Source organism: Chenopodium album, chromosome 14 (assembly GCF_948465745.1).
Source record: "Chenopodium album chromosome 14, dcCheAlbu1.1, whole genome shotgun sequence".
NCBI classification, from domain to species: domain Eukaryota; kingdom Viridiplantae; phylum Streptophyta; class Magnoliopsida; order Caryophyllales; family Amaranthaceae; genus Chenopodium; species Chenopodium album.
This window is the reverse complement of record NC_137847.1, coordinates 19,977,594-20,049,682: the sequence shown is the minus strand read 5'-3', so window position 1 is coordinate 20,049,682 and position 72,089 is coordinate 19,977,594. Positions and strand designations below refer to the sequence as shown.

The 72,089-nt window shown below is 33.8% G+C and overlaps 2 protein-coding genes across 4 annotated transcripts; one reads left to right on the top strand and one right to left on the bottom strand.

Annotated features, from left to right (window-relative positions):
* The first annotated feature begins 35,334 nt into the window (after window positions 1–35,334).
* Window positions 35,335–41,482, top strand: LOC145580132 (NPL4-like protein B). Its single transcript, XM_081637490.1, has 2 exons — window positions 35,335–36,515; window positions 40,845–41,482. The coding sequence occupies exons 1-2, from the start codon at window positions 35,511–35,513 to the stop codon at window positions 41,100–41,102; spliced, it is 1,263 nt and encodes a 420-aa protein (XP_081493616.1). The 5' UTR covers window positions 35,335–35,510; the 3' UTR covers window positions 41,103–41,482.
* A 742-nt stretch (window positions 41,483–42,224) lies between these two features.
* Window positions 42,225–61,957, bottom strand: LOC145580131 (CBBY-like protein). 3 transcript variants are annotated; one of them, XM_081637487.1, is made up of 11 exons: window positions 61,598–61,955; window positions 59,078–59,127; window positions 58,925–58,988; window positions 58,523–58,571; window positions 55,597–55,665; window positions 53,024–53,085; window positions 52,712–52,792; window positions 50,339–50,493; window positions 50,177–50,261; window positions 45,262–45,405; window positions 42,225–42,565 (listed from the first exon to the last, which is right to left on the bottom strand). In XM_081637487.1, exons 1-11 carry the CDS (start codon window positions 61,849–61,851, stop codon window positions 42,454–42,456), a joined length of 1,125 nt encoding a protein of 374 aa, XP_081493613.1. In that variant the 5' UTR covers window positions 61,852–61,955; the 3' UTR covers window positions 42,225–42,453. The 3 variants fall into 3 exon arrangements, with proteins under 3 accessions (XP_081493613.1, XP_081493615.1, XP_081493614.1); XM_081637488.1 differs by lacking the exon at window positions 42,225–42,565 and adding an exon at window positions 43,139–43,281 and having other exon boundaries at window positions 61,598–61,957; XM_081637489.1 differs by lacking the exon at window positions 45,262–45,405 and having other exon boundaries at window positions 61,598–61,957.
* Between the last annotated feature and the right edge of the window lie 10,132 nt (window positions 61,958–72,089).

Here is a 72,089-nt window from a genome sequence, read left to right as displayed (position 1 = left end):
GAAACTAGAAACCTCTTGATTGCATTTTAATCTCTTGGTTGACAAGAACATGGCAAAAACCCTCAACTAAAAATTAAACATTAAAATAAGTACTAGAAAATGACATACAGAGTATAATTCCAAAAATTTGAGTAAAAATTAAGAATGTATAAGTAAACATGTTAAGAGCATAAGTACTATTTGGAACATGAAATTTTTTTTAAAGCATCTGATTTAGAACATATGAGTATAATTTTAGTACATGTGATTTAAGATTTAGAACATTGAAATAAATGTTTAGAACATCTGATTCTAAGCACAAGTAAATGAGACAGATAGATATTACCAAATTCTTCGGTTTGTTGTTGTGTTTGTGCCAAAAAGAATTTTTATATTCCAATTATCTGTTGTCAATCACGTCGAGAGTCTTGCTCAGAAAATTCGCACAAAGCAGGTAGTAATGTGATGAAGATGCAACCGGAAAAAATATCTGCATATAATAATAGATCATGAAATTGAAATAGTTGTTTAAAACAAATGAAAGAAAGAAAGAAGAAAGCTTATAAAGAACGATAACTATATTCAAATTCTTTCAAATTCTTATGGATTTCTTAATGTCTTACCTAATGAACTATATCAAAGTTTTGCACTTTGGAGTGCTTCATCTCTTTATCCAACCTTTCATATAAAGTAGGATATCTATCTTGAATTGTCACAGTTGGAGAAAAGTGATAATTCGAACACAAAATTTCCTGAAAGCATTTAAAAATAAGTTATGAAATCTTAATTTATAACATGAAAGAAGGTAAGTTCAATATTAAGAATCATACATAAGCTTGCGTTTGAAAAAAAAAATTTGTTTGTTGACCCTAGGGCTCGTCTTCTGTTTTCATTGTTCAATATGAACGACCAAGCATCAACAATGTTATTAAACACATGATTGTTCGCTGCAAGGCTTGACATCTCATCTCTACGGATTGTAGTTTGACCATCATCGTATAAAATCTCACTACAAACATAAAAACAAATATCATTAAATTTTATAATAGAATACTAATTTAGAACATATAAGTACTAAGTTAGAACATATGAATATCAAGTTAGAACATATGAGTAATAAATCAGAACATATGACTAATTATTTTAAAATTACTGAGTAAATTTAGAACTTACTTAGGTAATCCATTAGCAAATGCATACACTGCCATTCTCTTCTTGTGTCCACCAACCTTTTTGAATATGTTGTCATACTGAACCATAAAAGGTGAATGAATACAGTTTGGAAGGTTTTCGGGACATCTTTTCACCCTTTTTTCTACATTTTCTTTCCTGTAAATATATAGGTGAACGAATACAAATATTTAACGAGCATATATAACATTTCAAAAAATTAGTGTTAATAGTGTCCCAAAAAGAAACAAACTAATAATTAGTGTTCTTAAAAAATAAAATATTAATTCATCAATAATTAATAGTGTCCCTAAACATAACTACATTACTCATCCATCTTATCATCTTCTTTCTCATCATTGTTCTTGTTCTTCTCTTCATTTGCTTGAATATTGTTTTTCTCTCCGTGAACATATTGTTGAACTTTAGCACCTGAGCATGCTCCTGCTAAAATTGAAGTGGAAGGCTCTTGAGTTTAAGGAGGAGGAGGAATCCCTTGAGTTTGAGGAGGAGGAAGAGGAGGAGAAGGCCCTTGAGATTGAGGAGGAGGGGGAGGAGGAGGAGGAAGAGGATGAGAAGGCCCATAAGTTTGAGGAGGAGGAGGAGAAGAAGGAGGAGGAAGGGGAGGAGGAGTGGGTGACTAAGAATAAGAAAACAAATCAAAACTCGAAGGAGTCATCTCAAAAGGTGTCTTTTTCTTCCCTTTGAACTTTTCCCATGATCTTTTCATAACATCATCTAACTCCTTGATGAAAGCTGGTTCTTCAAACAAATGCCTGTCTTGACTTAGAATGGAGGGGCTGTCGTTTTGTTTTTTTTCCTTTCTCATGGAATACTTATTCCAAATATTCTGAATAAATGTGTTCATATCAGATGCTTCTTCTTTAGCAAATATTTCATTCGCCTTATCCAACATGGCATGCATCTCACCTAAATTTAGAACAATTGAATAACCATGTAAAGCATCTGATTTATTTTAGAACATCTACTTTTTGATTTAGAACATGATAGGATTTGTTAGAACACATGTTCGAGAACATCTACTTTAAATTTTAGAACATGAAACTATTTATTTAGAACATATGAGTAACAATTTTGAATATATGAGTAAAGATTTAGAATTCAATTATTATCACGTCCTTTAAAAATTGAAAATATCTAGAACATGTGTGTATATATTTAGTACATATGACTAAATATTTAGAACATGTGGGTATATATTTAGAGCAAATAACTAAATATTTAGAACATATATAACTAACTATAATAAGTCTAAGTTTAAAACATGTTCCAAAAAAATACATACCAGCATTTCATTAGAACCACTAATATCACTTCCACCAAGTTCGGGATCTCCAGCCACTTGTGATACATTGTTATCAAACCTATCAACTTCTATTCTATCAAGCACATGTCCCTTTCCAAATCCTCTTTTCATTTCCAATTTCATCCGTTCCTTGATCAAATCTTTCTTCCAAACAGAAAGGAGTGGGAATTGTCTTGGATTGCTTATTTTAGACCTTTCCAAACGATCAAAATAGCATATCTTATACAAATATACAAAAAAATGCGTTAAACAAGGCAAATTTAGAAAAAGACAAAATAATATAAAAATGTACAATGTATTGGAAAAGAAATTACCATCAAGGAAGGTAATGGACCGGTGAAGTAAGCTGAACCACCTTGCCATTCCATCACAAACGACTTTAAACTCCTATACACATATTCACACCAATCCAAGCATTCGATCTTCTTTGTATCCATGCAACTATACAAAAACTTGTAATTTAAGGCTGTGTTGGCAATGGATTTTATACAACAATTGACAACATAAACTACAAAATGCCAAATGAATTCATCACAAACAGGTTCCTTCTTTAACTCTTCAATCCGATTAATAATCATAGAGTTTGATGGACTTCCACCACTTATCCCAAAACAAGATCTCCATCGTCTAATAAACTCAACCCATTCTTCATCCTCCCCTTGTCGAGGCTCTTTAATAATTTCTCCTCCCATCGGCAAACCATAAACCAAATGTATGTCTACGGGTGTAATTTCAATCTCTTGGTTCCTCTCAAGAACTAAAGACACCCTATCACAGTCAAAACTCGATACAAGCTTAGAGCAAAACACGGATTTATGTGCATCTAAATCCAAATCTAAGAAACCTCCAAAGCCAATTTTTCTAATAGCCGCCTTATGAGATTATGGCAAATCTTTAAGCACGGTGTTCATAAAATTCTTGGGAGTAATTCGTTATTTAATTCTCTACATTCCATTTGATCTACATGAACAACTTCAATATCATCATCAGAATCGCTCTCATCAACTTTTCTTTTCCTTTTTTTCCCTTTGTCTTTCTTCTTTGGTTCTTTCTTCATTGCTTTGTTTTTCGGAACATCTTTAGCTCTAACTTTAAGTTTTACCTCAATTGGATCACCTCCTTTATTATCTACTTCATTACTCTTGTTTACATTTCCAGAAGATTTTGTAGCAAACTGATTAGAGCTTAGGTTGTAGCAGCATCATCACCAACAAGATTATCAAAATTATCACTGCAAGTCATAGACATATAACATATCTAAAGGTTAGAACACAAGGGAAAAATATTTAGAACAAAACATATGTGTAATAATGTAGAACATATGTACAAAAATTTAGAACATATGGGTAAAAAATTTAGACATATAAAGTTGTAGCAAAAATTAACAATTGAACAAGAATGTATATGTACTGCAATACTCAACAAAATTCTAGTAGAAAACATAAAAATGTGAGTAAAATAAGAATTAAAATTAGAATTAAATTTAGAACATGCAAGTAAAATTTTAGAACATATGAGTAAAATTTTAGAACAAATCTAACATGCATAAAAAATTGAACAGAATCCATTGATGATAACCAACCTTTGAATCTAATCATTGTTTATAGCTTCTAGTAAATATGACTCTACAATTGGACTTCTAGACCACTGATCATCATTTTTTACAGCTTCATCATCATCACTTTTTTTCTTTTTGACAAGTGCTTCATCACCATCTCTATTTGAAAAAAAAAAGTATGTTAGAAGCTTAAAATAGAGATTAAAAAACAAGGTACAGTATGGTAGCTACTGCTGCCCTGCCGAGGCTGCTGCTGTAGGTGGCCTGGCAAGGCTACAGTTGTTGCTGCCCTACCGAGGCTGCAGCTACTGCTGCTGCAGGTGGCCTGGTAAGGCCTTGCCGAGGCTGCTGCTGCAGGTGGCCTGGCAAGGCTACAGCTGCTGCTTCAAGTGGCCTTGCAAGGCTGCATATGTTGCTGCCCTGCCGAATTATCTTCTACCTATATACAAATCACTGCCTCAAATAATTTGTATTCAGATAATAATATGACAAATACCACAAAATAAAGATAGTCAAAACAATAATATTGATTTCCATAATCTTACACGCAACATGTAGTTAAATTTAAGCTTTGCATTTTATCAAACAGGTTATGAGAATCTAAAAATGATTTCTAAATTTGCAAAAAATCAAACATCAAGAATACTGTTGCAGATTATAAACAATGATGATAATGAAGAAGAGAGAGAAATACATCATAATCATATTAGTATTGACAGGCTCAAGTCGTATTTACCCAATCAAAAATAAAACCTAAATCCACTAACTATGTAGATAGGGAAGAAGGGTCGAACCACAGGGAAACAAGTCAATTTACTCCTAATTAATTAAATGCAATCTAAATTATCAAGTAACAAATTGTTGTAAAAAGGGTAATTAAATACTAAAAGGTAAGAGTAGGAAGGGAATAAAAAGGGTATAAATCAATGAAGGGAAAACCTAGGGCATAGGTTCACTAATAAACAATATTCCAGGGAAAATCATAATAAGCAATCATCAAGCATCAATTAATCAAATTATAAAGGGCTTTCGCTACAAATTATAATCACAAAGTTAATTTACCGGTATTAAATCTCATCTCTCGAATCTCGACTTAACCATTTATAAATTAGTCTGCCTATTGAAACTAAGCCTAAACATCAATTCTCATCTATCGAATCTCGAATTAATATTGCTAAACTCATACAATTAAATCTGGACAAACCTAATTGCATAGCATTAAATCAATCAATAGGAAATCAATCAAGCATTGATAATCAACAATCACAAATTACCCCTTCATATTATTTATTAGATCCCCATAAACCCTAGAAATGAAACTACTCAAACATAATTAAATCTAAACTAATCAAAACAATAAAGCAAGACATGATGAAAGGATTAAAGAAAATAACTAAAATTAAAAGAGAAGAAATTGTTACCAAAAGAAATCTGGATTAAGGAATGGAGTTAAGAACAAAGTTGAGAGAATTTTAGAGAAAGAAAATATTCTAAGTAGAGAGAGAAAATCTAAAAGAGAAGGTAATCAAAATTACGTCCAAAAATCGTACTTAAACATCCCTAAAACAAATCCTAATTGAAAACTAACAATCTCGACAATTAGGTCCTCTAAAAAACACGCGCTTGATCGGGCGAAGGGCCGCTCGATCGGGCCCGCCTTTTCTTCCTTTCGCCCTTCCTGACGCGCCGCGCCCGATCTAGCTTATGCTCACCCGATCGGGCGCGCCTTCTTGGTGCTGCTTCTTTGTGCGCGCCCGCCCGATCGGGCCCGGCTTCTTCTTCGAGGCTTGGACTTCGATTGGGCTCGATTCTTCGGCCCAATCCGGATTTCCTCTTTGGGTCTTGAATACTCGATCCATATGCCCCGGTATCACATACCGAGCCCTTAATCACCGGCTCTAACCGGTCTTGGGCTTCAAAGACGGTCGTGTCCTCCTAATGCTCGTAGTTGCTTCGTGAAAAACCCGGAAAATGCTCTAAATGTGCAATTTCCTACAAAACTCAAGCAAAACTACAAAAACACTAGAAAACACAAATTAGTAATAAAAGTGGCTCTAAAGAACCAAAAACACCACTAATTATGACCATGGAACGGGGGTAAAACACTATATAAATTGGACATATCAAACTCCCCCAAGCCAAACCTTTGCTTGTCCCTAAGCAAAGAGCTCATCAATGAACACATAAAACATGCTTCATCCGAAGTAAACAAAATCAAGCACAAACGATTCAAGGCAAATCTAATGAACATGCTTCAATATCAATCAATCTCATTCATCTAATCATCCTTCCTCCCCAACAATTGTCAAGTAGAGAAAACCACATGAGCATATAGAATTCAAGACTAGTGCTCACACACTCAACTCTCATTTATGTGGCGAGTAAAAGATGTACTCGATCGCTCTCCAACCAACCCCTTTATATGTGAACAATGCCCTCCCAACTCACACTCTCGTGTGTTTAAACAATGTACGCTCAACCTACTAGTCGACTCGAAATATGTCAAATCATAACTTGGATTGATAAACAACACTTTCACATTCATACAACTCTTATGCACAAAGGTCGGAAGGTCTTTAAAGCTTGCAATGTAAGGCTAGGGTAAAGGGTAGGATAGATTTAGGAAAATGTGAGAGTAAAGTCATGCTTAAGGGAGCCATATCCTACTAAAACCCAAGGTCAAAAACAAGTGATGACCAAACCTCTCCAATCACAACTTAACTCCACAAAAATTCACCAAACAATCATATACACAACACAATCCCAACACTTACATATTCACTCACAAAGTATGATAATATGAAATAGAGTGAATTAAAACAAACTTTGAACTACTTATTCTTTTTTTTTCTTTCTTTTTTTTTCAAACTTGAACCCTTTTTTTTTTCTTGAGCAACCTTCAAATAGAACATTTAAACATTTGAAACAACTTTTTTTTCTTTGCTCTTTTTTTTTCCTTTTACCTCATATTGGAAATTTTCAACTTTGAAACACAAAACATCAATATTTTCCAATCAAAATATCAAAGAACAATCACTCTTCTTTTATTCCCACATTGTGCAAATGATATGCACACCACAACTCCCTCACCTCACCAACTAATAGCTCCCCCAAGCCAAGCTTGGGACTAGTAACCAATGGGGCTCATATAGGCTTGTAATGTGGCTAAATAAACAATAAAAAGGGCACAAGCAACAACATGGGTAACAAGAAGGGAACAAATGTATCTAATATCATCTAACGGCTACCTAAGAGAAAAAATGCCTTCGTCCTCCTCAATGTGCATAATATTGAGCCATATAAACATTACTAATAGTTGCAAACCAATACTCAAATTCCTTGACATACCAGGAACTATCACACAATTCCTAACCAAATCAACTAGTCAAGCATTATATTCACAAATAGTTGGCAAAATTGACGCTTGTTTAGGCATCCAAACAATTAAACTTCAAATCATGATCAACAAATTCACAAAGCTCATTATCATGTACCAAGAATCAAAACAATATTTTCCAAGTATGGGACACAGGGAAGCATGATTTACAATTCATTGGAACGTATTTTTGAATTTTTATATTTTTCAATTTTTTTGTATTTTTTTTCATAAAGGAAAGCAATAAAAACTACACTAGAAAGCAATAAAACTATACTAGAAAAGAAATAAATAGAGAAAAGAGAGAAAGAGTTACCATATGTACAAGAAATCTCCTCCCAAGCCAAATCAAGCAATGCCCTCATTGACTTAGGAGGGTAGCTAGGAGAAACTACTCATCATCATCATCCATCCTCTCGTAGCCTCCTCCATAACTCGAGCCAGCACCACCCTGGCTCGTTCCAGCACCATCGTAGCCCGAACCACCTGCAAAGTAGTTAGGGTCTACATTTCCCCCCATACCCCCAAAAGGAGCATCAACCCCATATCCATGGACTGAAGAGTAGTCCACATAAGTACCAAAAGCTCCGGGGGTGGAATACCCTCCTTGGGGGTATTGGAACCAATCGGGAACTAATGCCTCGGGGGGGATAGCCCCTCGGCGTGCATAGTCATCGTACATAGGGTATAAACCCCTCCCGAGGTTCCTCTCTACATGACCTACCCGCCTATCCAAAATGCCTAACCTAGATTCTAGGTTTTGCATCATGCCCTCCACTCTCTCTTGCCCCCTCTCTATGCGGTCAAGTTGGCTCCGAAAAGCCGAAAAGTCATAAGGGGCATGGGGGTCGATGTTATAATCGACGGAGGAGGTGGGCATGCCATAGGTGTAGGGTTGGGGTGATGGTTGGTAGTGTGGTGAATGGTGTTAGGGGGAATGGTGGTGTTGTGGTGAAAGGTGAGGTTCTTGAACCTCGCCTTGACCGTTTATCTCGAAAGTGTAAGAAGGCTTCCCCTTCTCAAATTTGGTCAAGGCGGGGTTGGGTAGTGTAAATGCTTGGTCTCTCCTACCCGATTCCCGGTGGACTATCCACCAAGTCTCACCGCCCATAGGTTGCACCCAGTTTAGGATCCCTAAGTAAGCTAGGTCCATTAGGGTTGAACCCTCCACTTTCCTATGCCCGGTTGGGTTCCATCCTAGGTGTTTAACAGCAATATGGGTCACTAACCCCCCAAAGTAGATAGGCACCCTAGACCTACCCTCCTCGGCCGCATTGGCCTCCCTTTGAAAATGTTAGGCTATCCTATGTGGTATGTTTAGTTTCTTAGCGGTAGGAATCATGTAGGAAGCCAACAATTCAAGTTCATCCCTCCTAACGTTTGCCGGTTCATGCCTCCCAAAAATTGTGAGGCCAGCAAACCTTTGCTAAAACTTTGGGACGGGATGTTGAATCCACGTCCCTTTGGCGTGTTGGAGGTTAAGCAAACCCTCCCCGGTGAGTCTCTTGTAGACCACGGCAATGTGGTCTTGGGAGGGTTCAATAGGTTTGTCCGATTTAAGCTCAAACAATTTACCAAATTCTTTTAAAGTTAATCGCACATCATTGTTTAGCAATCGGAATTGTACATGAGTGATTAAAGCATTCATTTTAATAACATTGAAACTAAAAATAAATTGTAATGTCAAATAATCATAGGTATCATGATGAATTTGGAAGAAACCACTCATTCCTATACCTTTAAACAATTTCTCTACGGGTTTATCAAGACCTAGCCTAGACAATGTAGGATGATGAATGAATCGAGTAGAGGTTACCTGCCTCTGGATGAGGTTGAGCATTCTAGCTCGTTGTTCCGTTAAGGTGATAACAACCTCCTTCCATCCCGGTATTTGAAGCTCCGGGTCGACCATCGGTTGTTGTTGCCTAGAACTTTCACCCCTTTATTGCCTAGATCTCTTTGAAGCCATTTGTAGTGAAAATTTTGGGTATTGAAGCTTTCTCTCTCTAAGGGTTTTGAGAAATCTTGAGAGAAAGTGGTAGAAAGTTGGTGGAAAATGTAGAGGAAGGTGTGAGGATTAAGAATATGTAAAAAATTTTGAGTTTTGATGGATGAATTTGAGGAGATCTTGAAAGCAAAGTGAGTTTAGAGGTTTGAAAATGGAGGTTTTAGAGAGAGAAAGTGTGAATGAAGAAGAAGAAGTAAGAAAGAAAAAGAAAAGAAAGGGGGAGAAAGGAGTTATAATGCCCGGAATTTAGGCGCGCTCGATCGGGCAAGCCTCGCCCGATATTTCTTTTTGTGTCACTCGATTTCTCCAAAATTCCGCCCGATCGGGCGAAATTTCCCTTGATTTTCTTCCTTCCTTGCGCGCCCGATCGGGCGAATATGAGCTCCGATGAATTCCATTTTTCGCGCCCGATCGGGTTGCCTCTCGCAAAGCGCTGGTTTATTTAGGTCCCGCACGACCCTCTTACCACATTGAAGCTCAAAATGAATCGTAACCGCTTAGGTGAAGTAATTCAACTGCACCAATCGTAGCCCCCTCATGATATAGCTTGAGTCTTTGGCCATTAACCTTGAACTCATTACCATGTTCATCGAAAACCTCCACAGAACCGAATTTATTAGCCCTTTTTACAGTAAAAGGACCCGACCACCTTGACCTCAACTTTCCTGGGAATAGTTTAAGTCTAGAGTTGAACAACAACACTTTATCACCCTCTTTGAATTCTCTCGGAAGGATCATCTTGTCGTGCAATCTCTTTGTCTTCTCCTTGTAGACACGAGCACTATCATAGGCCATCAACCTAAACTCATTGAGTTGGTTAAGTTGAAGTAACCTCTTTTCTCCCGCTAATTTTGCATCCAAATTGAGCTCCTTAATAGCCCAATATGCCTTGTATTCTAATTCGACCAGGAGATGACATGCTTTACCGTACACGAGTCTATATGGAGTAGTACCTATTGGGGTCTTAAACGCAGTTATGTACGCCCAAAGGGTGTCATCCAACCTATCGCTCCAATCTTTCCTTGACTTTGCCACCACCTTCTCTAGAATGGTCTTGATCTCACGGTTAGAAACTTCAACTTGGCCACTAGTTTGGGGATGGTAGGCTAAACCTATCCTATGGTAGACACCATACTTTTTGAGGAGGGTTTCTAACTTCCGCTCATGAAAGTGAGATCCTCCGTCACTGATTATAGCTCTAGGCACGCCAAATCTTGGAAAGATGGTCTTCTTAAAAAGTATGTGGACCACCTTGGCATCATTAGTAGGAGTAGCGATGGCCTCAACCCACTTGGATACATAATCGACGGCGACAAGTATATAACGGTTCCCTTTTGAAGAAGGGAACGGTCCCATGTAATCAACACCCTAAACGTCAAAAATTTCAACTTCCAAAATTCCAGTTTGAGGCATCTCATGCCGCCGCGAGATGTTGCCAGTCCTCTGGCAAGAGTCACAAGCCTGCACAAAAGTGTTATCATCCTTAAACATTGTAGGCCAATAAAAACCTGACTCATTAATCTTGGCCACCGTTTTAGTGGGGCCATGATGTCCTCCATATGGTGAAGTGTGGCAACTAGTAAGCACACCATGGACTTCCCATTCGAGAACACACCTGCGAAATAATCCATCTGCACACTCACGAAACAAAAAAAGGATCATCCCAAAAATAATGTTTAACATCAGAAAGGAATTTCTTTTTTTGTTGGTAGGACAAGTCAAGAGGTAGAGTACCACCCACTAAATAATTAGCAAAGTCGGCATACCATGGGTGTTGCTCTACAACTGCATATAGATTGTCATCAGGGAAAGAATCATCTATAGGAAGAGAATCCTTACCGTCATCATACCTGATACGTGACAAGTGGTCTGCCACTACGTTCTCTGCTCCCTTTTTATCTTTTATTTCGATTTTAAAATCTTGGAGCAAAAGAACCCAACGGAGTAGCCTTGGCTTTGATTCCGCCTTAGCTATCAAGTACTTCAACGCTGCATGGTCAGTAAAAACAATGACTTTAGAACCAACAAGATATGATCTAAATTTTTTTAAAGCATATATAACAGTAAGAAACTCCTTCTCCGTAGTGGCATTGTTGACTTGGGCTTCATCCAAAGTTTTTCTTGCATAATAAATAGCATGCAAAACTTTGTCCTTTCGTTGTCCGAGCATAATAATACTGGCAGAAATCTGCAATGTGAAGATTAGGATCTTCACCCTTAGCTCCACTAAATTGCTTCATCTCTATCATAGTGATAAATTGGAGCTTGATCTCAAATTGCTTCATCCCTGATTCTAAATCTGAAGGAATTTCTGCGTCGCTAGAATCAGAGGGAGGGTCTCTTTGATTGTTGTCTTCCTCATAACCCGCCAGAATTTGTCTATAAAGGTTCCTTTGCCTATGAAACGAGCGCTCGATCTCAGGATCGAATGGAATGTAAACTGATCTGGAACACCTGGGCATAAACAAGGAACTAAAAGAAAAATATGAGAATTGCCTCAAAGAACTAACGTTCTCCGAGACAAGAGGGGATAATCTAGACTGCAAAAATAATCAGAAAATAAAAATAAGACCGTTTCCCCGGCAACGGCGCCAAAATTTGACAGGCTCAAGTCGTATTTACCCAATCAAAAATAAAACCTAAATCCACTAACTATGTAGATAGGGAAGAAGGGTCGAACCACAGGGAAACAAGTCAATTTACTCCTAATTAATTAAATGCAATCTAAATTATCAAGTAACAAATTGTTGTAAAAAGGGTAATTAAATACTAAAAGGTAAGAGTAGGAAGGGAATAAAAAGGGTATAAATCAATGAAGGGAAAACCTAGGGCATAGGTTCACTAATAAACAATATTCCAGGGAAAATCATAATAAGCAATCATCAAGCATCAATTAATCAAATTATAAAGGGCTTTCGCTACAAATTATAATCACAAAGTTAATTTACCGGTATTAAATCTCATCTCTCGAATCTCGACTTAACCATTTATAAATTAGTCTGCCTATTGAAACTAAGCCTAAACATCAATTCTCATCTGTCGAATCTCGAATTAATATTGCTAAACTCATACAATTAAATCTGGACAAACCTAATTGCATAGCATTAAATCAATCAATAGGAAATCAATCAAGCATTGATAATCAACAATCACAAATTACCCCTTCATATTATTTATTAGATCCCCATAAACCCTAGAAATGAAACTACTCAAACATAATTAAATCTAAACTAATCAAAACAATAAAGCAAGACATGATGAAAGGATTAAAGAAAATAACTAAAATTAAAAGAGAAGAAATTGTTACCAAAAGAAATCTGGATTAAGGAATGGAGTTAAGAACAAAGTTGAGAGAATTTTAGAGAAAGAAAATATTCTAAGTAGAGAGAGAAAATCTAAAAGAGAAGGTAATCAAAATTACGTCCAAAAATCGTACTTAAACATCCCTAAAACAAATCCTAATTGAAAACTAACAATCTCGACAATTAGGTCCTCTAAAAAACACGCGCTTGATCGGGCGAAGGGCCGCTCGATCGGGCCCGCCTTTTCTTCCTTTCGCCCTTCCTGACGCGCCGCGCCCGATCTAGCTTATGCTCACCCGATCGGGCGCGCCTTCTTGGTGCTGCTTCTTTGTGCGCGCCCGCCCGATCGGGCCCGGCTTCTTCTTCGAGGCTTGGACTTCGATTGGGCTCGATTCTTCGGCCCAATCCGGATTTCCTCTTTGGGTCTTGAATACTCGATCCATATGCCCCGGTATCACATACCGAGCCCTTAATCACCGGCTCTAACCGGTCTTGGGCTTCAAAGACGGTCGTGTCCTCCTAATGCTCGTAGTTGCTTCGTGAAAAACCCGGAAAACGCTTCAAATGTGCAATTTCCTACAAAACTCAAGCAAAACTACAAAAACACTAGAAAACACAAATTAGTAATAAAAGTGGCTCTAAAGAACCAAAAACACCACTAATTATGACCATGGAACGGGGGTAAAACACTATATAAATTGGACATATCAATTATTCCATTAAATCTAATAAGTAAACGTCCCAAAATAAACAATCAATTTCCAGTAAACTAACAGATTCAAGAGCAGAAAACTTAGCTTTTAGAGCGCCAAAATTATCCTTCAATTTAAATTGATACTACCAAAATTCACATAAAAACAAAGTAAAATGCCCAAAATCAATAAATTGATACTTACATCCTTCGTTCATAAGTAGCAATAGTTTCGATTGAATCCATTTGATGAAGAATTCGCGATTACTAGGGTTTCAACAAAATCACAAAAACCTTATTCAATACAAAAATTTAAACATTGAAGCCAAATATCAAAGGAAAAATAATTAAAACATTAAATACCTTACAATAGTTGTAGATTCAAGTCGAAATTCAAAGATATCTTAGCATTAAGATCAAACCAGTGTTCGTTCAGAAATTTTTGGGGAAAGAAGAAAGAGAAAGGGAAGACCTGGTTCAATATCTAGAGTGAGAAAAAGCTGGACAATTTTTTTTTTAATTTTTCTTATATACAATCTAAAATTTACAATATTGCCAATTTTTTGACCGGGGTAGATGTGGAGCGCTTGATCTTGTTTGATCCAATGGTTATAAATTATTCTCACATATAAAGTGTTCTCATATAAGAAAGGTGTCCTCACATGAGCCTTTCCCTATATATATATATATATATATATATATAGGGGAGGGATCCGGTAAGAACCAATCTTTATATAAGAACCCTAGTTATATAAAAACTAATCTCAACCATAGAATTAGATTGTGATGAGCGGTCATGATTAAAACAAAATTAAAACCAATGTCAACCAATTCAATTAACTTTCACGTCCCACTTTCTCTCTCCTCACTCCTCAAACTCCCAAAAATCTCCATAGTTTTAATATAAAGGATTTTCAACTTTTTTTCCTTCAATTTTTTGCATACATTCAACAAGAAGGATCATATAACAAGTCAAATTGTTCAAGAAAAGTAATTTTTTGTGATAAAACCCTAGATTTCGCAAGTTTCAAATCCAGGTACATATTCATCATTGTTTTTGTCTATATATTGTTTAGATTTGTTATTTTTTTTGTTCGATTTCAGTAGATTTTTCGCAAATATAAACCCTAGATTTCTGTTTTTTTTTTTTTACATCGAATTTTTTATGATTGATTTCGTCAATTTTTTTGCAATTTTCTGATAGATTTCAAGAGGATAATATTTTTTAGATTACTTTGTTTTTTATTTCAATTTGTTTGTTTTTTATGGTTTGGTTTTTGTGCGATTTTTTTGGTTTTTGGTGTCGTTGTGTGGATACTGCTGTTGTTTTGCGGCTGCTATGGTGGTGGGAGTTTGGTGGTGGTTGTTGGCGGTGGTTGTTGGCTGTGATTGGTGGCAGAGGAATGAGATGGTTGGTGATGTTGGCAGAGGTGGAGGGTTTTGCGTGATGGAGCAGCAGAGGTAGGCCGAATTAGGGTGGCAGTGAGTGAGGGATGTGCGTTGGAGATGCGGTGTAGCATAAGAGAGGGGTAGTGGTGAAGGTTAAATAGCTAAGCAGCAGGGGAGAACATAGAAAAAAATTTAGAGCACATGTTTAGAACATGGGAAAAAGTTAAAGCACATATTTAGAACATGGGAAAACATTTAACATAGACAAAAAAATAATTTAGAACATTAAAAAAAAAAAAAAATTAGAACATAGTAAAAAAATTTAGAACATAAGCAAAAGAAAATTTATAATATAGGAAAAAAAATTAGAACATAGTAAAAAATTTAGAACATATGCAAAAGAAAATTTATAATATAGGAAAAAAAAATTAGAACATAGTAAAAAATTTAGAACATATGCAAAAGAAAAATTATAATATAGGAAAAAAACTTTAGAACATAGGTGGAAGAAAATTTAGAACATAGGTAAAAGAAAATTTAGAACATAGGCTAAATAAACATAGGTAAAAAAAAAAATTTGAACATAGACTGGTTGGTCATTTGTCCAGTAAGCTGCCAGCTCTTAGGCCAAGATAGATAACTAGTGATATAGATGATGGTTATGTTTCAATTTAATTAGTATACATAGGAGTATTATCTAGTTTAGGAATATTCAAGTCGTAGAATTCTGTTATATGTTTTTGTACAGAATATACTCTGTATAAGTATGCTTATGAAATAGATGGAGTACTTTGATAAACGTTAGTTTCTTTGTTAGTCATTATTTGCCAGATTTTATACTTAACAAATGTAATCATGAAAGAATATTTATTGTTAGCTCTCATATTACTCAAATAAAGATGATGAAGCAATGACTTTCATGGGTTTCTTGATTTGCCTTCAAAACATGGAGTCATGGACATTGATCAAACAATATTCAATTCAGAAAGAAAGCAGTATAGCAAACTACACACTATTAGGAACAATAAATAAATGGGATCCCATTAAGGTAACTTTAGAACATAGGAAAAATTTGGAACATAAGAAAATGATTTGCAACATAGTAAAAATTTAGAACATAGGAAATTAGAACATTGGGGAAAAAAATTGGAGCATAAGAAAAAAATTGGAACATAGGAAAAAAATTTAGAACATAGACAGAAAAATTTAGAACATAGGGTGAAAATTTTAGAAGATAGGGAGAAAATCTAGAACATTAGAAAAAAAAAATTAGAACACCGGTTTTAGAACATAGGAAAAAAAGATTTGATTTATAACATAGAAAAGTAATTTAGAACATTGATATAAAAAATTTAGAATATTGGAAAAAAAAAAGTAAGAGCATAGAAAATAAGTTTAGAACATTGACTAAAAATTTAGATCATAGGAAAGTAATTTAGAACTTTGGCAAAAAATTTAGAACATCGGGTGAATAATTTAGAACATAGGATAAAATTTAGAACATAGATAGAAAATATTTAGAACATATGGAAAAAAAAATTAGAACATAGATAGAAAAATTTAGAACATAGGAAATAAATTTAGAACATAGAGAAAAATTTTGAACATAGGAAAATAATTTAGAACATAGGGTAAAAAATTTAGAACATACGATAAAATTTAGAACATAGATAGAAAAATTTATAACATATGGAAAAAAAATTTAGAACATAGATAGAAAAAATTTAGAACATAGGAAATAAATTTAGAACATAGAGAAAAATTTTGAACATAGGAAAATAATTTAGAACATAGACAATAATATGTAGAACATAGGAAAATAATTTATAACATACATATATTTAGAGTTTAGATTGAAAATTTTAGGGCTTAAAAAGTAAATTTTAGAACATATGCAAAAATTATTTAGAACATATGATAAAACCTATTCGCTCAATTGGAAGAGCACCATGCAAATGCATAGAGGATGTAGGTTATCTAAAAAACTTTCGAAAGTAAACCATAATAACTTTAAAGTAAAACATGGAAATAAATTAAATTAGCACTAAGCTAACGAATAAAAAAAATGGCTTGAAATGATTAGTGACTATAAAAAAAATTTGTCACGACTATACTCTCATACAAACTCTCGTCTCCACATTATACAAATGAACCTACGTGGGATTTAAACCCACATCTTTTGTGCATTGGCACAATGCTCTACCTGCTGAGCTAGTAAGCTAATGTGTATTTTTTTAGGAAAAATAAGAAAGCAATATTATTGAAACTCAAAGTCCACCAAAGTTTGAATACTTTGGGGGAAAGTGTTCATACAAACCAACTCCGAACTCTCGTTTGTGTCCCATTTCAAAACAAATGAGCAACGATATTGCCCGCTCTCCTAGAATGAGTAAAAGAACATTAATGTGCTTGTTGATGGCTTGAACAACCTCTAACGTATCTGACATCCATACATTGCTGTAACCAAATTCTTAGAACATAGTAAGATAACTTTAGAACATAGATAGAAAAACTTTAGAACATATAAAGAAACTTTATAACACATATAAAAACTTTAGAACACAAGTATAAAATCCAAAATTGCTTTGTTTAAAATAATTTTTCTCTTCTCATCATCACACATACTAAGCAAGTTATAACCAACAATTTCTTTTCATATAATCGAATTATCTTCTCCAAAAGCATGCACCATTAGCAACTTGGTTGGTCTCCTTATACTTAATTTGCATGAATAAAAAATGGGTCCCAAAAATCTAGCCATTATCCTACATGGTTAAATTTTCTATTCAAACAGGGGAAGAATAAAGAGTGTCCAACCTTAACATCAGCAATACATCCTTGCATAAGTTGAAGATAACCACTTAGTCCAATGAATGAGATTAAGAAATGTACAATAAATGAAAGTATCTAGTTTGGAAGGAAACCAATTAGCAAACCTGATAAAGCTCAAGAAAAGTATTGAACAAGTAAACCCAATGCGTCTCTTACTAAAGCACGCATAGTTGCAGCATTTGTAGATAGCCTTGCTCCTATAGCACCATTTGAATTCTCTGTCTCATTCCTCTCTTGAAGCATAATGTTCTTATTTTAGCTACGACATAGACATAATTTCTAGATGGAGCGTCGATATGATATTAGTGCTCGTATGCCAATGACTACAAACACAAGGGCCCAAAACCTTGAATCTTATCTCAAAATATCAGGTCATTTGTAAAACATTTTAATCACACTAGCAAATGACCAAATATATAGCTAAACCAAACAAAACCATCAAAATTTTGATAAAACATCACATAATCACACTAAAACACTTTAAAGTACTATGAAATCATTGATGGTTCAAGCAAAGCAAGAAAATACATTGTTCAAGCGGAAATTCACCAAAATTTTAAAAACCTCAACCAAAATGAACGAAATTTGATTACAATATCAGAAAAAATGCTCCATATCTACCATAAGTCACATCAAAATCAATGTAAATTACACAAAATCGTAAATGAGCTCCAATTCATGGTAGAATTGCCAGAGTTGCTAATATTACCTGAATTCCAAGGAAATTACATCCTGCTAGAGTTGCATTTAGATAGAAGATTGTAAATTCAAATGCTTAACAAGTTAACAGTAAAGGATGGTATAAACAAATCAACAAATATGACTTGATTATCAAAATAAGCAAATTGATATTCGATCCTCAAGTTGCTTCAATCAAAACACAAAATTTCGCAAAAAATATCGCAAAAAAGTACATTATAATCTAAATTTGATTAAAAAAAACAAAAAAAAAATACATCAAAAAATAGTCATACATAATCATAAATTGGGAGATACACAAAATAAAACATCAAATATCCAAAATAATCGAACTAGAAAAAACTTTGATCGAACAAACTGATAAAAATTAAATAATTTGAAAAGCGATCAAAAAATTGATACAGTGACGAAAAAATCAAAAACAGTTTAGTAAATGAGGAAAAAACTCACAAGATCGAACAAAAATACAAAAATACAAAAAAAAAAAAAAAATCATAATCGAACTAATATTTTGCCAAAAATTACCTAAAATTTTGCTAAAAAAATCAAACAGTTATACCTAAAATTTCACCAAAAAATATCAAAAAGTAATAATCTTAGATGCAGCTTCAATGGAGGTAGCTTAGATGCCACTTCAATAGAAGATAGAAATCTTAGATGCAGGTTTAATAGAGGTAGAATCTCGAATAGATGCTTCAATGGAGGAGAGAGAGAGTGAGAGAGATGGGTTAGATAGTGAAATTTCAAATAGATCAAAAAAATGAAACGTCAACTCGTCGAGTACAATAATAAATTTGGGGTATATGTTCTTTAAATTACGAAAATTCCATTACTCACCAATTAATCTCAGCCTTTAGATGAAATATGGTCAATGGTCCAGATGAGTTCTTATATATAGTGGGTTCTTATATAAAGGAGAGTTCTTATATGAGTCTTCCTATATATATATATATATAGAGAGGAACGCTCATGTAAGAACCCTCCTTTATATAAGAACTCAATCTTATATAAGAACCAATCTCAGCCTTTTATTAGTTTTGATCTTACCATCTAAATTGCTCCTTTAGTAATGACATTTCTGTAATTCTTTATAATTTTTTTTTCCTTTCAAACAAAATAAAACTCAACGCTATTCCTTCTCTCTCCTCAACATATTCTCTGATTCTCTCCCCTCAGCATCTACTCTCTCCTCAAAACTCAAAACCCTAGCCAAACTTCATCATCTTCATCAACGAATTTATCATTTCAACCAATTTATTCTTGTACAAAATATAACTTAGTGCTTATTTAATTTTCTTTTTGAAATTATTTATAGAGTTAACCTATGTAGGAATCGAATCTACATCTTCTATGCATTTGCATAGTGCTCTGCCAATTGAGCTAATAGGTTTAACATATGTTCTAAAATATACTGAATTTGTTCTAAAATTTACTGAATTTGTTCTAAACCATGAACGAGAATATAAAAAAGATTTGCATAATCATACTACGTACTTTAGAACATAAACAGAATATTCTTTTTCTATGTTCTAAATTTTTTTTCTTACTCCTATGTTCTAAATTTAGTCTACTTATGTTCTAAAGTTTTATTTTCCTATGTTCTAAATCTAGTTTACTTATGTTCTAAAGTTTTATTTTCCTATGTTTTAAATTTAGTCTACTTATGTTCTAAAGTTTTATTTTCCTATGTTCTAAATTTAGTCTACTTATGTTCTAAAGTTTTATTTTCCTATGTTTTAAATTTTTTCTACCTATGTTCTAAATTTTTTTTTTCTATGTTCTAAATATTCTTTTTACCTATGTTCTAAATTCTTTTGTCTATGTTCTAATTTTTTTTTCCTTATGTTCTAAATTTCTTCCTATGTTCTAAACATGTGCTCTACATTTTCTTCTTATGTTCTAAATTATATTTTTGTCTATGTTCTAAATGTTTTCCTATGTTCTAAACATGTGCTTTAAATTTTTTTCCTATGTTCTAAACATGTGCCTTCAATTTTCTTCTATGTTTTAATTATTTAGCCTATGTTCTAAATTTACCTATGTTCTAAATTTTCTTCTACCTATGTTCTAAATTTTTTTTTCCTATGTTTTAAATTTTATTTTGCATGTGTTCTAAAATTTTTACTATGTTCTAAATTATTTTCCTATATTCTACATATTATTGTCTATGTTCTAAATATATTTCCTATGTTCAAAATTTTTCTCTATGTTCTAAATTTATTTTCAACATTCTTAATTTTTTCTATATATGTTCTAAATTTATTTTCAATGTTCTTAATTTTTTCTATATATGTTCTAAATTTTTTTCCATGTGTTCTAAATTTTTTCTATCTATGTTCTAAATTTTAACCTATGTTCTAAATTTTTTCACCCTATGCTCTAAATTTTTTTGCCTATGTTCTAAACTTATTTTCTATGCTCTTATTTTTTTCCCAATATTCTAAATTTTTAATTTTTTTCCACCCTAGATCATTATGCTAAATGTTTTACCTCTATGACAAATTTAGAACATAAATATAAACATAATACACCTACATTTAGAACATAAGCACAAATAAATCTTTAGAACATAATACATCTAAATTAAGAGCATAAGCATAATATACCTAAAATTAGAAAACAATTAATAAATGAGATTTGAACAATGAAGTAATTCTAACTAATCAAAAAGTTCGAACAATGAATTTAATCTGACAAATTGAACAACAAATTCAAGTAATTGATGCATAATCACTGAAAACTCTTGAAAAAATTCAAGAATTATCGCTGAAACATACTAAATGCAATTCAATCGTTGCAATTTCGTAACAAAAATCTCTGAAAATTTGAAAAAAAAAAAATCAAACAAAATTGCAGTACCAAATCGCTGAAAATTCAAACCTCAGGTCATAAAATATCAATGAAAAAATGAAAAGAACGGCTTACAATTTTTACATTAAACTCGCTGGAAAATAAACCTAAAATAGCTGAAATTTCGTGAGAAAACAAACAAATCACTGTACAAAAATGGTCGAATTTAATCATACCTGAATTGGGATATATATAGTTTTTTCGCCAAAATTTGCTCTTAGTTTGTGAAATTTAACTTATTTTATAATCAATGTCGTTGATTTTAACCGAGAAAATGAAGGAAAATTGTTGAAAGTCCTTTAAATTGCAGCATCTGCGTTCTTTTTTTGGAATTTGAGGAGAAAGAAACTCACAAACATTTAGATTGAGGAGAGAGAAAGTGAAAGTTGTTAGAGTTTGAGGGTTTGTGATTTGTTTTAATCGTGGCTGCTCATCTCACTCTAATCCTACGACTGAGATTGGTTCTTATATAAGTAGGGTTCTTATATATAGGTTAGTAATGGCATTTTTGTAATTATATAGGAAGGAGGGGTTCTTACCAGATCCCTCCCCTATATATATATATATATATATATATATATATATATATATATATATATAGGAAGGCTCATGTAAGAACCCTCCTTTATATAAGAACCAAGCTTATATAAGAACCAATCTGGACCGTGGATTATAATTGATCTAACCGCTCAAAATATATAGGTTAGTAATGGCATTTTTGTAATTTTTGCTGCACACTTTCCCTTTCTTTCTCCTCATTCATGGTAACTTTCCCCTTTCTTTCTCTCTCTAGACTATCATACAACTCTTTCTCCTCTCAGAATTTTGGGTGGAAATTCCTTCAGGAAATTAAGGTTTGTTATTCAATTCTTATTATTCAATTCTTTCTATTCATTCTATTCTATTATTTTCTCATGATTTTTGCTGCGATTTATTGAGCATTTTTTATGCAATTTTTCTCAATTTTTTAGCGATTTTTTTTGCTACGATTTTGATGCGTTTTTTCTCAATTTTTCCTTGATTTTTGCTATTCCTATGCTCGATTTTGTTCATTTTATGTTTGATTTATGTTCGATTTCCGATTTTTTTGATTTATATGCGTATTTATTTTCGATTTTATGTTCTATTTCATTGCGTTTTGTTCGATTTTTTTTTTCTGATTTTGTTCGATTTTTGTGATTAATCATTTTCATTTTTTATTTTTTCGATTTTTTTTCGATTTTCTTTTATTTTCGATTTCATCAGTTTGATTTATCAGTTGTGATTTTTTCTGGTTTATGCAGTCTTCTTCATCATTAGCTATTCAATTAGGTTAATTTCTTTTAATGAATGTTAATGGTTTATTGTTTGAATTTTTTTATTTACTAAGCTGATCATGTTCTAAATATCTGTGCACATGTTCTAAATTGTTATGCAAATGTTCTAAACTTTATTTATGCTCAGTTGCAATTGGTGTGCGTTGTGAAAAATGGACATAGGTTGCAGATTATTACACATTTTAGACACCTTTTATCTGTTAGTGCTCATGCTATATTTTTTTAGGATAGGATATTAGGATTTCTTCATAAGTTGACTAACGATAGTATTCTTTGGTTGATGTAATCTATTGCATTTTCAAGGTCTTTTTGCTAAGTAATCTTTATTATTAAGGTGTTGTAAAAGTATATGTTGCTAGTTTTGGTGCTCCAACGAACTCAAATCAGTAACCTAACTTTTGATAAGTAAAAGCTATTTTATTGGAAACTAATAAAGCTCTGTAGAAACTTAAAGAGGTCTTAACTTAGTGAGGAAAAATCCCTATTTTCACTCTTTACAACTAAGAAAACCTTTGTTAGTGAGGACTGAGGATATGAGTAGAGTGACATATACTAAACTAGACCGGTTCAGGGCACCTTTGGTTTCTAGTTATGTGTAACTTAGTTCAAAGAAGTAATATCCCACATGACGATAGTGGAACAAAACCATGTTTTAGGACTCTAGGTACCTCTAGTAGACCAAAGTAAAATGAATGAAAGGAGTTTCTTGTTTTTATTTTATAATGGTTATATGTAATTTTCCCCATCTTTTATTCAATTAATCATTTCTGATTTGTTTTAGGCAACTTTCCCTGCAAATGAAAAAGAGTGCATCTCCATTTCATCGCACTATTCATGGTTTGATCTCTCTTGCTCATGTGTTTATTTGCATTGTTAACTGATTTGTTCTTTGCTAAATTCATTTCTTGCTTGTCATGTTTGTTACCCAAATATTTTCAATTGAATCGCATAGAAACTATTCCCCTGTGCTTATGCCAATTACTAGCATGCCAAATCTTTTCTTATTATTGTTCTTCATATCTCTTTATAGTATACGAATTTATAATACTAATTTAACCTCAACAAGGTAAATAAAGCTTTTTAGTAGCCTTAGAATCTCATATAGTGTCATGGTTAGTCCTATACACAACTAATACAACAGGGGCCGGCATGAGTGCATGCTATACGTGTATGACATCTTTATAATTAGTATTGTAATGCTAAAGTTAGAATATTTTATACTCGTATACCTTAGCCTACTAGCTCAACGGGTAGAGCATTGTGCAAAAGCACAAAAGATGTGGGTTCGAATCCCACGTAGGTTAATTCTTGTGTAGTGTTGAGACGATATTTTGTACTAAAATTTAGTTGTAACAATGAACAAAGCCAAATAATAAATCATTATAAGCCAAGTTTTATTTTGTAATATATTGAATAGTACGTTAAATTTACATTTTACCTATCGAGTTATTATGGTTTATTTTTAAGACAATTTGGTTTCCTCTTATTTTTTGTTATATAGATATTTTTAGAGATAACCTATGTAGGAATCGAACCTACATCTACTATGCATTTTGCATAGTGCTCTACCTTTGAGCTAATAGGTTTTAACACAAGTACACAAGTAAACATATGCTCTAAAATCTTCTACTTATGTTCTAAATTTTACCTTATGTGTTAAACATATTTTTTGCCTATATTCTAAACTTATGTTCTAAATTTTATTATATGTTCTAAATTTTTTTTTGCCTATGTTCTAAACCTATGTATTCTAAAATTTTCCCCTATGTTCTTAATTTTTTCTACCTATGTTCTAAACCTATATGTTCTAAATGTTTTCTACCCGTGTTCTATACCTACATGTTCTAAAGATTTTCTACGTATGTTCTAAACTTGTATGTTAATTTTTTTTTTGCCATTGTTGTAAGCCTATGTGTTCTAAAATTTTCCCCTATGTTCTAATTTTTTTTTTTGCCTATGTCTATCTTATGTTCTAAATTTTTTCCACCTATGTTCTAAATCTGTTCTAAATTTTTTCTACCCGTGTTCTATACCTACATGTTCTAAAAAATTTCTACCTATATGTTCTAAATTTTATTCTATGTTCTAATTTTTTTTTTTTTTTTTTTTTTTTTTTGCCATTGTTCTAAACCTATGTGTTCTAAAATTTTCCCCTATGTTCTAAATTTTTTCTACCTATGTTCTAATCCTTTATGTTCTAAGTTTTTTTTCCCTATGTTCTAAATTTTTACTGCCTATGTTTTAAACCTATATTCTAAACCTATCCTCTAAATTTTTTCTTGTATTCTAAATTTTTTTCCTATGTTCTAAAGTTTTTCGGCCTATGTCTAAATTTTTGTCCAAAGTTTTTTTTTTCCTATGTTAATATCATGTGTTCTAATTTTTTTTTCCTATGACCTAAGCCTATGTTCTTTTTTTTTCCCAGTATGTTCTAATTTTTTAAAACTATGTTCTAAACTTATTCTACTTATTATGTTTTAATTTTTTTCCCTATGTTTTAAATTTTTGGTTCTTAACTTTTACTTGTTCTTTTCCTTGTGATTGATATAAATTAAGGTATCATATCTTATTGTTTTGTCAATTGTTTTATGTATGCAACACAACTCCACAAACTAGGCAACTCAAAAAGCCCCAACAACTAGCTACTTGCTTGTTTCGCACTTGACACACCCATTTAACACTCTACAACCCTCCTATAGCATCTGCACATGCTGCTCAAAAGTGCAGCCACATCAGAGCAAACTTCTTGCAGCCTCACACACTTTCCAAAATAACCCAATTCAATAGCCGCAACATCTACACGACACGTATAGCTCATGAACACACTCGACCCTTACTCAACCAAACTCCCTTGCAAGCCCCTACATATACACAACACAACTATGACTCCTCAATCACACAACAATCCTTGTACAATCCAAATAGAACAATCTAAACCACTCACATGTACAACACATTTCCACCTTCATTATACCGACTGTGCCACAACAAAAGCCTCACAAACAAATTTAGAACATAAGCATAATACACCTAAATTTAGAACATAAGTGTAAATGAATCTTTAGAACATAATACATCTAAAGATAGAACATAAGCACAATACATACTACTCAGAGTAATGATTTAAAAGCCAATTGCCAAGATTATGTCATTACTAATAATTTGAGCGTCAAAATTCGTCAAAATTCTTAGCTTTCACATTAGCAGATTCTAATATGTACTCCACTTATACAAAACTATAGTAGTAGGCTTATTAGTTCTAGAAACTTCATCATTTTCTTCTTCGCACCTTGAATTCGAAATACAAAAAAAATTGTAAATAAGTTCCCTAAAATAAGCAGAAATATACATGAAATTCGTCGAAATTAATAGATTATTACTTACCTTTGCATATGGGAACTTATTTTCGTAGGATTGTGTTGTTCATCGCCAATTTTCATTCATAATTCACTTTGAATCATTTATTTCAAAATCTAGGGTTTTAATTTTGCGAAAAATCAACTAAAATTGTTCGATGCAAATTTGTTTATCCATTTTCATGAATAATATTCATGAATTTGTGCGAAAATTTGAATAAAATCGCATAAATCAAATGGCAAAAATCGCAAAAATAAAATCGAAAAACCGCAAAATATATTTGAACATCATGCGAATTTCATACAAAATCGAAAAAAAAAAAAAAAACATACCTGATTTGAAAATCCTTCAACTTGCAACTTCTATGGAGATTTTTGGGAGTTTGAGGAGAGAGAAAGTCATGAACACGAAGAGAGAGAAAGTTAGGGTTGCTTTTTTTTTTTTTTTACTGTAGCTTGATTAAAATTTGATTTTTAATTTGTTTTAATCGTACCACTAATCTCAATCTAATCCTACGGTTGATATTGGTTCTTATATAAGGTTGGGTTCTTATATAGAGGTGGGTTCTTACCGGATCCCTCCCATATATATATATATATATATGTGTGTGTGTGTGTGTGTGTGTGTGTGTGTGTGTGTGTGTGTGTCACGGTTATTCTTTTATTGAGATATATCAAGATAATATACATGAGAATATATTTATGTTTAGATATATTATGTAAACTAGGATATGTTTCGGGAAAAAAAATGTAAACAAGGATATATTTTGTTAGATTTCCTACTGATCTTCTATCTCTACTACTTCCAAAAGATATTAAGGGTGAGCATAACAGGGTACCCTGTTAAAATTCCTGAAATCGAAACCTATTGCAACAGGTTTCTCAAAATGGGAACCGGAACCTGTTTAACAGGTTCCTGAAAATTGGGAACCAGAGGGCACCCTGTCTTGGAATATACTTACTAACTTTGTAAGGATTTTTTAACAAAAAACTGGTTGGTCACTAATTTATAATGTTTACAACTCGCAAATATAACAAACTAATAGCAGTTGTCTAACAAATGTAATACATATATTTTAAATTATAATTTATTATTTAAAAATAAGTTAGAATTGGTGTATAATTTTAAATTAAGTGATACTTTTATCAGGTTACAAGGTACCCTATAGGTTCCAGTTCCAAAAAATTGAGAACCTGAACCAGAACGTGTTGCAACATATTCTCCATTTTACTACCCGGAACCGAAACCTCTTGTACAGGTTCCGGCGGTTTTAAACAAGTTCTAGTTCCGATTCAGGGTACATACCCTGATTTTTTGCTCACCCCTAAAAGATATTGTTTGACTAGAATTAAAAAATTGTAGGATTGTATGTATTATGTATTTTGCCTTGACTGTCTAATGAATACAAGCTTGAGCATTCATTAATTTTACATCTTTATAAAAAAAATGTTATGGTTTGTAAAGATGGAGGAATATATAAGATTAAGGATATAGATATTACGGTTGCCATACTCTCACATCGAAAAGGTTCCTGCTTATTCTAAACTAGGTTAAAATCCCGTGCAATGCACGGTTGTTAAATATTTTTTTATAATAATATTATAAAATACTACATAAAGTATATAAAAGATATTCAGAAATATTTGGGTATATGGAATATAATTGTCAAACTAGAAAAAAAAATCATAAAGTATAAATAGTTTACTTTTAGATTTTGCACAAAAAAAAAAAGCAGCGAAAAAGGCGGGAAAATTTTTTACAAGGTAATGACAAGTGTTATGGATGGATTCGCTTTAAATATAGGTTAATAGATAGATTTCATACTGGAAATTAATCTGTAAAATTCATAGTGGAAATTAAAGATATAAAATCTTGTATTGGCGTGATTCTAGGATACTCTTTAAGCCATATTCTCACCAGAGATAATTAAGGATATAAATATCCCTAAAAAGATACCCTATATTAAAAATAATAATAATAATAAGAATAATAAATGAATAAATTTACCTTTAATCATGCCCTTTGGAACGTCTTGTTTCAGTTTTTTTTTTTTAAGCAAATTTATATTTATTTTAATTTTTATTCATCTTCAACATAAAATCATTCACATAGCTTTAACGTTCAATAATGGTGGATGATTACTCACGAATTCATATGACTAATCAAAATTATACCACAAATAAATCATACCACCCTAACAAAGTAACAATTAATTTAAAAATTACAAAATTAAATCTGAAATCAAACAATTATTTTTATCTAGATAATTAAATAGATTACAAATTATAAAAAAAAAAAATTTTGAAGCATAAATGTGATGAGTATACTTTATTCTTATTGATTTCTAATATACTTTGGTAATTTATGGTTGTTTAATGGATGAATAATGAAAGTTGAAGATGAAGTGCGCCATTGAAGATGGATGAAAATGGGGATGAAGATGTACAAATGAATTTATTTTTTTTTCATTTATTTTGGACAACTTACTTCAATTTTATAACGTTGAATGGTTGTTTATGAATTATAATATTATAACTTGGAAAAAAATATTTACCCTCTTAAAGTAATGAACCAAACAACTCTTTGTTGACTGGTCATGACTTAAATGATATGTAACTTATTTTTTAATTTTTTAAAAATGTAATATTCAAAGGTTAAGATTAAGCAAGAAACAATATCAATGGTTCAGATTTAGTCTCTTATTGTAGTCGTCCATAGTCGTTTGTAGTCATCCCTAGTCGACGACTATGCTAGAAACATCGTATTGTTTAATAACCATGATTTAAAAAAAAAACTTGAATTAAAAAAATCCCCTCGCTCCCCTAACTAGCCCCCTGCCTGTACTTGTAGACACCTAAAAATATCTCCCCAAAATCAAACCCAATGATGAACAACCTTTCACCGCCATTATTGGGCGGGTCGAGTATTTAATCTCGGAAGTGCTTAAAATCCATGATCAGTCAAACTAAGCTCACAAAATAGTCAACAGATCAGTCCTAATGTTAAGTCAAAGCATAGTCCAATTCATATTTTAGCCCAAACTCTTTTTATTTCATTTCGTATTATTTATTAAATGAACACGATTAATGAATAATAAACCTAAATAAGCCCGGAACACTAACATGGCACTTCAAAATACCGAACTTAATAATTAAGAATTAGGTTAAAAATGAATTTGGACGCATTTTTGGCAAAACTGAGCACCGTGTCACGGTGTGCGATACCTTGCCAGTACCGCGTCACGGTACCTAGTACCATGTCACGATGTAGAGACCGTGACGTGGTGCTTAATTAGGGTTTTTCCGTGGCGCTTATCCCTTCTATGGTTTCGTTAAATCCCCTATTCATTTCCTTTATAAATACCTTGTTGATTTCTTCAGTTCAAGGCATCAAATCACCCTCTCTTTTCTCTTCTATGCTCTAGCCTAAACACTAGCCTACCCTATTATCTCACAATACTTCCTTTAAACACTCCAAGGAGTCCGTACTTTACCCGTAGTTCTACTCTTAAGTCAAGGCGTGAAAGGTAGAATTGTTTGAGGGTTTGGCCCCAAATCAACTTTAATTTAATTTAATTAATTTCAATTATTGTTTATTGATTTCCTTGAAGTTACTAACACATTTATTATTTTATAGTTTCAAGCAAACAAAACCAAAGTAAGGAATCATGTTACTTTTATTCCTATTATTTTTCTAACGATTTTTATTATGTTTGTCATATATTAATTGTTGGATTTACTGTTGAATTGCTTCCAATATTAATGTTAATTTTATTATATTTATTGATCACCATATTGCATGTTAAAGGAAATACGTAATTGAAAATAACGCCTAATAAGATAATTTGGACGACCGGTTTAGGTTCCTTGTTAATCTTGTTATTAAATCAAGTGATCACGAATATTTTAGAATTATATGCGTGCATTAATTTTCAACCAATTTAGCATAAAAATAGTTTGGAGCAAATTGAATATTTTGTTTGTATGCCTTTGAGATCGCAGGAAATACTTTTCACTATAAGAATTGAGTAGAGACCAATACAGGTGAATGTGACTCCATGACTCACTTCGTACCATCATCCCCAATCCTCCTTTCGTGGTTCCGAACCATATGGAGTTAGTAATCTCATGGATTATGAATGGGTTGTAACCTTCACGGGTCAATCGTTGTTGCCTTTCGTTGTCCCTTATCGTGGTTGCCTTTGATGATCCGTGAACGGTTGACAAGTTCCTTAAAAACTTGTTAGCGGCTTCTTACTTTCCTTGTCCCTAATCGTATATGTCAATTTCCACTTCCTATGAGTGCCAAGCATATTCACACGTGCTTAACGTAGGCGCACTTCAAACGACGCCTACAGTACTGCCAGCCCTCCCCCTCTCCCACTATCCAACCTAGCCACCACCCCCTCCCAACCTAGGCCGTCGCCCCAATACCCCTCCATCGCGCTGACAAACCAATTCTGACTACCCCAGCTCACCCCGTGACCCCTGCCCATCTCGTGACCACAACGTAACCCCTTCCCTTCCTTCTTGAACGACCCCTCCCTAAAACGAACCCTCCACTCCTTCCTCCATCGCGATCCAGCACACACACACAACCCAAACTCAAAGCCAAACCACATGCTGAAAAACGAAATTCACCTTGCGTGAAGGGGTGGGGTGCGAAATCAAGGACGGGGAGGCTAGGGGTGGTCAGAAACGGGGTCTAGAAGGGGAATGAGGCGAAAACGGGGACAGGAAGGGGAGGAGGCCGGAAACAGGGAAGAGAGCCTAGGAAGGGGGTGGTTTCCGGTGAGAGTGGCGATCAAGTGGGGTTGGGGGCCTGTTAAAGGTGGGCATTTGGGGGGCTTGGTTCGGGGTTTTTTTTAAAGAATAAGCCAACCTTTACACAATTAGATTAAAATAAGTCAATCTTTTAATTAACTAAAAATAAGCTGAGCTTTTAGGGGTATTGTCTTTAAATAGGCTAGATGACCTACAACCTTCCCAACAAGTCACTTTATTTATTTATTTATTTTTGTTTTAATTTGGAAAATTCTTTCAACACCATGTACGGATGAACCCCAACCAGCCACCATCCTCATCCCCTCGACCACTACATCCAGGCAATAAACCTGTGCCAGCCAGTCAGCTACCACCGTCATGTCGCCACCCAACATGCATCCCTCAATAAACCCAGCTCCACCATCTCTCCCTTCCTCTGTAAATCCGCCCAACACCACTTCGAAGAACAAATCAAACACTTCGAAATTAGTAAGGAGGCCAACATTAATCTTTAATCTGTAACAATTTCCATACCAAACGCTACTTTAAATTATTATATTCATAAGCATAAATAAACCAAATTTAAGATTTAGAAAGAATGACTGACTAATTAAAAGAGTGACAAAATTTACATTTTCATGTGAGCTCAATTGAAGAAAACCGCAATTAAACGGATGGTTTCTGCACATGTACCAAATACAATTTAATACTAGTAGTATAAAATAAGCGCAAATTTCACATGAAAAAATTAACTTAATAACTAGAATTTAATCCCCAAATTTGAAACTTAAATTGAGCTTGCTTTCTAATGTAAAAATCAACCAAAATGAAATCCGAAAACGATCAATTATCTTGCGAATAATTGAGTTCAATTTCTGGGAAGTTTGATTATGCCCCTAAATCTTGTTTTGGGGAGGGGGGGGGGGGGAATGTGGTCACCAGTGCGGGAAGCAACCGACAGGGGGCTTGGTCGGTGGTGGGGAGCGATTGGTGGTGTGAGAGGTGAGAAGAAAGTGGACTCCGGTGGGGCCGTAGCTGGCGGGAGGCTTCTCTGCTGTGGGAGAAATATGTTAATTGTTTTTATTAATTACTGTAATAAAAATAAAAATACTTAACTATGATTAAAATTTTAAGAACCAATCTTATATTGACATTTGGCAGAATTAACTCAAACCACCGGTTACCCATACTCAACAAGTTACAACGGGGTAAATGTAAGTTTATATTCTACTAGTTTAATGCCCCGTGCAATGTCCGGGTTATTTATTAAATTTTAAGATAAATTTATAATCTATTGGTCAACATTTAAAGTATATTATTGATACATAATTAGTTACAAAATCTTCGATTTAATATATTAAAAAAAAAATAGCAAAAAAAAAATTAAATAAAATAAATATTCAAAGCACGTTGGGTTGACCTGAACCCAAAACTTTGGACAAGGGTTGAACATTTCTTGATTCGTAACCTGAAGTGACTTAATCCGAGATGACTCATGACCCGACCCTAATTGACAGGTCTACATAGTAATAAAATTTTACTTTATATTAGATTGTGAAGTATATTATTTTATCATAAAATTCTATCCAAATAGAATTTTAAGCTAACTTTTTTTTATCTATTTGAAATATATTTAAATCTATCCAACGTGGCGCGACACTTGGCAAAGTTGAATACTACATCAAGTGTCGATGTCTCGTGACCTGACTAAAACTTTAACTTTATATATTATTAGTTATATAATTTGTACCTTTGAAATATTGGTATTTTATCGAAAATAAAACTCTAAACTAACAATTTTATCCTAAAATTCTATCCAAATAGAATTCTAAACTAATTTTTTTTATCTTATGAAATCTATTTAAATCTATCCAACGTGGCACGACACTTGACGAAAAGTTGGAACGCTAAGTGTCGCTGCCTTGTGACCTGGCCAAAAGTTTAGCTTTATATATTAATTATACGATATTAACAACTTTTGTTAATATAAAGGCATAGTAGTTTTTTTTGTTATTTAGTAGGGGCAGTGAAGTAAATCCACTATCAAAAACAATTCTACTTCCTAGATACGTACTGCTACAGTACTACTGCATTGTTTACTCCGTCAACTTGAAATCTCTATTTTCACTTCTTTCATCACTCAAATTGAAACCATTAGTGGAGATATAGTCAGCTGCAATGCACAAATCAAAGATGGCGACAAAACTCCTACCCTTTGGGGTCAAACATGCCCCTTATTTCACTCCTTAATCTTAGGGTTTTCGTTTATTACAGCGGCGAAGCCGCCGGAAAATGGTGGCGGTGGACTGGACATGGCTGATCATTATCAACTAAGGACGAACGCTTGGGCATCTATCTTCAATGGTGGACGAAACCTTGGTCTCCGACGAAAGCTTGGGTATTTCAAACAAACTAAGAGGCGTGACTTGAGGGTAGAAAATATTTTAGGATTACCTTTTGGGGCCAGCTTATCCACGTCAGAAATGGAGGTGATATTAACACTCCTATGTTTATATAGGATATAAACTGGGACAAGCTCAGTTATAACTCATTTTGGGATAATGTTCTATACAGGTCGACTTATTTTTAGTTAATTCAAATGTTGACTTATTTTAAGCTAACCGTGCAAATATTAGCTTATTTTTGACAAATTTTCCTTTTAATTTAGTGTTTTTTTAAAGGTTTATTTTAAACAAAATTGTTAAAAAAACTTACCAATGACATTGTGACACGGGTCACAAGTAACCTATTAAATAGGTTACCAACAAGTCACGTTCCATTCTTGATAGATTTGTGTCAAACGTCATTCCATTTTGAAATAATAAAACCGCTGAAAAGGTCATGTCATTCTTGACATAATACTATTTGTATCAATAATACATTTTGAATTTGGCATACAAATAAAATAAAAGTTTATATTAAATTTTAATAAACAATTCGATCATCGTCCGAGAACAAAACTAGTAATGTATATAAATATGAGAAAATGCAAGTTTGTCACCTTGATAACCATGAGTTGTTTGTCACGGTGGCAAATTTGTAAATAAATATAAAAAATAAAACATTGTTCATGGAAGAACCGCTAATGGTGTTAGCGGTTTTACCATAAACAGTGTTTTTGTTGCACTATTCATAGTAAAACCGCCAACACTGTTAGAGGTTCTATGATGAATTGTGCAAATAAAAAACACTATTCATGGTAGAACCGCTAATGGTTTTAGCGGTTTACCATGAACAATTTTTTTTTGCATTTATTTACAAATTTGCCATTTGATAAACAACTTATGTTTATCAAGGTGATAAACCGGGCAAACCTCTATAAATATGTTGATATAGATAGATTAGATTGATTCGATTCCAACCCAAACTTGTCAAGCAAACATGTCCTGTCTTGGGCGGTACTCCATCAAATAAGCCAAACACTAAAACACCTATATAATCTATATCTGTAATAATATTAAAATTCAAAGGGACACACATGCTATCGCCATGTGTCACCGTTCCTATCATATGACTTGGCGCCACATGAGCAATATGTATCACATTATGTGTCATCATTCATTACTCTAAAACTCTTCATATGTGTAACTTTTGTACTTAATATTCCCATATAATGTAACTTCTAAATAATTGCACATTAAGACATTAATATGAATAAAAACTAGCATTCGTTAATCTTAAATTTATTATAATATATTTATTCGCTTATAAATATTGTTGAACACTATCCTTTTAAATTCAGTTTTAATCAAAACTTACAACTTTACATTGATCAGGGCCATGCCAATAACTAGTGTTGGTGTAAACCATCTCATGTCTTTTGTTTTTTCTTACCCTCAGTAACACAAACTTTACGGAGAGAGAAAGCAAGTGCAACGATTAGACATTTTTCCTCTCTAATTTATATCAAATCGTTGAAAATAATATGAAATAGGGTAGTAGATAAAATAAAAATTTATATTATATTTTAATAAACAATTCGAGCATCGCCCGGAAACAAAACTAATACTACGTATAAACTAGTACTCCCTCCGTCTCTAAATTAAAATGCTCTTTCTTTTTATTATTTGAGTAATAAATACTAAAAAGAGACTTTGTATCAATGGACGGAGGGAGTAGTAAATATAGATATACGGTACAATTGCAGATAGATTCGATTCGATTGACTCGATCCCAACCCCAAACTCATTTAATGGTTTACCCAACCCAAAAAGTAACTCAACTTATAGGAGGTGTTTGTTTAGAGAGATAAAAGAGGGGGAATAGGATAAAAGAGGAGGGATTTAAAAAGTTTTTTGTTTGTTTAGAGGGATGGGGATTACGAGGGGGGTTAGGATGAGGATAAAAAAGGAAGTTATCCCTCCAAATTAAAAACTAAGGGGGGTGGTATAAGGGATGGAGATTATATTTGAGAAGTAAAAGACATTTCTACCTTTAATAAAAGAAAAAGAAAAAAGAGGGTGAAGAAAGGATAGTAAGGATAATTGTATATTTTTATTAGTTATTCCAATTTAATTCCAATCCAATCCAAACAATGAAATATACTATTTTATCCTTATCCAATCTATTAATTCCATCTTCTTATCCTACCTTTTTATCCCACTTAATCTCATCCATCCTACCAAACGTCCCGATATTAGTTTGAGTTAAAAGTAACTACTCCACCTGTCTTGGGTGGTACTCCATGGGATAACCCAAACACCTCTATTCTCTATTATAATGTTGGTGCAGACCATCTCATGTCTTTCGTTTATTCTTAACCTCAGTAACAAAAACTTTGCGGAGAGAGAAAGCAAGTGCAAAGAAGCATTCAATAAATTAATTACTAATTCAATCAAATTTCACCACCACTAATCCAATCCAATCAATCACTCTGTGAATTCGCCGGAAAATATGGTGATGATCAGAGTTCGCAGCCGTGACGGTGTCGAGAGGCTTACAATCGACAACCCTAACATTACAATCGCCGAACTCAAAACCCTAATTGAGTTACAGCTTCATGTACCACTCTCAAATCAAACAATATCGCTCCAACAGAATCTGTTGTTGGCCAAAACCCCCGCCGATCGATCGCGGTTTTCGGATATGGCGAATCCTGATATTCGATTGTCATCTCTCGGTATTGGGCATGGATCCCTTATCTATTTATCGTATGATGGGGAGCGTGAGATTGTTGCTGCTGCTCGTCGTCCGAGTATAACTCCAGCAGGGTCGTTCGGGAAGAAGATGACAATGGATGATTTGATTGCGAAACAGATGAGGGTGACACGGCAGGAAGCGCCCCATTCACAGCTTGTGTCGTTTGATAGGGATGCTGCGAATGCATTCCAGAGTTATGTGAATGAAACCCTAGCGTTTGCGGTGAAGCGAGGCGGGTTTATGTATGGGACCGTTTCGGAGGATGGGAAGGTGGAGGTGGATTTTATTTATGAGCCCCCGCAGATGGGGGAGGAGGAAAGGTTGCTGCTGATGAGGGATAGTGAGGAAGAGAAGCTCGTCGATGCGATTGCCACGGGTTTGGGGATGAGAAAGGTTGGATTTATATTTACTCAGGCTATTGGGCAAGACAAGAAGGATTATACGATGTCGTATTTGGAGGTTGCTCAGGCTGTGGAGTTGCACGCTGAGAGTGGGTTGAAGGAGTGGGTGACAGCTTTAGTGAAGCTCAAGGTTAATGATGATGGTGTGGCTGATGTGCATTTTGAGGCCTTTCAGATGAGTGATATGTGTGTTCGCCTTTTTAAGGAAGATTGGTTTGATTTCGAGCGTGGCAAGGAGGGGGAAGAGGTTGACTCTAAGGTATCCCGGATGAAGAAGGATGTTGTTGTTGGTGGGAAGGATGTTAGAGAGGTGGATAATGATTTCTTCTTGGTTGTCGTCTCAATTTTCGATCATCAGGTTTTGCCTCTAACTCAATCCTGTTTTAACTTCTCTTTTACCGGTACATAATTCTTTGGTTGTTTACTTGCTATGATGAAGTTATTATCTTCCTGTATTTCTTTTCTTTTTAGTGTGTATGGTTATGTGTTATTCATTCTTATATGCAAAAAATCATATCTGACCATTTGGAACTATGTGATGTATAAGGTTAATGTATCACATATTAGTGGACAGGGAATCTGTGAATGTTTATGGTATCTAAAACTACATATGGTAATTACAGAAGCTTGTGAATATAATGAATATCCTTATTTCAAGTTTTCAAGTGTTGTAATAATATTGGTGCAATACTTTAGAAAATTTCAAGGGAAATCTATTTATCTTTGAAATTTTAAGGAACTTATAGGCATGTGGAGGTCAATGACAAAAGCAAACTACTAAATATATCATCTGAAATTCTAAATTGTACAATAGCTGCACCTTAAAATTTCCTCTATATTTAGTATGAAGGCGATAAAAAAAATAATACTATATCTACGAAAAGAAACATCAATTATAAATTAAATAACTTTATGTACTTGTGATGGTGGAAAAGTTTAGAATCTTAAGATAAAATTAGAACACTTAAATATGAAATATGAAATACTTCTAAAAACCTACAGACGTAAAAGCTATGCACAAATGCAAATACATTGGAATGAACTGAAACCATAATTGAAAAAAAGGAAAGAAAAAGTATTAGTCTAATAATGGGAAAGAGCATTTAATATTTTGTGCACTATGATTGACCATAAGAGGGAACACCATAAAGATAATAAGATACATGCCCCAGATTTTACTCGCAGGTGTCCGTTTATGAGTTTCTTTGTTAAAATTCCATATCTTTGAAATATTCATGATGCATGAGAAAATACAAGAAAAATGCAGGAAAAATGAGTTAATGTAAAATTGAATTCTGAAAAATAGAATATGGGAAAATCAACTCATAAAGGTGTCAATAAAAATTAAAAAGCATATGTATCTATAAGAATTTGCAGGAAATAAGTAAACTCCAATAGGAAATTAATATAGTAGAAGTAATAATTAGGATGAATTAATGTAGACCCTTCAGAAAACTACAAGAAGTGGATGCGTTAAGAAGCACTTATGATGATAATTTGTAAGGGTAGTAACATAGTACCAGGACATGAAAAGTAACGTAATGGGGCACAAAATGCTGTTTTTAGAATAATCATGAGCAGTGGGCCATGGTAAACATAGAATTTTCATATACATTAACTAGTATTCACAATTTTAGAACTTCCTCTTCATTTTATTATTAAACATGTGAAAATAAAAATCCATCCACCTGTCTAAAGGAAACATGTGAAAAAAGCTCATCAACCAGTCTAAAGATGGTATCTTTTCTCTGTCCAAAATCCCCTGTTACCAAAGAGATTACATGTATAACACTCACTTAAGAAATTCAAATTTTATGATTGCTTTTAAGTTAAAAATACAATTTCAATCAAATGAATCACATCACCTCAAAGGATTTCTTAAACTTTGATAACTCTAATAAAGGGGTTGTATGGTCAAGGGGTTTCAAAAAATTGAAGGGCGATCATCACCCGCCAATTCCTTACTATTTATTTGTTACGTTATTTTCCATTTGGTTTTCCCTCTAGTTTGCAAGGTCATTCCAAAAGCTCTGCTTTAATCCTCTACCCTAAATATGAGTTAGGAAAGAGAAAGAACAAATGGTGAGGTATGACTGGCAAATTTGATCAAGACCACTGCCTTCCACCATCATAGCTACATTTTCCAGTCTACAAAACTTCTTAAGAACTTTTTGTGCATTATTTTCGATGTAAATTTTTTTGGTGTGAGAGACAATGTGTTGGTGCATGTCAAGAAGGTGAAGGTGTAGGAGTTATGAATGTTAGAGTGTTGGTTGAAATTTTGAAAAAGAAAGAACGTCTAAGGTTTCCTTTCATAGATAACGAAACATTTGTATTGTCCCCCTTTTTTTTGTTTCCTTTTGTATTTCTTTTCCCTTTCCTTTCAATTTAATTGAACCAGAAGCCCCAAAAAATTATTGACAACTAACCTGCGTAATTGTGTGTAATTGTGTTATGTAGACTCTTCACGTTACCTCACTTACCTGTCTCAAACACATAATTCAAACTAGAATTTCCTATTGTGTTTCCATAAAAAACCCTTGCAAAATTCACCTTTGTGGAGAAGAAAAGATTATATCTGCTCACTGTAACCTACCTAACCTTTGATCTCAGCTAATGCTAAATCAACCTATCACAAAGTTGTCAAATGACTATTATGGAATTTGCTATGTGATGAAGTGGAGGTGGAGGGTGGGGTTGTGTTGAAGTGTGGAACTTTCTTATTTTAAAGATTTGTTGGGGGATTTTCAGGGGTGGGGGAAGTAGAAAGGTAAAAGCCTTGCCTTTTTTTTTTTTTTTTTTTTTTTTTTGGTTAAAAAAAATTTATTTTTTACCTATAAAAGAGTCAATAAGTGAGGAACTTAAGTTTATTGCCAAGTTCAGTTTTTTTTTCATCAAATTGTCTGAGGTTATATTTCATTATGTTACCTCACAGCAGTGGCATAATTTAATGTTTTCATAAATTTTTTTACATAATGATGAGGGTAATGTGGTCAATGTAAATTCTGTCTACCAAATTCACCCCCTTCTCTTTTATCAACAATCGATTTGAAAAGACCTCTTAGCTGGTTGGTGGCAAAATGTTCTGCATTATTGAGATGTGTGTTTATATCATTCATGAAAACCATGTTACACAGACACGACATCATTGGTATTTGAGGTGAAATGAAGAGTCAGGGTAACATAGGTTGAGAGCCAGAGTACTAGTGTTGAACCCCTACCTGTAATATGGATAGAATTTGGCAATTTGCACTCACATACAATTAAATCCAAGGAGTGAGTTAATTTCCATCATAATGGCTCATCTTGCCAGCTTCTCCATCGATATCAGAGGAGAGGTATTTTTAAGTGGGAAACCTACTCCATTTTCCTCTTAGTTTATCTTCTACTTGTATATTTTAAGGAACAAAGAGGTATGTCTTTACTAACCTCCTGGGGTATAATACAACTGTCAACTTTTCCTTATATAACTCCCTCAACACTTATTCCTTTTTTAAAAAATCTTATCAACTCACTATTTTGAATTTTTGCATCTTTTACAACCAGAAAGGCAGAAAGTTACTATAATATTTATGGTGCAAGGTAAACAGTAGAAAAAATAAAAAACATATTCAATCAGCATATTTATGACCTGGAGTGTTGAATACACTATTACTACCCCTAAAAAAATGCACTTTTTACCAAAGAACAATTGTTGTTACTTGTTTGACATATTTCGATCTGAAGCTAGTTTTGGTTCCTTGGCATAGTTTGAATATTAAAATACTTGTGCAATCAGCCAACTAGCATCATATTCTTTCATATCATATTTATCTTTCTCCTTTTATTTTATTTTATTTTATTTATTTATTTTTTTGAAATGTTTAATGAGAAAATGCATTGTTGCATCTTGAATTTGTAAATGAATTTGATAAGCTTATTCATCTACTTGCGAAGGGAAAGAGGAAGTGGCTAAAAAAAACATTTTATTGATTGAAGGAAAGAGGGGTGAATATGATAGGGGTTGTTATTTTTGTTATGTCATAAAAAAGGGAACTTAGGGGAATGAAACACGAAGGATATGCATGTCATTATTTCTTGCTAACTTTTTTCTATTAAATATTACTATAGATATAAATTTATTTTAAAATCTATGAATGTTGTTTCCCATGCACTAATTAAATTAAAGGAACGTGTCGTACACTTTGTACCAAACTTGTATCTGATACTTGGATTCATTTTAAGATGATATCCTGGTTACCTCCGCCCCCCTCATATCATGGCGGCTTGCTTAGTGAACTCTTAACTCTGGATGGAATTTTGAATAGTTATAGTCTAGATGTCCATCACCAGAAAGTTATTAGTTCATCAAGTCCTCCACTGGTTTAAGGACTAATTTTTCTTTTGGTACATGTCATAGAATCTCTGCGTAGGTTATTGGCTCTTTGTTTTACTAGCCTGTCAAAGTTTCTGAAATGATTGACTAGACTGGTTGAAAGCGATACATTACACCTTCAGGACCTAGAGGATTATACGCATGAAGTAGAACTTGTAATGTTTGTCCAAATTGATGACAAATGATATATGTCCAATCGAGAATGACTATATTGAATGGCTGCTCTTTCAAATTGCGTGTTTAAGAGTGAGAGTTGAAATGAAATGTTGAAATGAAACTTGTGTATTGATTTCTGCTCATGGTGGTATCCAGGGCCCCCTTTCATCAACATTCCCAATAGAGAACAGGAACTTTCCGGTCACAACAAAGGCTGTGAAGACTCACCTTGAGCGAACTAAATCTCTTCCGTTTGTGAAGAGAATATCTGATTTCCATTTGCTGCTCACCTTGGCTAGGTTTCTGGATATAAATGCCGATATTCCAGCGTTAACCCAGTGTGTACACTCACAGACAGCTGTCCCTGAAGGATACCAGCTTTTGATAGAGTCCATAGCAAATGCTGGTGTGTGATTTTCCCAGCAACAGAAGTTGGTTGCTTCATTCCACTGCACTAATCAAATGCTGTTTCCATGACGGTTAATGGGGCCTTTATTGAGATTGTCACCCTGTTATGCCTTAGTTGATGCAGAGTAGTGGTTAATGGAGCAACTACATGGTCATCTGTGTTCCAAAACGGACCTTGATCCTGCACTGATGTCTCACTTTATTGTCCAGAGTGCCGTGTTTATAACTTTATGAATTTGAAGATCAGAAAAAGGTCTTTCAAAATTTGCTACAATGTTGCTTCAGAAGTTTCATGATGTCATTGTATAAATTATATTTTTATTGCGTTTACTTGCCATTGCACAATTTAGAATCAGGTAAATATAACATAGCAAAATTTCAGGGAACTGCATGTTGCATAACACTTTGAAGAACTGGTTTTTTTAATTAAATTGGACCTTATTCACTGAATTGCTTTATCATAGATCTGTGACAATTGTAGTTACCTAGCGTTGTCGGCCAGAGTTCACAACTGGATTGGACAGCAGCGTCAACTTGTCTAAATATATTAGGAGAGACTTGACAATACAAGTACTAGTAAAATCACTATCATCAACAAATAAACTGAATGGTCATAGCTTGCCTAATGTGCTTGACATTTTTTTGAAAACAAATACACCGGTAGTTTGGTAAACAGAAAACGAATTTAGAAAAATAAAATATTAAAGGGTTTCCCAAAATAAAGAGAGTAATAAAATGGAAAAAACTCAAGAGACCTCTCAAAATTATGAACCGACATAGGATGTTCTCATAACTTGAAATCTTGAATCAGATACTGAATGAATAACGTGTTGATTTTTTATATCCATATATTTGAATTCTTAGTCCTCTCACTTAAAAAGTTGTATAAAATAGAAGTTTAATGATATAAGAAATTGAGAATGCGTTGAATTTTTTACGTATTTGAATTCTTAGCGCTTCCATGTGTAATTGTTATTTGATTAGGTTCAATCTATTTTCTTCGTTAATATTCAATTGTAGATACAATATGATGGAGTTTAATAGAGTAAAGGATTTGCATATACGTAGTAGTTTTATTGATTTACAAAGATTTCTTTATTCTTTCATAAGTGGTCACACAAGACAAACTTTTTTTTTTTTTTTTTTAATTTAATTATCAAGAATTATAAATTGCCATTAAATATGTAGCATCAATGGTCACGATAATTATTACTCCATATTCATTTATAAACAACCTTCACTATTCCTGCTAATCAAACTAGGAAGGCAAAGATGTTGAAGATGTGCCGACATGTAACATTTGGTAAAGATAATCAAGCCAGCAGCAAGATGCAACAGATTGCAACGAGAAGTGTCATCATTGGGACAATCTTAAAAGTGTCATTCGTAGTTTAGGTACTGTAAGGTCTGCATCTCCGAAACCATCCATGACAGCAACGGCTGATGGGAACTCTGCTCTGTATGTCAAGCTGAAATGAACATTGAAACACAGTCAGGTATGTCAAATAAGTAATGAGTCTAAATATACTTCACATTTCACAAAACTGTACTCAGACGACCAAATCTGAGAGTTGAGAAAGTAGTCTGAAGTTCTTAATTTCATTCCAAACTCTAAAATTCATAGCTTCGCATGTTTCCATATAACTTTTCAAGCATGTCAATGTAAATCGAACAATAATATCTCAAATTATACATATGTAAAATACTTAGTATTATATACTTAAAAGCAAACTTTAAATATTATTATTCTGTTATTAAAACTGCATTACGACATTTTTATAACTTGAACCAGTACAACGACGAAAATGACATTGCTAAATATATTATTGAAGCATAGTAAAACCATCTTTATTGTTTTGAAGTGTGGGTTGTTAAATTGTGGCTATGGAAACAATATTGTGGTAAATGATTCGTGACGAATTCGTCGAATTCCACATTTTGATTTTCATTAGGAAATCATTGTTATGAAAGGATTTATTTGTGGATGTTTAAGTTTTAGGATGAAAATCTAGACATGACTTATATAGGAGTATGTCATACATGGGTCATTAAAGATCTTCTCCAATAGCATTATTGTTGAAGTGAATGTGTTGAAGAGACTACTCAATTACAACAACAATAACCACCACCATCCATCCTTCTTGGGCACGAGGACGATATCCGAATTCTGAAATCCCACCAAAGCCTTAATCCAAAAATGAGGTTTAAATAGTTACATAAACCAAATAATATCTCTGGTACTCACCGACCATGATCCTCTCACAAAGGGACTACTTATTGATTACTCCGTACTATAAAAACAAAAATGTGATAAGTGTTTGAGCGACAAATGTTTATCTCATCCGGATTATAATTCCTTTTTGCCTCGTATTAGCATTCTTCACACCTTGTGATCAAGGTAGACCTCCAGATGTAAAACTCTCGTGGCCTGTGAGTCTAACTCCTTTTTGCCTGGTATTAGCATTCTTCACACCTCACGATAAAGCCTTAGTGCATACCCTGATTAGTGATGTTAACTTAACAAAATTACAAGCATACTCACTGGGGAGCATGCTTAGACAGCAAATGTGTTTACTAAGGTCCTGTGTTCAAGCCAGTTCAATGAATTATTGTCCAATCTTGGCATGATTGATACCATGCCTAGTTGGAGGGAGGGTATTGAAGATATGAAAAATATGAGAGGATGACAAGTGGAGATGAAGGCAGTGCAAGTTCGCATGATTTTTGCTGTAAACCATTGATAAATTATTATTATTAGAAAATGGAAGTGTAAACACAAATTTAAAGAGTGGGTAAGGTGGATTTTAAAGACTGCCAAAGTATGGCAGAATAGGTCTCTATATACAAATCATAAAACTTTATGACTGTTGGCAATTTAATTTTTAAAATTATTTTCATATGTAGTTTAAATGTACAAGTTACAACTATACAGGCCAATTTCCAATGGTTAAAAGGCTGAGAGGGATACGCAGCGTGCCTTGACTGGTTACGCTGACACACTCCTATCAACAGCGGCATTTATTTTAGGGAAATTATCAATGATACACTCCAGGTTTCGACTTTTATCAATGATATGCCTCATTAAACTTTCATTATCAGCGGTACACCTAAACTTTTCCCTAATTAACTACAGTTTCCTAAACGATAAGTAAACATTAATTGTGATTAGTCAACGGCGATTTTGGTCTGACTTGGCTTGACTAAAATATCCCCCCCACTCCTTAAGACTCCCTCCAAGCCCAACCAACATCATTAAATACAAAATTTTTTATTGTTCATCTCCCTCACTCTTTCCCCTGTTCTTCTTCTCTAAAACCCTAATTGACGCTCGAGTGAAGCAAAATCCTTGGAGATTTAGCGATTCTTTGTGGATTTTAAAAGGTTAGTGCTTACTTTTGTTTCGAATATTGGCTTTTTTGGTTTAAATTGTTAGGTTTAAGTTAATGTATGCATCTTTGTGTAATTTGTTGGATTTTGCTCAGAATTATGCTCGATTTCCATATGATCATGTTTGCGTGCTAAATTTTGTATTTTGTTAGATATAAAACTACATTTGATTGGGAAATGGTGTTTGTGTTTGCATGGAACAATGCTACTTTTTAAATGTTTAACTTAGGTTTAAATTGAAAGAAAAAAGGGAGGGGAAAATGGAAACGCAATACAAACAGGAAGGTCTATAAGTAGGGGAATTTTCACAAAAAAGGAGGGGAAAATGGAAGGGAAATTTGGAGGGAAATTAAATGAGAGGGGCGATCAAGTATTTTTACCCTCCTAACCTTTAAAACGCTGTCAACTAATCATAATTAACGTTTACTTAACATTTAAGTTACTGTAGTTAATTAGGGAAAAGTTTAAGTGTACCGCTAATAATGAAAGTTTAATGAGGTGTATCATTGATAAAAGTCGAAAACTGGAGTGTATCTTTGATAATTTCCCTTTATTTATTTATTTTCACTTTCAGCAATCAAATGTGTTTTGAAGCTGCATCCTTCAATCATTAAACAGAATTGACAAAGAGATTATCCGTTAAAGCTTATTTTATAAAATGGTTTTTTTTTATCCTAAACCATCCCTACTAACTAGAAATTTGCTGCCAAAGAGTATATGATCACCCATAGTCATGAGTATTTTCAATACAGGACATTAAGCCAAGAAAACACTATACCTGTTTCTGAGAACAATGCATGGCATGCCTGTAGACTCAGCAGCAGCAATTAAAGGTTGACTTCCAGCAACAAGCACACAATTGCAGACGGGTGCTTCTGCATTTTCAGCACCTGCTCGAAGTGCAGCCACAACCTCACGCAAGCTGGTTAACACTCATCATATGAGAATATAAATTTTAAGGAATCCAAAGGCGCTTTTTTGATTAGCACGTGATAGCTAAGTACAATAGTTTTCATGTCAAACTTAAAGAGAAAAGGAAAACCTAAACCCTTAGGAAAATAAAAAATTTGATTGACACAGAAATCTGGTGTTGCACACTCCACCGTCTTTGAAAGAGTGCCAACCTAGGACCTCAAGGTCAAACTTTGAATGGTAATATGAGAAGAAAAAAACGTAAATTCATCATGTAAAATTACATTGTTAGACATAAATCAAATACACATGATTTTTTCATTAGAAAAGTGAAATGCTACTACATTAATGATTAGTAATGGTCAAACTTTTACACAAAAATCCAACATGGAGAAGCTTTCAAGGATCAAGAGAGGGTGTAAATATTACCCGTACTACACATGGATAACCGGATAAGTGAGTGTTAGGATGCATCAAATCCTCTCTACTCTGCATATTGTCCTCTATTCCAATATCCTACAATAAATACGTAGTACTCTAGCTCCCAATGGGGCACTCGTAATGTCACTTACTAGGGCCGATTTGAACATGGGAAAGGAATGTTTGCACCAATCGAGATTAAGCATCACTCTATTTGATTTGTTAGTTTGGAGTTTAGTATGTTCTATGCTAATTATTTGACATTCGATTTATGCTCTACTTGCTTGTTTTGGAAAATTATTGAATCTCTGAATAAATGATTTTATGAGGAAACCACTATCTTATTTCCTCTTGTTAGGACAAGCAATAAGCTAGCTTGGGGGATTTCAATCAATCAATCCCTTAATCCCATAAGCTAGCTTAGGGGATTTGATGGTGAATTGTAATCCACTTTAAGTAGTGTATATATTTTGTTTTCATAGTCTTTATTCTTATTTTACCCCTTTTTTAACTCATTTTGATACAATAGTGGTGTCTTTGGTCTTTCCATCCTTGTGTGTTTTCTCGTGTTTGTAGGTGTAAAGGATGAGTTGTAGTTTTGATTAAGCTAAAGAATACCCAAAGAAGTGCCCACCATCAAACAAAGCGGGCACTCCTATCTCTAGAGCCATGCTCCACCTAATTCCCACTTGTGCAAAGCTTCCCTGATGCTTGTTGTGTTCAATTGACAATAGTCAATGCACATTCTCCAACTCGACTCGACTTGGGATCATTTGATGCTTGTTATTTTCCACTACCGTCATACTGCCCTTCTTAGGCACTAATTGAACCAGGGATACCCAATCACTATGAGCTATTGGGTATATGATCCACGCATCAAGTAGTTTGGAAACTTCCTTCCTCACAACCTTATTCAAGAAAGGGTTAACTTTCCTTTGCCTTTGTTTACACGGCTGAGCACCCTCCTTTAGATTGACTCTATACATACAAAGCGTGGGACTAATAGCTTTGATGTCATCAAGAGTATGGCCCAAAGCTTTATATTGCTTCCTCAAAACATCGAATGATGGGATAAGTGTCATTGGATTCAAGAAATGCATGCCTCTGAAGGTAAATGTTTCAAGTATACCTTTAGCGCTTCCTAACCATGAAGAGCCAATTTCTTTTCCTCAACTTGGTAGAGATCGTGGATGGTGAGCTCTTAAACATCCTCTTCCATCTTCTCATCTAGTTCCTTCTTATATGCATTTAGTGTTCACTTACCTTGTATGTAATAAGGGGATCAGCATATGATAGAAACCATCCATTACGGAATCTATGACGTCAACTCGATGGCAATCACCACAAGAAGAATGTTGACGCAAGAGGATATTCACGATCGCTTGAAATGTTAACAGGGAATGTGGTGTGGTAAGATAGTTTTTTGCAAATGAGGATGTTTGCTCATAGGATGATTGTTTTGATGTGGTTGGTGAATGGTGAATGTTTGTTAGTTGTTCCATGAAGCGTTAGTTGTATTGATGTGATGATGATGATACGACAATGGATGTGATGTATTTCCCTCTTCTCTCTTGACGTTGAACTTTAATTCTCCATAGTCCAAATCCCCTTAATCCAAACTTGTGGATAGCTTCTTGTTCGTTCTTTTTCTATTTGTTTATAGTTTAAGTTCTTTTGTTCTTGTTTACTTACCATTCCCTGTAGGATAATTCTTTGTGTTTTCTAATCTTATTTTGTAGGATACAATTGAAAGCTTGGAGTGGATCAACAAGGTGTAATGCTTTTGTTACATTCATGGTTCCTAGTTTGCTTCCTACTTAGTGAGATCGTCCTTGGTTAGCCTTCTTTTCTTACTTTTCTCTTTGTGTGCTGAAATTAGGTTGTGTTAGGACGAAGTTGAATGGTTTGAGGTTGTATACATTGATTTCACGGAATCTGGTGGTCGTTGGCGTTGTGGTCGAACGACCTTTGTTTGCTGATTGGATTTAGTTGCTTTATATGTTTCCTTGAATGTTTGGCTTTGTTTCAAAAAAAAAAAAAAAAAAAAAGATTTTCTTTTTATTCAAGACATACCAAGTGAATTTTGTTTATTCATTTTCAAATTGAGCATAATATAAGATGGACTTATGCGTTTAAATGCCTCAAATCTTATGCATTAAGAGTTTGCACGCTCTTGGATTGCCTTTGGTTGACTCTAGGCTATGCCTATGCTAAGGTAATTGTGTTAAGAACTTGTAAGGCCCACCGAACCTAAATTCACTTGTTTGTGTTAACATAATGTTGCTCTTATTAAGGGATTTGAAGCCTAAAGGTAGTTATCGTAAACCGATGTGAGTTCTTAGATCAAGAACTTGACGTCAAGCTACCAAAAATCGCGATCGAACTAAATCTAGGGTAGAAAAAGGCATTTCCTTTTAGTGACTTCTTTTATATCTAGGACTAGTTTTTTTTTTTTTTTTTTTTTTTTTTTTTTTTTTTTTTTTTTTTTTTTTTTTTTTTTTGCATTTTCCCACTTTGCTAACCAATTGAGCCTATCCCTCCTTCATTTTGAGCAAATTACAACCCTTTAGGCCTTCCTGTTTCATTTTCACCCTTAGTTTTTATGAAGATTTTTGGCCGCGTAAGTTTGAGTTGTGGGTTAACCTCTTTCGAAACACTCACGAGAGCATACTCGTCCTCATTGGTGACTTCGGGGTTTAAATGGCTTGTTGTTTATGCTAAAAACAACCGTGATTCCTACACAAGTGACTTAGTGTAAATCCTTTTTTTTCTTTCATTCTTGTTTGAATAAATTCACCGTTCTCCCTCGTGTTTTGTTCCTGTTTTGCTCAAGGGAAAGCAAAAGCATAGCGTCGAAGAGTTTGATGAGTAACATTTATGTCACTCCTAGGCTAGGTTTTATGTTTAGTTTTTCTAGTTTTCATAAGCTTTTTAGTTCAATAATACAATAATACTCTTGTAGCACACTTGTTTGTTTGATAAAGAATATGCATGTTTACACTCGTTTCTCGATGATTTTGATGCATTCTTTTATCATTCCTCTCTCCCGTTAGTTTTGTTTCCTTTAAGTGGATTTCATGGCATTCCCGAGCTTATGGAGGTTTTCTTGGCCGAGCTTGGAAACATAGGAGAAGACATAAAGCTAAAAGAAAGAGGAGAAGAATAGAAGAAGTGGCCTTCAAGCAAGAGCTTCGCCTGGAGGTTTGACCAAACCCCTAAGAAGTTCCGTCAAATTTTTCCATAGGGTGCTTTGAAGGTTTTTGGGTTTGGGAGGTTCGACCAAACACCCAAGAGGTTTTCCGAACAAGGCACAAAACCTACCCTCTGCCAGAATCCAACCTCTTTTTGTACGCTCTATATAAGCCTTTAGTTATGACATTTTTGATACAACTTAGACTAGCTTAATCCTAGGGTTCTTAGCTTGGTTTTAGGAAGAGACGCTTATTTTAGCATTTTTGAGATGATTTTGTGATCAATTTTAGCACTTTTGAAGATTAATGAAGCTTTCTAAGTAATCTTTGTCACTCTTATCTATTCTTTTAATACTTTTATGCAATCTCAATTTCTCTAGTCTTTCTAATTACTTGTTAATCTCTTTATTTAGTTCTTAATCATGTCTAGCTTTGTTTATTTGTTGATTAACTTAATGTTCACCATGTTTAGAGAGTAGTTCTTCAAATAAGGGGATGGTGATGGCTTAGCTTAGATCTTAAGTATGTTAAGGGTTGGGATTAGGGTTTGTTTGGGATTTAATTCTTTACTTTTCATATCTTCCAATTATGTCTCTTGAGTGGCCAATTAATTGTTGTAATTAGGTGAATCATGACGATAATATGATTGGGTGTGGTTCATTAGATGATTTGTTCTTTATTTACCTCATTTCATGCTTGATTATGACGATAGTGTAATTCTGTATGCATGAGAAAGCAATTGACGTTGATAGGAGGTTAGATTGTGCTTTTAATCATCGATCGTGAGTAGTTTCATTCGCTGCCCCTTCCCATTTCTCATCCCTTGGCATTGCTCAAGTGTTAGCTTCGTTTGACCCATTTTCTTAGTATTTTTCCTATTTGATTTCTCCCTTCGAATTCGTAGCTTGCTTAGTATATAGTCGTGTTGATAAACTTTCCAAGTTAGCTTAATTATTGCTAGTTTTTTGTGGTGTTCAGCTTCTCCTTGTCGTTTGACCCTTTTACTTGCCCTAGTCTCGTTTTGGGTTTGTTTGGGAGATAAATTTCATTTGATTTAGGGTGAATGGCAACAACATATTTATCCCCTTAATTAGTGTGTGTCAATGAGTGTGTCTGTGTACATAGAGAGGAATTTTGCAAAAAAAAAAAAAAATTAATAAAAATAAAAACCTTTCGGGTGTGCCAGTGTTGATATCAACGCGCAGCTTCAGCATGGATGCTACCTCCTCAACAATCCTTTTTTTCTCTGCAGCAACTATTCAACAGCAGACCACTAACACTTAGCAAGCAAACATCAAAAACTAACACATGAGATATAAATAGAGAAATTACCTGCTTTACTTGCTTCATTAGCAAGTTCCTCATCCAGACCCGAGAACTTTCCCAAACCAAGTATTAATTGCCCATACAAACTCTCCTCTATCTCTTTTTTCCCAATAACTTTTACCTTCAACATCCTTCCTGGGCCAAGCTTCTCAACAATTGCTCTAAGTCATAAGAAGACTAACTATCAACATTAGGCAGTCATAAAAAGTAGGTCCTGGTATTCAAATAACATATTCATCATTTTCAAATGTGTAATTTTTGAACTACAATTGCGTATTCTTTTGGTTAACTTGAATATTTCTAATATAAATTTAAACAGTTTATGCACCAGTAGCTCAGAACTTATTCACCCTAAAAATGATGAAACTACAACTTAAAAATCATGCACCTTAAGCAGAGAAATAATTTACCTACATTTCAAAAGTGTGTACACAAAGCAAGAGACATGCTAGGGGTATTCACGATCTAGTTTGGTACGATTTGGCAACTAAACCAAATCGTAAAAATATGTTTTGAGATTTTCTTAAACCAAATCACATAGCAAAAACTGATTTGGTGCAATAAGGTCCAATTAGTGGTTTAATCACATTTTAAAAAATAAATAAATAAATTAATCCCACAGAGATAGCTTTTTATTATAATTCTTTTTACATGGTGATGGTTATAAATTTATAATGGATGTAAGGATAAGTGGTAACTTTATCCTACGTTACTCGGACCTTCATTTCAACTCAAGTACCCGTGTCGGACCCTCACCACTTGGACATGGATATGACCCTCTGACACGTCATTCTATTCAATCATGGAAATTTTCCAATACATAGCCAGCTTGGACACTTATCTGTGTCGAATTGAGCAATTGATTCATCTTCAAACCATATTAGTGGTCTAAAATGGTTTGATGATTCATCATGGTTGTATAAGGATGATTGTGTACTAATACTATCTTGGGTACACAGAAGTTTCATCTTCAATAACACAAAAATGAACCATATTAGTGTTTTTGAAGATGAACCAATTTAAAGAGCCTAGGATTCCCCGGAAGATAGAGGCAAGATAAGCCAATCCGCTATTCTGCCTTAGCGCAGACGGATCACTCGCGGCACACATGTTATATGCTCGATGATTCCAATGCACTTTGATTTCATTTCTTCGCTTTCGGAGACTGTCTTACTTTCATAACATTTGACACTATATATGTTCAGATCATTTTTTTTTAATACGACCAAGAAGAACAACGAGGGGAGTATTCCCCCCTGGAAAGACTGCAGATAGGGCTCAAATACCAAAATGAAGATCCAAGGCCTTCCCCCTCCCCTGATTATATTCAGGACAGGAGAACCAGAATCAAGATCCAAGCCCTTCCCCCTCCCCTGATTCTATTGGCGAACGAGAAGGTCTAGTCCCAGGTTTGGAACAAAACAGTCTCGCCGAAATCAGGAACTAGGGATAAGCAAAGTGAGTGTGTAACCATTATAAAATGAAAAGAATAACCATTATATTAGAACGGAGGCAGTGATCTACATTCATAAACATTTGGATAAACATATACAGGAATACAACAAGAAAGTGAAACAAAAGTAATTAAACGGGGCATGGAGGGTGGGGTAAGGGGAAAGAGAGATAGAGACTACTGGGCTAACCAAGAAAAAGAACACGGTGAAGACTAGGTGAATCCAAAACACTATTAAATTTAATGAAAGGGCAAGGATGATTAACTTCGTGGCCTTCACTGAAATTTCATCTTCAACAACAACAATACAAAGTATAAGATCAAGTCATGAGCAAACTGCTTGAAAACATTGAAAATTAATTGCAAGAAACTATACCTATTAAATTGGTAGACAAATCATATAGTTTGAAGTACCAAACATTGTGAATGTTCTTCTACAGTTGAATATACAGTTTCTAACGACTTTCCTTTTTCATCCGTTTTGTTCACTTAGCCTCATCGTCGTTTGGAATTTCATAATAATTGAAACACTTCCTTATTTGGTAAGGACCAGCTAATATTTTACTATTACTCTCTCCTACCAACCCCACTTATACTACTTTTTAATTATTTCTCTCTTCCATTTACAATTAATTATACTCCATTAACTTTATATTATAAAATTTCTCCCGTCAAAAAAAAAAAAAAAATTAAAAAAAAAAAAATTTCTCCTTTGGTCCCCATCCTATAATTCTCCTAAAACTTTGTACCTTTCCTAGTGTTGCGATTATTATGAAACAAAGGGAGTACATCATTTTCAAAGTTTCTGGCATTGCTCTAAGAGTCTATGCACAATCTAGACAACAAAAATGACTTCTTGAAATATCATTCTTGACTCGATAAGCTCTAAAAGATTCCAAAAAGCTTATAAAGAATGGAAAACAGACCTTGCTGTCTCTTCCCCAAACTTACTAGATGCTGTCAAAATAACAACGCATATTCCTTCGTCACATGCATCATCAATAAATCTGAAATAAATAAATAAATAAATAAATAAGTAAATAAATAAAACAAAACAAAACAAAACGTAAAAAGGAACCAGAAGCAGTATTATCCTCTAAAACGAAACATTAGGAGTTGCTTTCAAATCTCTAATTCACATAAATTAAGCTAACATCTAGCATGGATTCATTATTTTGACATTCACTCATCAAAATTCAAAAGAATTTAAGATGTAATCAAAAGACTAAGATGCTTACTTTTCAACCCCAGGTCGTAAAGGTGTGTTCTTTGAACTCATAAATTCAGCCAACGCCTTCTTCTGTGAATTGTAAGTCAATATCATATTCAGCAAGTGTTGCAATCAACATGAAATAATTATATATTAAGGGAGCAAATCAAAATATACATGAGCATAAGACTAACAGCATCTAGTGTTTCCCATGATAATAGGACAAAAAAAAATCCTTTGGCTCTTCAATTGTTATCATGACAATTGTATACTATATCTCAGTATGTGTGAAGCTGAAAATTTTATCAAATCAAGTTATGAACTAACTAAAAACAAGTAAGCCGTATGGTAAACTAAAAGTCACTTGATAAAACAAAAAAAAAAAAAAAAAAAAAATTAAAAAAAAAAAATAATAAAAATAAAATATGGCTGTATGATTACCTTAAAATTCCAGAAACTTAAGTTTAACTAATAGAGCACTTTGACGGATTTTGATAAATGGTAACAAAGACTTAAATTTTCCGAACTATTATGTTAAATATTTCATACATTAATATTTTCAGATATAAAAACACTAATTTTTAAAAAATATATATACGGTAGTATTATTTCAGCGTTAGAACAATATCTTAAAACTCATAATCTACTTTGATCAAATACTCCACTACTTCATTATGTTTTATTATCTCTATATATAATTGAAGTGGAGGTGAAGGTGTCCACCTAGAAAAACTTATTTGCCCCTCATTGTTATTTAAACACTACTATAATAAACACTTTTCCCATAATAATTAAGATATCTCTTGCATTTAATTCACATGGCTCCAAAGAAGGCAAATCATCAAAATATAAATCATAAAAGTAATTTATCAATCAAATCCACGTGAATCACTCATTTAATATCGAAATGGAACATAGTCTCAACTTGTCAATAAACTAATTTCACTTTTTGAGAAGACCTTAAAAGATGGATTAAGATCTGATTGTACGCCTAAAAGTTATTATATCTGGATATATGATATTTATATTTTGAGAAATTTTACATGGTAACCTCCTAGAGTGAATATTCTATTTGGACAAACCTTTTTTTTTAGTTCTTTTTAGTGACACTCTAGCTTCGTTAAACTCGCTAAAGTGGCTTAATTGTCATTAAATCGACTAACCAACACTTAAATGGTTCATTATCTAACCTGAAGTAATTAAAAGACTAACGTCCCTCAAATTAATCCTTCCTTCAAACAAATAAAAATAAACCCACCATCCCCCCAACACCCACCCCCACCCCCACCCCCACCGGCCAGCCACCTTGCTTCTCTCCTTTCCCACCAGCGACCCACTTGCAGCCCCATCCCTCCTCTCTTCCCGCCGGCGACCCCCAACCCCTCCCATAATCCCTAAACCCACCACACCTCTTCCCTGACCACCGAATAGCCCCTCCTCCCTTTCTTCCACCCCGAAACAACTTCCCTCGCCATTCAGGGGTGGGTAAAAGGGAGGGGGGATTTTTCGGTGGGGGAAGAGGTGCGGCAAATTTAGGGTTTAGTGAGAGGTTGGGGGTCACCGGCAAGGGGAGAGGAGGGCCGGGGAAAAAGTAGGGTTAGGGTAAAGGGAAAAGGGAGGGGGTGGGTCGCCGGCAGAGGAGCTGTTGGCTGGCGGGTGGGGCACGCAGGCAGGGAAGGTCAATAGTGGCTGGAAAGGGTGGCGACGGTGGTTCTGGTGGCGGTGGTTTTTCCTTTATTTATTGCTTATAAATAATTTAATTATTTTTTTATTAAAAAATAAACCAAGGTAAACCAATTTAATTATAAAGGTTAGCCATAAAACTAAAAAAAGGGCACTATGCTTAATTTTTCAAGATAAGAATGTCACTTGATAGAATTGGAAAAAGATTATCTTCCAAATAAATTTTTGTTTCTAGGAAGCCACCATACAGAAATTCCCTTAAATTTATGGGGAATACCATGTTGCTTAGAAAACAACTAGTATGATCATAAAATTAGATGTTAATATATCATACTATTTGATGTTAATTTTTATAATGTTTCACATTATGAAATAACAATGTGCTTCATAATTATCTTAACACTTTTGAAATAACTTTAAAAAAATTTCAAACTTTACTCATTAGCATATGTATCACATGCACATACGGCTTACATTACAATTTACAACTAAGAGCTAATAATTTTTAAAATGTTTCATCAATTGGAATAAAAATGTGTTAAATAATCAATCTCAGCGCTTTTGAAAATAATTTTAAATAATTTTAAAACTTACAATTGGCACATGTATCACGTCCATATACGTCTTACATAACAATAAAGGCAAGAGAGGAATAAATAATGCCAATTTTACAAGTGATATATGAATACCATAAAAATTATTACTTCCTTAATTTTGATTTCCATAAATTTTACACACACATCGTGTGCATATAAAGCTAATATTATATATTGCATCATATATGGAGCAAAGAGATTTAAAGAAACAATTATGGGCAACCTCATGGAACTTCAAGCAAATAGATCATATCCATTCATAAACATATGTAGGATAATAAAAGATAAAAAATAATAAAAACAATTTTTTAAAAAAAAGCACCTTTTCCTGTAAAACACTTTTCATAAAGGTATCCTTATCACTGGTCGGCAGAGATGTAGGCCAACCAATCTGTCGAAAAAAAGGCAAGAAATACAAATATAAGATAAAATAAAAATTAGAAAATAGGGACAACTGAAAATGAACAGCTTAACGAGTAACCATGCCATATATGTTAAAGAGACAACCAAGAAACTTTATATCTGTATTAGGCACCCAAACTCTTGATGTCAAGCTTTTGATCTTCCTACGTACTCAATTCAATTCACTTAGAATAAAAAGGAAATTATTATCATAGCACATATCCACTAACATATATTACTTGCAATGGGAAAAAATAATAATAATACGATAACAATAATTCCCAACATACCGCAGCTTATTTTTCATAATACATAACCACTCACAAATGATACATGCAATGACTTTTTGAAAGAAAAAAAATAAAAGAAAGAAAGAATAGAACAACCTGAATAAGAGAGAGCCAATGATAAGCTACAATGCCTCATAGCTTGCTTTCCCACATCAACTTTTTAAAGCTACTACCCTTTTAACTAGAACCTACTCCAATTGTAAGCTACACGATGTAGCTTGATTTGCCACATTAATATTTCTTAGCTGCAAACTACTCTAGTGATTAACTATAAAGTCTTGTAGCTTGTATGTAAATTTTACTTATATGGTATATGAGGAGCTGAAAATTTGCCCATATGTGAATTGAGAATTTCAATATCAAAAATTAACATGCGATTATAGTACTTGGTATTTTAGTTTGAGCATCAGTTACTTTATAAGTGCCAACTATTATTAAAATCTACTTCGTTTAAATAATTACACAAGTTGTAATTCTCCGGTATTTGTATACTTGCACCGTGAAATGACTTACTTGCAATTTGACTTTTTGATCTTAGAATAGATATTTTAATCAAGAATATTGAAAAACTTTCTCCTTAAATAGTGATTTATTCGTGTAGTTTGCAATCAACATTTGTTAACATTATATAAAACAAATTATAACAAAAAAATTCTCTATAAAAAGCTAATTTTAAATTTCACAAAGAGCAATACAAATGATGGCTTCTAAAACGAAACTGTATATGCCTCGAAATTCATTCATACCCTTGATGAATATCCTCAACAACGCTTGGTGAAAATTCCTTGTCAAAAAATTTTACGTTATAAGTGTGACGCTCGTCATCAACAATCATATTGTATCATATAATACATGTATCCATATATCGCAGATATTATGTTTATGCCAATAACATGAAAGCCCACGAACTATAACAAAAGGATAGAGTATTCTAAATGTTCATCAAACACCTTTCCTTGCATTCTCATGCTTTTCCCTAAAAAAGCCTCTTCAAGTCCCTAGGATGCAAAATTTAGAGTATTCTAAATGTTCATCAAATCCTTATTAGGTGTGAATGAATATGATTCGTGAAATTCCGTAATATAGTACCTATTTCCCTACCATATATGTATCAAAGGTTTCTCTCAATTATTCCTAGTGGTGTATGTGTATCTAGGAATAAGTAGAGTGGTATCATTGGAGTAGCCGACTGGCGTGGTGTATTTGGCTAATTCTATCTGACCCAATAGCTAACCGTTAGTGACCGCAGAGAGCAATGATTGACACCTCTACCATTATACCAATAGAGAGAGGAAGGGAAAAGCAAAATGATAAGCATGTTGAAACTGAGGCGACAAGGGAGATCTCTAAAGGTGGCAGTTCGCTTGTAACCTATGACACTGGTCAAAGTTTTTGGAGAGGAGGAAAACTACCATTATGCCCAATGTATAAAAAGGCTAACGGTGCAATGAGGCGATGAAGGTCCTGGTGCGCCTAAGCGTTCCTTGGTCGCGCTTTGATGCGCCTTTTTGAAGTAAAGCACGCAATAAGAAAATTGCCAATGTGTGCCTCTATGAAGCAAAAAAAAGGAGCTCTACCCTAATTGCCTAGTGCCTAGATGTGCCTAATGCGAGCCTTTAATTACACTGATCAAGGCGAAATCTAGTCAAACAAGCATCTAAGGATATGGAATTAGCATATATTGCATCATTTGATAACTTATATTGACAATTTATAAACAAATATCAAAATTCTTGATGTATCGACAATTTATTAACTAATATCAAAATTCAGATAACTTATATCAAGATTTAATAACTCATATTTATCAATCAACAATTGATAAACACAACAGCAACACAAATTCAATAGCTAATATCGAATTTTAATAACTGATATAAACTAAGTATTAAGTACTCCCTCCGTTTTTAAATACTTACTCCATTTCTCCATGAGCAGAGTTTTAGGAGGGAGAAATTGGAGAGAGTAATAAAATATGGAGGTAGTGGGGTAGGTGGTAGAATAAAAAATTGTAAAAAGCAAAAGTAGTTGAGAGAATTGGAGGAGAGAGAATATGAAATTAATAAAATATGATTTATGTTGGGTCCACTAGGTGAGAGAAATGAATTAAATATTGTAAAAGTATTCCAAATAAGGAAATAGAGCAAGTATTTAAAAACGGCTGAAAAAGGAAAGTGGAGCAAGTATTTAAAAACAGAGGGAGAAGCTGATACCAAAAAAAACAAAAAAAAAAACAACCTAATATCTCCTTTTAATTGCTCTATCAAAATTCCAGTAATTGATTTTAACTTTTAAACATGGTGTAAAAACATGACCGCATCATTTTGGTTAGGTCATATTGTAAGGGATTTTCAATTGGAAAAACTTCTTTTGCATCAAATGTAAAACTTCTTAATTATGGCCGCATCGAAAACAACGCCACACAAACCAAAAACCAGTTCGCTACAAGAGGATTATCACTTACTCTAAAACTTTTTAGAGCAGCACCACCACAAACAAAATCAACACACATCGCATACAGCACGTGCTCTTTTAAAGGAAGTGAGTATTACTAACCCGATTAAAATATAAAGCAAGCATTTTTTCCTCATCGCCAACACCCTTCCTGTCAATGGTACAATATTCTTGAGTAAATCCTGAATAATCTTATCATAAATCTTAAACAGCAGAAAAGTAGAGCATATTTATCTTGGATATGCACAGTTAAAAACTTAATTAACTTCAACTACTAACTCCGCATCCAAAGCCAGTTATATACAGTAGTGTCCCCCCCTCCTTTATACCTGGTCCAGGGATTGGGAATCTGGGACTACTAACAGCAATTTGCTTCCTCTCCCTTCCCAGAACCAAAGACCACACCTTACTGCCTTACCATGACCAGCCATGCTACCCCCACGGCCCACACACATTCCACCAAAAAAACTGAAGTAAAAACCAAAAGAAAGAGCAATCTCATACCTTGAAAGGTCTGAATATATAGGCTCTGTCCATTTTGCACAGTCCAGTCCGAGCTTTTGAAAAGCTGACAAATATCAGTATAATAGGAAAGTGAGGATTTACATCACCCACTCAAAAAAAGCAAGCTAATACTCTTAGTTGCCTCTTCCGCACCTACATTGAAGGCCTGACGGTTCCCTGATCGATAAGCGTCAATGAGGACCCTGAAACAACGAAAGCAACCATTGTTGGTCAAATCTTGTACTTTGTTAATATAAGACAGCCTGAGTCAATTTATCTCAACAATCACCGAAAACAAATTATGTCCATTGGCCTTATAATATGGGCCTTTTTTTCATATTCTTGTTAACGCTTTTCTGAATGACCTCAAGTTACTGTCAAGCTAAAGCTTGCCTCTACAGTGGGGGCAGTCAACTATTGACCTTTGTTGACGTGTAATCATAAGTAGCTGTCACCAAATTAGTAATAAATATCATGTTGAAGGTTTGTGGCTAGCCTTATGGGCGCATTTGACCAAAAGATTGAGGCCAAGAGGGTGCTATCATGTTCACAACTCAAGCAGCTGTACTTACAGAACCTGATACAGGAAAAAAAGGCTATTTACGTTTGCATAAGCATACTACTCAGGGGCGTATGGTTGGGGGTATCTAACAAAGGGAAAGGCAATAAACTACCATAAATCCATCCCTTTGATGATGTTTGTTAGACAAATTTAAAATATTTTCTATTATCTGACTTAGGGCCTGTTCTCATTGACTGAACTGAGTTGAGCTGAAGTGAACTAAGCTGAACTGAACTTATTAATTAGTGATTTTTAACTACGGATTAGTGATCTTTGATTATTTATTATTATACATATGTGTATATACAAATATACATATTAAAATATATAAGAAAAATATACTATATAATTAAAATATTTATGGAAAATATATTAAAATCATGAAACCCCAAAACATTTTAAAAACATATACTATTTAACTAAAAAATAAAATATTATAATGACAAAAGAACACAAAACACTTTGTAAAAAATTATCACAATTAAAAAAAAAAAAAAAAAAAAAAAAGCTGATAAACAGAGCCAACCCCCCAACTGTATATCACTCTCTTTATTATTCTAATTAATACAACGTTATTATTAATTATTATTATTATTATTATTGTTGTTGTTGTTGTTGTTGTTGTTGTTGTTGTTGTTGTTGTAATAAGAGGTTAAAAGAATGAAATTTGACTTTATATCATTAGCAATATTATTAGACATAAACTGAACTGAACTGAATTGAGCTGAGGTGAGGTGAGCTGAACTGATTAGAGCTGAAGTGAACTGAAGTGATTAGAGCTGAGTCGAGCTGAATTGAAAATAAACGTATGAGAACAGGCCCTTAGTATATTTACTGCCTGTTTCTTCTTGTGATGGTGAGATATATAAAGCATAGCTCTGATATATGCTGCCTATGTCTCTAAAAGATAATCCCAAATTCTCCAATTATTTATTTTAAGAAGCAAGTTCAAATTTGTGCGCATGGGTAGGCTCAATTATGGACGAGGAGATAGATAAAAAGAACAAGAGAGGTGCATGGGAATATATATTAATTTAAGATATGGAGCAATCTTTTAAGGACATCTATTTTACAATATATCGGGACAATCTTTTAAGGATATCTATATTTAAGTATATATTAGACAATCTTTTAGCAAAAGACGGAGTAATGAACGGTTAATGGTATGTTCATTTTAGTTTTTTTTTTTTTTTTCTTCTTTTTCTAAAAACTAAACAAAAAAAAAAAAAAAAAAAATATAATTAGAAACCAAGTAGTTTGCACCTGGTTGTCAATTTCCAAAATTTTGATGATTTTAATAATTTAGACTAAAATTTTAATCTTTTTATCAAATGAATCATATGACTTTCAAAACATAAAACGAAAAATTGAATACTACAATGATACCTCCTAACTAGCCCGAACAATCAACAACTAATACTCCTCTCTCTCGCTTTATGGGCCTGTTTCGATTTACTGAAAACAACTAAAGTGAACTGATTGGGGCTGAACTGAACTAAACTGATTGGGGATTAAATGAACTTAAGTGATTGGGGCTACCTGAACTGAATTGAGCTAAAATGAATTGTTTATGAGAGAAGGAAATTAGGAACTTAACTGATTGGAGCTGAATCGAAATGAATTGAAATTAAGCTCCACACAACAGGCCCTACCTCTCATTACAAATGGTGCATTAAATTATTGTACATGCAATTATACAAACTAAAGTGGAAAAATTATCAAGGTTTACTCATTGCGGTCCGATGAACTAATGAATATAATCTTATAAAAAAAAAAATAAAAAAAACCAAAAACAGAAAAAACTGATGAATATAGTGGGAAGAAAATATTTGTATCTGATAGTGATCAGCCCACATTAACAAACACTACAACTGCTGTACCTCTGTAATCAATTTTCTTATTTTCCATTGGTTCATTTCATGATTTAATCAGCAACCCAAATACTAAAATCCAATAATTCACATAATCGCACTCTTACCAAACAATAGCAAAATCGAAAATGAAAATAAAGAATTACGGAAGAGATAATTCATCAATTTCAAGAACAATCTCTTAACAAACAGTAGCAAAATTCAAAATGAGTGATAAAAAAAAAAAAAAAAAAAAAATACCCATCAACTTCAAGAAGAACAGCTATTCGATGAGATGAGGCGTCATCAGCAGAGCTCTGAAGGGAATTGTAAGAGACTAATCGTTGGGAGAATCGACCTTTGAGACGTAAATTGAAGCTACTGAGATGAACAGATGAAATTGACGGCCATGACTGACGATGTTTTGTGGAAACATATTGAGAGAAATCGCCATTGATTGAGGATTTAATTAAGGACAAATAGCGTAAAGTTGGAGTTGCAGTGACGACCTCCATTGATGAGCGCCAAGAAAATTTGGTTGGATTCTTGAGTCCTCAAGTCCGCAATCTACTCTACAATTCTACTGCTAGCTTGCCGTGGATTAGAGTACCAACTAGTACAGTACCCGTGCATAATAGTATATGGATTAAAAGCCGTAAGTATCAAATCTCACAAAATCAACAAAGGTTAGCTTAGTGCATAATAGTATAATAGTGAAATACTTTTCATTAATTTGTTATTCATTATAATAAATTGTACCCAATTTTATCGCAGTATCGCATATCATAAATATAATTCAATGTTAAATAAAAAAAAGCTTTAAAATAGATATAAATTTTTTTTTTATCACCTTTATAAATTTATGAATGATTTTTTTTTTCTTCTTAAAATATACTTCCATAAAGTAAAATTTTTCAAATAATTAATACTGTGAATTTTATAAAATATTTATTTAAAGAATATATTTTACTATACTTAATTAGCCATACCCGTATCTTCTATTTTCCAAGCAACCGTATTGCATACCTATTTCGTGTCCGTACTTGACCCCTTACATGTAGTATTTCATTTCCCATGGGTACTGATCTAATATCATCGTACCCGTAACCGTACCGAACACGCAATATACATCCGTGTCCTTATGGGTACTAAGTACATTAATATATAGTTTTATTATATTTTAAAATAATTTTGTTTAAACTTTGCTTTAAATTTGATGAATTTTTGAATGATTTTTATTGTCTTCTTAAAATGTACATCATGTAAAGAAAATTTTATCAAATACTATTGAAGATTTTATAAAATATCTTTTTACAGAATTTATAATACCATACTTAATTAGTTGTACCCGTATCCTCTATTTTTTAAGCAACCGTATTACGTACCCGTTTTGTGTTAGTACTCGATCCCGTACCCGTTCTAGTACAACCTAGTATTTCATTTCTCAATTACATGTGTAATGAAAATACCGATCCAATTCTCGGTAAGGTAAGTATTTTCTATTTGAAATTTCTTAGTATTGAATTGAGATTTAAAAATGATGAATATGTTATTTATGTTTTATCATCTTTTTTCCTTAATTTTGAACTATTGCATTAGATAATTATGAACTTTATTATTTTCTTAGAGGCATTACATTAAAAAAAAAAAAAAAATTGAAACAAAAATGTCTTTTTTTTTTTTTTTTTTTGAAAAAGGATTCACTTACTATGACTCGTATCAAAATAGTATTACTTACATATTCTATGTATCAAATTTCACCCTAAGTATTTGGCAAATTATAAAAAGTATAAAATATATTTATATATCTCATTACATATAATCTTTAATTTTGTTGATATATTTAGGGGCGGAAAATTAAGCGTTGAAATTTTTAGTTGACTAATATTCTTAATTATATTTTTAGTCATATATAGTGATGGCCTACATTTATTATACAATCAATAATATCTTTTACTAAAATGTAATATAACCTTGACTAAAATAAGTAGGATATAAGTTGATATATTTAGGTCCTGTTCTCTTTACCTTAAAAAATTAATATTAAGTAAAAATAATTTCAGTTCAGTAAAAATAAGTTCAGTTCAGGATATATTTAGGCCCTGTTCTCTTCACCTTAAAAAATTAATATTAAGTAAAAATAATTTTAGTTCAGTAAAAATAAGTTGAGTTCAGTGAAATTAATTTCAGTTCGGTAAAAATAATTTTAGTTCAGTAAAAATAAGTTCAGTTCAGTAAAATTCAGTTTTCTTAAAGAAGAATTATAATAGAAAATCAGTAAAAATAATTTCACTTCAGCAAATATAATTTTGTTTCAGTAAAAATAATTTCAGTTCAGCAAAAATAAAGTGAAGAGAACAGGGGAAGAAGCTGCCTTGTTGCTCCTCCTGTTCTGTACCCATTTTTGTGCGGCCGCGCATCCTCTCGAAGAAGACCGCGCCTGTACGGGTCTATTTTGGACGATCTAACTAACTTCTCTTTGTTAGTTCTACTATATATAGATTTTTCTTCTATTTTTAGGAAAAGGGAATTCTAGACATATTTTTGATCATATTCTTAGCTTAGTTGAGAGCTTCTCTCTCTAGTTTTAGGGTTAGTTTAGGAGTAGATTTAGAGAGAGAAAGTGAGGAATTTCAATGGTGGTTGAGAGATTGAAGATTCAATGGTGACAATTGTGTTGAAGATCTTCTCTATTATCAATGAGCATTTCTAACTCTATCTCATTTTATTGCCTTGTTTAATATATTCATGTTTGTTTGGATTGTTTTGATGTTTGATGCTTGATTAGTGTAGTTGTTCTTGATATATTGTTGATTCTTGATTTCCTTAGTTGTTAGTTGATTAGATGATGATGTTAGAGTAGTTGTTTGGCTAGGGATTGGGTAAAACTTGTATGATTGATTGATTGTGCTTAATTTGGGAATTGTATTGATTGATTGTTGAGATTAAAGTGATTAATGGAAATTGTGCATGTGTGTAATTCGATAGGCCTTGAGAATTATGCTAGATTGCATTGTAATTTCTAATGATACGGACCATTGATTTAGGAATTGCAATTGTCGATTGAGCTTGGTTAGTGACGTTCCTAGTTAGAGTGTCTCGTAGTTGGCGCTAGTTAGACCTCTAGGAGATAGCTTGTTGAGCTCTTTTGATTGCTCTTACCATTAGTTTTCGCAACCTTTGATTGGCATGATCTTCCCAAGTTGTTGCAATTGTCATGAGAATTATGCTAGATTGCATTGTAATTTCTAATGATACGGACCATTGATTTAGGAATTGCAATTGTCATGTTGATCCCCATTCCCTAGTGCTTTATTTTCTTGGTTGTTTGTTTTGTAAGTTGGTTAGTGTTTACCTTTTATCCTTAGACTTCGACCTAGCTTAGGCATTGATTGAAAGCATTTGAATATTACCGTTTCTTTGGGTTCGACCCTTGACTTGCCTCTATACTTGTATTTAGGTTTGTTAAGTGTTTATAAATTTAGTTTGACCGGGGGAGGATTAGTCAACGACCTAGTCTTCTCCCCTCGTCAAAATGGCGCCGTTGCCGGGGAACGATATCTATGTTTGAGTGTTTTTGATTGCTTGAGTCTAGATCTTTGTATATACTTTTCTTTTATTTGATTTTTGTTTGTCTTGTAAAAAAAAATGGCATGTCTCTCATTTCCTCAATATGACAATGAGCCTTTTTGTGAATATTTCAATAGACTTAAGGGATTTTTGGATTATAATTGTTGAAATATTTGGGAGGCTTGTTAGATTTGTTATTTTGGTTTGAATGAGCAAACTAGGAATGAAGTTGAATGCATGCATAATGGTGAATTTAGAGCATTGTCAAGTAATGATGCTTGGGATTTCTATGTTTGGTTTGCTAGGGATGTCTATAATAGGGGTAATCATGATTCTAATGTTGATGTGCAATGTGTTGATTCTTCTAATATTAGCATGAATTCCCATGAATTGTCATATGATCCCATAAGTGAACCTAGAACAAATGATTTCAACTCTATTTCCCCTTTTGTTCATGATCATGAGTTACATACTCAAGTTGATGCTAATGGTGTGTTTCAATTTTCTTCACAATTTACCATGCCTTCTTGTGATGTAGTTCATTCCCTTAATAACGAATCTCATATGCTTGGTTGTGCCCCCTCTCCCCTATTTAATGAAAATGCTCATGATTTTAATGTGCATGGTCCTACCCTTGGTTGTGACTTTTCTTTTACTATTAATCAACCCTCTTTGCCTTTTCATTCTTCAAACTCTTGTGATGAGTCTCTAGTCCCCTATAACCAAATTGATGAATCTTTGAGGGAGTTAGAGATGAATCCTAATCTTAGCCCTTGGAGGGACAAATGATGGAAACTTTGAGGAGCCAATTGGAAATGATTAGAGGCGTGAGGGTATTTTTAATGAAGAATTGAAAAGAAAGGAAGAGTTGAAAAGTCAATTGTCCTCCTTGAAGCTTATTTGTGAAAAATCCCTATCCAATGTGTGTGTTGAGGATGATGATGATGATTTTGAGCAACCAAGAGAGGGTAAGGATCCTTTTGGTGAGCATTTGAGTGACGGCGAAGGAGTTGAGAATGAAAAGAGTGTTGATTTTGAAAACCCCAACCCTCCTTCCCATCTTGATGAGTCTCTTATGCATGACTGCGACTCTTCTATCCATGAGTATTTGGACTTGTTTGAGGTTATGGCCAATAAGTTTTTTGTGAGTCAAAGGAAAACCCATAGCCTTTTGGATGAGTTCATTGAGAATGCTTCTTGGGAGAGAGATGAGTTTGAAATGAATTTGCATCCTTTCATGCATTGTCTTGAGACTTTAGGCTTTGAGGATATTGAGGGAGTTGTTTTTCATAGTTGTGATGGAGGGGATTATGTAGCTCCTCTTGGAAGTTGGATGTTTGAGGGAAATGGAGATCATGAGTGTGTAGGGTTCTATAGGTACTACGCAGCGGATATAACATATATGAATCATATTCAATAAAGTACCTAATCCCAAGAATCACATGCATAACACACAAGACACATAATCATACCTTTGAAGCGTGAATTCCACGAAGCTATTCGACAGGCAAATCAGGGAGAGAATAGAGCCCCAAGTGTTGCTCCTCTACTTAGTCCACGAGATTCGAACGAGCCGTCCACCAATACTAGATTGGTCGAGTGATTGAGGAAAACCGCGATCACCACCTTTTCGGACAACCGACCACCGCACGAACCACCACCACCACGAGACACCACCGGCGCCGGGAGGAGGAGAATAACGTGAGAGAGGGAGTATGAGAGGGGGTTGGTTTCGTGTTTGCTAATTAGGGTTTTGATCTAAATGATCAGTTAATTCCTTACCTGCAAACCTAGGCACCTAGTCTATTTATAATCCCATTATAATTAGACTAGGGCACGAAGCCCAATAGCCTCTCAAAGCCCCATATGGCCGGCCACCTAGAGTGATGAGGCCCATGATGGGCCTCGTCCTCTAATGCTCGATCTAGCCCCTTTGTGTGACCTTATAGGATCCGTCCAATTGGGCTTTGGCCTATTTTACTAGTCCAAAGATCGTAAGTACCTCTAGCTATGGCAAAACGACGACCCAAATGTCCGGACTTAATTATCTCCATAATTTGATCCAATTATATATCTAGTAATTGCACACGACGAAGACATAACTCCTTCAATCTCCCACTTGTCTGAGACAAGGGTGCAATATTCAAATTCCTTAAGTCAATGTATATGTCGATTTGATAATATGATTGCATCACATGTCGAGATCATATTAATCTACAAATCGTTTCTTGAAATCTGAGTTAGAATTACAAAACCAAATGATTACTGAGTAATGCATTTGAACGCGGCCACGTATTTTCTGAATTCTCCCTCTTCAAGCGGCCATGACACATTTCCTAATTTAATAGGTAGACTCTATCCAATCTTGTGGCAACAAGCCTCCCATTCAACTTCTGAAATAACCGGGAAACATCCTTTATAATCTCCAGTTACGGGTAGACGTTTGAATGTACCACAGTTATAACATCCATTGACTGAAATCAATGTTCCACTCATGTCAAAGGAATCCACTAATATATACGGAAGCTCTATACTTGAACTTCAAAGTAGGTCAATAGTTCAATCATGCATCATTCATGCATATCCAAGTGATTGATCGAGCATCACTATGCCCCTATAGCCCATGAAACCGAGCTATCCAATCAATCTTACATGCTAGTCCATTTATTGAAATCAATTATGTCCACTTTAATGATTTCGAACTAGGAACTTAAATAATATACGGATTTTGTTCACCTGTGGAGTTTCATACACCAGGTCTCTATCTGATAGATAACCTGATGAGCCCATCAATCCATAATTATTTTGGACATTTTATTTAATTTCAAAACCATAATTAAATAAGAGAAATAATAATTTCTGTTTTAAACATAATTCTGCAAATTGATGTATTTTCTCATGTAATATGTTTCCACAAACATACACAACTTAAAATTACATAATTTGCTTCAATCCAAGACTTTAATGTGACTTTCATACCTTTGTCTATGGAAGGGGTTTAGTGAATTCTCACTCATAATAAAACTTCGCAGAACGTGACCTTCCGCCGGTCAATGATCTCATAACTGAGGCGATATTTTATATCCATTTGTTTGGATTTGTAATGTGACCCTGGCTCCTTTGTTCTTGGGCAAAAGTAACCCTTTAGTCATATGACATTTTAATCCGAACTTCCTCTAAAACTATCCGACTATAGTTTAATATACATATTCTGACATTGAGCATGCAATAGTGCTCTGCTTTGAACTCTTCAAGCTCACTGTACTTCTCCATACTGACAAAATTGTGCGTCTAGATCAAAATCTAGAGTCATCTTGCCTGTTTGGAAAGAACTTGCATTCGTAAAACTTTTGACAACTTGTTTACCTTTAACACCATAAACTAGAAAAATTCCTTTAGCGCTTCTCAAGTACTCAAGGATTTGTTCTTGGTAACTTTCCGTATGCTTATTCTGTATTTGCTTGAAACTTGCTACACATGCACAAGTCATATGTAACAATTTGCTTTGTACATTTCATGGTACATGTAATGGTCCCTTTTGCAAAAGCATTAGGTCCACTGCCTTTACAACTCAACTCAACTAGCTTTTAAGGCACTGAGTTTTACTGAGTGTAAAACCATGAGACATGGGAAGAGATCCTCTCTTAGAATCTTGCATCTTGAACTCGTCAAGAAACTTATCAACATAAGTCTCTTGATTAGGCCCAGTCATCCTTCAAGATTCACTTTGTGGACATTGATTCCCAATATGTACTCAACATCTCCTAAGTTTCCCATATAGAAACAATCTTTCTAACCATTGCTTGACTTATTCAAGCATTGATATATCGTTTCATATGAACTGTATGTCAACTACATACTAGACTAAGAAGACCAATTGCTCCCACTAAACTTCTTGTTTCTACAAGATTTCTTTTCAATTCTTCCAAGCTAATCAAACTGTTTGATTTCCTAATGAATATTTCAACTCCTTAATGCTTACTTCAATCCATAAATGAATTTCTGAAGTTTGCAAAACTTTCTAGGACTTTCTGGAATTCAAAAACTCTTAGGTTGTATCATATACATGCCATCCATTAAGAACATTTCATGAAGGTGATTTTAATTTCCATAACTAGAAATAATCCGAATAGGCTTACATGACTAATAGGTTTAACCCTATTTGTAAGACTATCATGGACTAGCACATCTTTACAGACATGGAGTCCATTCTGGATTTCTTGGCTTTAAGCCACTTCCTGAGTTGGCACTTGTCCAAAGCTTGCTTGTAGGTATGGATTCCAACCATTCCAATAGGAAAATTTTAGAATCCACCTTTTACTAGAATTCCAACAAACTGTTTGTTTCGATCCTAAGTAACCTACGATAGGTGTGAGCGACAATAGAATTATTTTCTTCAACTCATTGAAGCATTTCATTCTGGTAGGACGATAGAAGTCTCGCTAGTTGAATTAGCTTGCTTCGACACATGTTTGTTCAAATTAGCTGATTTCATGCGCATTCGTCTCTGATGTAGTGTTATCTACATCCCTTTGTTGCTCGTCTCGAATCTCATCGAGATCTAACTTTACTCCCACTTGGCTTTGTAGGAAGACATTTCTTGCTATAAAGACACTATCGCGAGCAACAAACATTTTGTTTTACGCGATTGTAGGAATAATACCTCTGATTTAGGGTTTATTATGTCATCTTTGTAAACATTTTACATAAATTTCATATTCCCTCAATCATGTTTAGAAAAGATTACTTTGGAACATTTCCAGTCTTTCTACTGCTTTGGTGAAGTTTCTGTTTAGTATATTCGCAATTGTTGTTGTTCTAATGCATATCCTCAAAACGATATTTGTAAATCATTAAATCTTGGATCGAACCATGACAAGCAAAGTTTGATTCCTACTCTATACATACATTTTAATTGTAATGTTCCTGGATTGTGAACTAATTCAACAATTCCTTTAGATGATCATTTGTTTTGAGTTAAACATTTATCACAACAATCATATTGTGGTGCTAAATTGTTTATCCCAAACTTGATTTTACATTTCATTTTTGGAATTTTGAACATTTCAATGATTCCAACTTTTATTTCATTAAGTAAGTATCGACATATTTACTTAAATCGTTAATAAAAGCAATGAAATAGTTTAATCTTTTGCTATATCTTGAACTTATGGTACACACACATCATATGTTTGTGTTCCAAAACGTCATTTTAGATCTTTTACCCTTTCAACTAAAAGGTAACTTGGTCATTATAACTTATCAAGCATGACTTCTAATTCTTAAGTGATTCATAATCATATAAGAATAAGAGTCCATCCATAACTTTGGATGTGCAAATGGTTTATGTGACCTAACTTTACTTTGTTATAAGTATGTTTGCTTTGAATCATCTAAATTTACTTTTGTGATCTACATATATCAATGTCATAAATAAAATTAACTCATATCTAGCAAAATGAAAACAATTTATTACCTTGGTCATGGATCAACATTTGTCCAAGCCAAGTAAAACAAATCAGTATTCAAAACAAGAAAACCGAAATATTGTCTCATCAAAAACTGGAAATAGTTCTAAATATCATGATAAACTAATCAGAAATTAAAACTATGAAGCTATCTCTGGCCACTCAAATACTTCTAGTGCACCTTCAAGCTCCATCTCCATGCTAGCTTCACTTGCTTGCAGTTCCTGTGCAACATCATAATGTTAAGCACTGCAACTTGGTATCACATACCTTAGTGAAAGTTAAAATGATTATAACTTAATACCTGAGGTTGATGCTCCATTCTTCTTCTTGAGGAAATCAAGGTATTTCTGGCAATTGCGTTTCCAATGCCCCTTCTTCTTGCAGTAAAAGCATTCACTCTCACTTGCAACTTTGGGTTTTGGATTCGCCTTAGGCTTTTCAGGAGCCTTGGCAACTTGCTTGCCCTTGCTCTTGGCATTAGCCTTTTGCCCCTTCTTCTTGAACCCCTTTCCCTTCTGAATCATAAGAACTTCCTTCTTAGGTTCCTTAGGGATTTGTTTCTCAGCACTAACCAGCATTGCATGCAATTGACTCATAGTCTTTGCATTCGCAGTCATGTTAAAGTTCATGATAAACTGGTTGAAACTTTCTGGAAGTGAATGGAGAATGATGTCTGTTGCCAAATCATCACTAATTGGGTACCCCAGTTTCTCCATACTTTGAATTAGGCCGATCATTTTGAAAACATGATCATGAACTGTGGCACCCTTCTCCATTCTACAATCCATAATCTCACGATGAAGCTCATACCTTTCAACTCTAGCTTGTTTCTTAAACAAAACTTTGAGCTCTTCCATGATTGAATAGGCATCCAGGTCCTCAAAACGCTTTTGAAGACTAGGTTCCATAGTAGCAATCATTAAGCAAGTGATAGGCATAGCTCTATCATGAGCTTCCTTGTGCTTCTTGATATCTGCCGCAGTTGGATTTTCTGGCAGAGGTCCTGGTAATGGGGTATCAATGATATCCTCCTTGCCCTCAGATTTCAGAACAAGCCTTAGCATTCTTTCCCAGTTGGAAAAGTTTTCCCCTGTCAACCTATCCTTTTCAAGGAATGGTCGCAAATTGTAAACGTTGCTGTCACTGTTATTACGGCTACCCATCTATGTCAAAATAAGGCAAAGTTTAATAATTATGTTTAATAAATTAAAGTACCACAAAACACATTCATTTGGTAACTTTAAGACACTTTATTCAATAATTAAATGATCCCAATTGAATTTTAAGTGATTCCAAGATCCTTTATTTGTGCAATAATTGACCGGACTGAGGCCCTGCCATCAACCATTACATTTTCAAGGTGAGTAAACTCTTTACTGATTACAACTCTTGTAACTCTTGGTTGAATAATTAACCATCACATGTTTAATTATTACCCTTAGCTTCAAGGTTCTAAACTGATCTTTAGGTAACCTTGTTGAATATAACCAATTAAAAGTGTAGATGTGCGGTCCTACCCCCACTTCCCCAAGATATATTATGATGCTCTGCTGAGGCCGACCCATCACAAACGATCAAGGTTTTCGTCGGGTTTTTAATTGGGAAAGCTGTATCAATATTTCTGGGATCTAGATTTATTATGTTGTGATTATTTAGTGAACTCTAGCGCATCATCAAACAACATAAATAAACCTAAACATGCATAATCTACT

Bases quoted from the DNA above. Each gene is read 5' to 3' on its own strand.
- LOC145580132 (XM_081637490.1), top strand. From the start codon at position 35,511: ATGGTGATGATCAGAGTTCGCAGCCGTGACGGTGTCGAGAGGCTTACA. The intron at 36,516-40,844 runs GTTTTGCCTCTA...GGTGGTATCCAG, and splicing joins TCTCAATTTTCGATCATCAG to GGCCCCCTTTCATCAACATT.
- LOC145580131 (XM_081637487.1), bottom strand. From the start codon at position 61,851: ATGGAGGTCGTCACTGCAACTCCAACTTTACGCTATTTGTCCTTAATT. The intron at 58,572-58,924 runs GTATGAGATTGC...TACCATTGACAG, and splicing joins ATATATTCAGACCTTTCAAG to GAAGGGTGTTGGCGATGAGG. The intron at 42,566-45,261 runs GTATAGTGTTTT...TGTTCATTTCAG, and splicing joins TGCATTGTTCTCAGAAACAG to CTTGACATACAGAGCAGAGT.